Here is a 72,089-nt window from a genome sequence, read left to right as displayed (position 1 = left end):
GAGTGTTCAATTGGTATGGGAAGTGCTACAGTGTTCTTCTTCTCCCTTAAGCTACAACCTAGCTTAATCCGGCTAATCAATGCATACAAACATACAATAAGCCTCTCTTGAGCAAATAAGAACAGACAACAAGATGATAAACAACTTGCCCTAGCAACCTTCCCACCTTCTTGCAACCCCTAGCTTAGGTTTACAAGAATGAAGAAGAAGAGTACAAATATACCTTCACTTCTTCTTCTTTGAGCTCACAAGCTCGGATCCGAAGCTCTAGGATGTCTTCAAGGCTTCCCCTTTGATGGATGTTGAAGCCCTAGCCCGTAGCCCTCTCTCCCTTTCTTTTTCTCTCAAGAAACCTCAAGAATGCCCTATTCATTGAAGAAAGAATGAAGAGTTAAGTAACTCATTCGGGATGCTACAGTAGCCCATACGGTCTCCATGCGGGCCGCATGGAGCCCGTGAGGTTTCCAGCCATTCTCAGAAATTCTCTCACTGCTACAGTACTGGCAGAAATCAAAAATTCCAGTGAGCCTCACGGTCTCCATGCGGCCCATGGAGCCCGTGAGGTTTACAGCCATTCTCTGCATCCCCCGTTGCTACAGTAATTTCTGCACAAACTCAATATTGAGTTATACATCCATCTTAGAGCTTCAAACAGGGCTGGACACCTCACAATATCTACCCTATCGATCTGATATAAATGTTCAAGCATCCTATCTTACAAAAAGGATTAGAAAAAGAACTACGTCCCATTGTATCAAGAAGAACAACATTTTCAGTTCTGATAGGCAAGAATGAGATAGAGAAAAATAAGTCCTAGACATGGCCTGTGTTGCCAACAGATCAACTATGATTCATATGCAATAAGCTCGAAGTCACTGAAAATGGGTCCAGGATCTCTGCAGTACCAACCCACTGCTGTAAAGTTATCATTGAAGGAAATAACTTAGGAATTTTTATATGAAAAGCAAAGCACCATGCTTGAACACATACTTTGACATACATTATGTCTCCACCTAATATTAGACTGTTTTAAACCAGCTCCTGAGATTCAATTCCTTTCTGTTCATACTAATATATAAAGCATCCCTATGAAGGAAGCTCCCATCAAACCTCCACATGTATTGTGGAATATGGGAGTTTTAGCCCAAAAGCAGTGAGTATACTCACTTCTTTTAGATTGTATCCATTTTGATTATTTTTGCCAAATGAAATGCTAAGCTTTTTCTAATTGTCTCTCTTCTTAAATTTACAGAGTTCAGTGCAGTGAGTGCACTTATCAAAAGCACCTAAATATAGTAAATTTTGTCGTTAAACTTGATGCTAAAATGAATCTTATGTTTTTCTTTTGCATGGAATGTAATTTTTAAAAACATAGCAATTTTGTAAGATCATACATTGTAGAAAACTTTATAGTACATATCTCTTGGAGGGCTCAACAAGTTTCTCTAAGAATTTATAGTATATTATTAAGGTACGAGATAAAGTAAGTTGAGAAGATAAATCACCTAATATGCAGTGGTCACTACAAAATCAGAATACAACAAGCAATTTATCTGAAACAATATCCTTCTATTGATTCCTTTCAGTGACTAATTTTTCTAGATTATTCATTCTCGTATAACACATTTTTTCATTAGCTTGTGGCTCTTTCCCTTTTTTCTCAACTTCCCTTCTTCCTACGCCCTCTGGAACAGTTGTTATTTCTCCCTTCTCTGGTCATTTGGAACTTCTTATCTCCTTTTACTATTGTTACTACTTTAACCAAGGCTGATCTCTTGAAAATGAAAGACAGTCCTTGACTTTTATGTAGTTAGAATGGATGTGCTTAATTCATTGATTATGGATTTATTAATTGTTAATGTGGTCATTTCTATGATTAATTTTTAAATTATCTTGATAAAAAAAATAAAGTTTAAGTATTCAAATGTTGCCATGCCACTGTGTCAAATATAGTATGTTAATGTTTTATATTGCCTTTTGCTTTTGGAGGGATCAAACACTTATACGGGATATTACATAGAAAATTGGAAAGAAAGCAAAGAAAATGTCTAAGAAAATGAATTGAAGGGTTTCTTGGTTGTGCTAGTCAAATTCATCCCTGATAAATACTTTTAATTATTTTTAAAAACTTGTTATCTATTTTGGTTGGTGTATATCGTAGGTGGTGCCATAAGATGTAATGTATTGTTCTTTTCCTAATCAGCAGTTACTTATAAGACAACTATCACACTACAAGAAAATTTTCAAATCGGCATGGTAAAATTGGCACGGAAACAAAATCGTGACAAATTTGTTACAGCATTTAATACGGAATTAAGAAACCGTGTCAAATATGTGAATTTTTTTAAAAATGGTTTTTAATTCCATGCCTAATACCGTGCCAAATATATAAATTTAATAATTTTTCATAACAGTGCCAAATACAGTGCCAAACATATTTTTTTAAAAACGTAATTATATTATTACCGTGCTAAATACCGTGCCAAAACCCCAAATATAATAATATATTAATTCCGTGCCAAATACCGTGCCAATAATATAATATATAATAATATACTAAGATGGTGCCAAATATCATGCCAACAATATAAAATATAATAATATACTAATATTGTGCCAAATACAGTGCCAAAAATATAAATATAATAATATATTAACACCGTACCAAATACCGTGCCAAAATATAAATATAGTAAATTATTAATACCATGACAAATATAGTGCCAAAATTAAAAATATATTAATATATTAAAACCATCCCAAATACGGTGCCAAAAACATAAATATATTAATATATTAAAACCGTCCCAAATACAGTGCCAAAAACATAAATATATTAATATATTATTACCGTGCCAAATTCGGTGCCAAAAATATAAATATAATAATTTACACTATTCACACCAAGCAAGCTCTAAACCCTCTTTAATCCTTCCACTAAACCCTTGTTATCTCTTTTAATCTCCAAATTATTTCCTAAGCATGGCATAAATAATGGCATGTGGTGGTAAAAAGGATAAGAAAAAGAAGTGCCCGATCTTTTCGATCTTGTTAATTTATTATTATATTTTTTTCAAACACTTAAAAATTGAAAGCGGCGTCAAAAGCAACAATCCCAATTTTTCTAAAAATTTTAAATTTTTGTGGAAAAATACATACATATTTTTGCATGATATATAAAGAGTCAAGACTTAAGAGATGGATGGGAATTATCAACAAGAGGACCTAGTACCTAGTGTCCAGTGAATTATTGCAAACCCTATTTACATGCATTAAAAACATTTGAATTGGTTCGTAGTATATGTTCCCAGAGAAGTTTACATCAATAAGTATATATATATAATCATATTCATACCAACAGTAAAAAATTGTTTACTTTCCAATTACATAGGGAATGACAATGTTTGGTGTTGACTTTCTTTCAAACACTCACTCTATATATTTCTCCTTTAATGTTTTACTATAATATAATATATGTTTGAGTGAAGAGTGAAAAGAAAACACAACTTTTAATATATATTTCTCCTTAATATGTTTGAGTGAAGAGTGAAAAGAAAACGTTGCTTTTTCTTTTTCTTTTATTCTACTTCTTCTTTCCCCTGTAAATCCCAAACCCTAATCTTCACCATCACCATGGACGCTGCTCCTCGAGCTCCCGACCCTGGGCCCAACTATCTTGCTCACCAACCCTAATCCCCAACCCTCATTGAAGCTTCCTCACGCTTGACATTGTCTCTTTCCTGCTTTTTGATCTCGCTATTCGCTTCTCTCTTCTGAAGCCTCGAATCTCCCTCCATTTGGCGAGCGAGCGAGAGAGAAGGGCACCCGAAAGCAGAGACCAAAGGATTTAATCTTTGCTTGCATCTCCGAGTGTGTTGATCGGCCTCTCGGGGCTCCAAATCCTTCTCATTAGTCACTCGAGGTATTCCCCTCCAATCATTCAATTAGCAAGCTAAGTTTCAAATTCATTCAAGATTTTATTGCTCTTGAAGAATCTTAAATGAAGCTTCCAAACAATTCCAATCTATCAAAGATTTGATTGTTCGTGGGTGTGTTTATAGACCTTTTTGGTTTTGCTTTTGTTTGTTGTTACCAAAAATCCCATTGTTTAGAATTTGCCAATTTACAACTTATGTATCTACCTTTTTTTATATCTCAGAGCTTCTGGTTAGGTGCTTATTCTCTTGGCATCGGATAGCATATTCTATTTGCTGCATTTAAGTCCAAGAAAAGAGCCATTTCAGCATTTTATATTGGATCCAGCTATTCTAGATGGTGTAAGTATCAATGAATTAATTTTTGATCCCTTTTTCTTATAAACTTCACAATATTTCTTTTTCGCTACGTGTTGTAGAATCCAATCAGTGCACATAGGGTGCTCTGCCATCTTAGCTTTTTTTATGATATATCATGAGGTAACTCGAGTATTTACGTTTGATCTTGCTTTTCTAAAAACAATATTATTGAATTCGTTCTTTCGAAGAACATAAAAATAGTCCTTTGGTTTAGTGGCTGGAGCCCGACAACCACTAGTAGACCTTGTGCTCGTTGCCTAATTCCTTTTTGTATCTTCTGCACGGTTTGTGCTTAAATGTGATATTGTTATCTGGATGCATTCAACCGGCCATATTAAATGTGTTTTATTCAACAAGCTTGTGGTAACAACTCATATGATGGGGCAATAATGTGGCCAGTGTCTTAGCAACTCTTCTGGAGGTTATTTGTTTCAAACTTTTCTTCTCATTAGTTATTCTAGTTTCTTATTTAAGTTTGTGATCCATCTTCCTACTTCTTGTTGTAGTGACTACTTGATGTCTTTTATATTAATTTATTTTTGTTTTTTCTACATTTGTGATAGGAGTTTAGGTTCCTCAAAAATTGCATTAACCACTATATTTTCTTGGAAAATCCTTTTGATAAAATGTCATGTCCTTTACTTTATTGTAAATCTGAAAAGAAAATTTATGCCTTGCGTTGAATATAGGGAGGCAATGGAGTAGCATGATGCCTTTAAATAAACTGTCTTTATGCCATTTATATGTCTGCCCATATGTCTTCAATATCATTCCATCTTTCCTTCTTGAACCTTGTCAATGCATGACTGTCATTGATGTTTTAGTATGATTGTTACACATCAGTGCTCTTAATTTCAGATTCACACTCGTAATGGATGAGTTCATGCTGGCATTATTTTGTTGTTTTATATTTTATTTAATTCTTTATGTTTTACAAGTCATTATGTTTGTTTCTTTTTCTTCTCATTTATCAAAAACAACTATGGTTGATTTTGGAGATAGCAATGCCCAAAAAAATATATCTGTCACTGAGGTATAACACTCAACTAACGAGATTGTTCTACATTACTTTCGGATAATCACTGGAATTTTTTCTGCCAATAATGTCTCAGTCATAGAATAGAAATTAGGTACTTTCAAAAGAGAACCCCCCCTATCTTGAATTGTTGGATAAAGTCTTGAAATCATAGTGGTTTTTCTGCCATACCAGTGTCATTTCAAGATAATTTTCTGTGAGTGAGTAAACTCAGTGTAATGAGATATATTATTATCATCCTTCTCATTTTGTGATCCCATAGTCAATATGTTTAATTATCACTTGGTATTTTTTTTTTCTTATTATTCATTTTTTATTTATTTTAAGCATTAAGGGATAACCATTGAAAAGTTTCCAATCCTAGTATTAAACTACGTTACAAGATTTGGCAAAGGCCATGCAAGTTTGATCATTCTTACTCCTAAATAAATGCATGAACCAAATGAAATTTTTACAAATTGGTTTGATTGATAAATAAATAAATAAACCAATGAAGTTATTTATTTTTTTAATATATTTTCACAAAAAAAAAAAATCCAAAGAACAGCTAGTGATTAAGTACATATATATGTTATCAATGTCCTGATAATAACCTGAGGATACAAAGATGTCCTGCATTCTGTCTTTTGTTGCTTTGTTGTTTTTATTATTATCATTATTAATGTTTTAATTATTTATCTGCATTCCTTCTTTTCAACATCATGATAATAAACCAATGAGCTTCGGTGTGGTTTGAGTTTAAGCTTCAGTTTCCTTCTTTTCAACATCATTTATCTGTCCTCTGTTTTTTGTAATCTTTGATGATTTGCTGATAAAAAGTTTGGGCCAACCAAAACTAGTAACTTCTAAGCTTCCAGCTATGTTTTATTTTAATGTGAACTTGTGATACTCTCTTTGTAAATGTATATGTAATTCAATTATGCGATAAGAAGTCTGCAGATGCATCCATAGGGCCATCTTATGTGTTGCAAGATGTGTGTGGTTATTTGCAATTAACCACTATGCTTTACAACTTGCAGACGGGACAGCATATACATCCCAATCAATGTAATAATATTTTCTACTCTTGACAAGCCAAAGCTTCTTAGCCAGGTTAGTGAATCAGTGTTCTTTTGCCTTTTTTTTAAGATAGGTATTTCTCATTTCGACATGTCTCTGAAGCTCTGTCTATCTAATTTATTCCCCCTAGTCATAATATTCTGCTATTGATAAAATTTGAGATGCCAGAAATCTGTAATTAGTCTGATTCTAAATGAAGTCTTAAACTTTCTAAAATTCTGAGCTTGTTGCATGTTGTGCTCTGTAACTCTTCAATGGTTAAACTCTCTGTTACATGTCATATTTAATTTTCTTTCATTGAGTTCTTTTTAATTTTCTCTTGTATTATAACTGAATACAAAGTTTATTCATATATCACTGCAAATTTATATGTGCAAATGCACATGATACAGACTTGTGTATACCTGCAGGTGCAAAGATATATTTATTTGTTTCAGTAGATACTCATCCATGCCGTATGTAGTCATATTGAATTTGAGCAGCATTTGATGTATATCTTATTGTATTCTTTTTTCTTTTAACATGTTTGAAGTATTCTTATAGTTATCTGCCCTGCTTTATTCCAGAAATCTTTGGAATAAAGCATTTTTGCTTTCTTATTGTCCTTAAAGTCCTTAAAGTTTGCTATCCAGAATTCAGTTGAGCATATTGTTCATCCCTTAAGTCAACATGAAAGGAAATAGTGTATATCAAAATCGCACATGGAAACCATTTTAACGAGATCCTTGTCTGCAACAAACACCAAGTTTGCACCTCCGGGAGCGATATGAATTATAGCTTTAAGAATTGATTTTTTTGCTAAATATGATTCTAGGTTCTACCAGTCTTTCGTTAAAACTACTCTTTTATTCTTGCTTGGTGGTTATGTTAATAAAGGGCCTATGCATGTTCATGTTTCTGTGGTAAGCCATGACAAAGCCCAATGAGTAACTAGGTTCCACTCCTTTATGATCTTTCAATTATAAGGCCATAGTAACCTTTATTTAATTATCAACACCACATGCTCATCTAATATCCATGAGTTTCCTTTTAATTTTGTTTGCTGATGCTCCAATTTTCCCCGCATGATATGTATTTACTCGTATTCAACAAAAAAATTTTACTACAACTTTATTAGTTACTATATGTTTTTACTCCTATATGCTAATATCAGAAATTGGCCTGTTATGATGACCTCCTTTTCTTCTAAGTGTTCCCCTTTGGTGAGGAGCGAGTTGTAGTTCTATTTCCCATTTTTCTTGGAACTTGCCATCCAAAGGTAGGTGACTTTTGTATTGTTATTGTCGGGATGTAGATGGTTTGCAAAAAGGAAATTGAGATTGCAATTGTTAACTATGAGGTAGAAGTTTTCTCAATTGTGAACCTTGACTTACCGTCTTTGCTTGTTTTTCTCCACGAAATTGGTTCTATATTTGTTTCTTAACAAAAGCCCGGTGAAAGCGCGTGAATCGGAGTTATTCAAACTAATTTTTCAGTCAAACCATGTAAAATATACTTTTTGTTCTTTATATATTCAAGTAATACAACCTGTCGATTGCTTCATTCTTATGTTGTGCTAATAACCTAATGATAGAAACATTTCATTTTAAGTTTTTTGAATGCCAAGATGGATGAGCTTATTTAGGCGATTATTTCAGTTGGTTGTTCATGAAGATAAATTTTTTATTATGTCATTTTTAACTGAAATTTATCGCGTGAGAGCTAGGCATCATTAGAGTCAAAATTTGATGCGATCGATGAGTTATTGGAAGATTCAGTTCTTCGTTGATATATGTTTCTTAACTTTCTCCGGGAAAGAGTTATCCTGACGCACATGATTTCGGTGTTTCCATCTGCATTCCTAAAGTGTTTATTTCGTTGCCCTTGTTGGCCCTTGTTCACTTGAAAGGTAAAGATGTAGCTTGGAGAGTTTTTGTGCCTTATTTCTATATGGTTTGTTAGGTTTCTGCAATCTATTTTGATGGGAATAGTGATCCATTCTGCATTGGCTTTTCAAGAAAATGTAGGTGTCTTTGTGTGGCTCAACTCATTCATCTGGCACAGAGAAGATACTAGCAGTGCAACCAAAAATTGGTGAATGGGAAATTGATAGAAGGTTGTTGAAAATGGGAGAGAATATCGCATCTGGATCTAGTGGAGATTTGTGAGTTTGTAACTATAATGCTAAATGATGCCCACTTTCAATGCATGCTATTACCTGTGCTACCTCTTCTATCATATGATTCCTTACCCTGGAACATAATTTACAGGTTTCGTGGAAGTTACATGGGCGAGGAGGTTGCTATAAAAGTTCTTAGATCTGAGCATCTTAATGAGGCCATCGGGGTGGAGTTTATTGTTAGTCAGAAGATGTTGAAGAAGTTGATTAAAGGAATGCGTATGTATTGTTAATTCAATAAAATAATTTTTGTTTAGCAATTCAAAAAAAAAAAATTGATGGGTGTAATTCAAGAAAATTTAAATAAAATTAATTTCATATAAATTATTTTTTTATAGAATAAACAAAAGAGTGTCAAAAGCCGTGACAAATTTTTTTCCCAAAAACTGTGCCAAATATCGTGAAGAAATATAATATATAAAATCGTGCCAAAATATCGTACCAAATACTGAACCAATAAAACCGTGCCAAACCCGTGCCAAATATGGAACCAAAGTCCGTGCCAAATATCAATGTTAATATTTGGCACAATAGTAGAAAAAGGGTTCCAAAAACAGTGACAAAATTTGGCACGGTATAAAAAACGGTGCCAAAATTTATTTGTGACCATTCTATAGGCATTGTTAATTTTCGGTGCCAAATACGGTGCCAAAATCAATTTGCCACAGTTTTTAAAGTCATTTCTGTGCCGATATTACCGTGCTGATTTGAGATTTTTCTTGTAGTGTCATGGCCATAGTATTTTTGTGTCATGCCAATGCTTTCATTGTGAATTTTTGTGTTTGGAGCTTTGCAAGCTTATTGACTAATTCAATTCTATTGGTGTAACATTGGTCATGAATTACAAATGCTCTTAAACACTATCTGGCTTTTACTCCACAAAAAGTCCCAGATGTCTTCTACGCTTTCAATTAACCTTTGCTTGAATTTTATGTAATTTGGCTTTGGTTACAATGTTTTACAAGATCTTATTGATAGGATCTTATCACTGGTTTCAGATGAACAAGGTACTGGGTTCACTTCGTTATCATCATTTGAAAGTGATTTATTGCTTTCTTGTATATATTTTTAATAGCACATCTAAATTTATTGTATGCCTAGTTCTTGAATTTATGAATAAATAATTAATAATAACTCTGTAACTAAAATCTTTCTCTGGGTGAAATTTAGTGGCTCTTGAGTTAATTTGGACAGAATCTAGTCTTTTGATTTAAACCCATCGTCCTTGTTTGCTATGGTAATATTTCTGAGCATGGAAAGGTTTTTGACAAAAATTATATATTTCTGAGCATATAAAGGTTTTTGACAAAAATTATATATTTCTGAGCATGGAAAGGTTTTTGACAAAAATTATATAGATTCTCAATCCCAATCCCAAACAAGAGTTCTTGAGCTTCTTTTAATAAAAATTAACTTGTTGTTATTCAAAACCAAATAACTTCTTGTTATTTGGTTTTGAATAAAAAGCTCTTGAGCTCCTTTTAATAAAAAAAAAAAATTCACACTTGTTTTTCTCTACCAAATATCTAACTCCTAGAAAATCCAATAGTTAAGAATTTTTTACAGAACTTTTTGTATGAAACAAATGAAACACATACAGATACATGAAGATTATTCACAGGCCAAACAAGATGATTTATTTGAATATATAGTAAAGCAACTAGGAGCTCCTTGATTACCTAAACATCAACAATTATAGATATTCTACTTGTTAAGTAACAACGGTCTCACATAAAATTAAGGGATTCTAATATGAATATTGGTTAATTATTTGATATGAATTCATGTCGTTAATCTAATAACAATGTCTACAAAACTTCCACAACCCACACAAACTTAAATGTTGGTCAGTGCTATAAACTGTAGGCCATTGATTTCTGATAATTGTTTGTGTGATAAGAATGCGAAGTGTTCTTTCCTTATGATGATCATTACTTTTATCGGGTTTTAGCGCTAATATGTGTGCATTTATGTTACTTTCATGCATATAGGGTTGTGAAGTAGAATGGTAAAAAAAGAAGCCAATGTAGATCTTGAACGCACTATTTGGAGGAAATCTTGGAAAGGTTCAAATGTGAAGACATAAGTCGGGTTCAATATGCAAGAATGTGTGCCAATCTCCTTGTATTCAAGTTAGCACGATGGTTTGGAGGGGCACAAGGGTAGTCACATTCGAGTATCCCGGCTTGTGAATTGATAGCAAAATCTTCACCAATGAAGCCGTTTATTGAAGAAGCAAAGAGATCTACGACGTAAACTGTGCCGTTTACATTACCTCGATGAAAGCATGGATTCGTAAATTGTGAATTGATAGCAGGTACTGTTCATAGCCGGCCGAAAAAGTGATGTTCAGAGAATCCACATGGGCGTGTGGAACTTATCCACGGCCATGCGGATTTTCCACAGGGTCGTGTGGAGAATCCACAGGGGGTGTGGATGCCTGATTCCAGCCCTATTTAAAGCCGATTTCAGCCCCGATTTCAGCATTCTTTTCTTCATCTTTTCCCCAACTTGAGAGAGGGATGTGGCTAGGGTTTTGAGAGATATTGGAAAGGGATTTGGAGAGGTTCTATGGCTTCAACATCGCGTTCCATTTGGAAGAAAGTTAGTGGGAGAGCTTTCGTCGGCACCGATCCGGCGAGGTGTATCCTAGGCCTGACAAAGGGATCTTTGGAAGAGTCGAGGCTTCTCCAAAAGACCATCGTTATGACTATCGAGGGGGTTTTTTATGGATTACTTGCTTTTACATTCGATTTCAGTGTTGATTGTAACTAGCTCCATGGAGAGCTAAACCCCCCAATGGGTACTTGGATTTGTGAACCCTAGGATGTATTTGTTTCATTAAACCTTTTTTTATGCTTTCATTAATTACTGCTTTAATTGAGTTCCAATCTTGAATGCTTGATTGAATGAATACTCCCTTAGAGTGACACTAGGGTTGAGAGTTCTTATTGGTAACCCTTGTGAGTGAGTGAAACACCACGAGAGTTAGACAAAACTAGATTAGAGAGGGTTGAGAAGGTGAATCGAGAGGTAGCGGAGCGTCCCCTTTCCCTTTCGATGTGATTTATCCTACCTCCATTTTCTCGAGTTCTTTGCGGTCATAGTAGAATGAATGAGATAAGGGATGACCTTCCGCTGGGACTTAATTGCAGAGGCAACGGAGTGAAGCGTTGAAGTGATTTTAGCACCTAAGGTTTAATTGTGACTAGGGACCTTCCACCTGGACCAAAGGGTTAGGTCTACATCTAAGAAGAGGATTTATCACTTGGAATCCCTAGAACTTATTGCGATTTTGTACGAGAGCGACGTGTTGAGATTGTTTAATTTTTTCTCCGGGACATGTATAGAGGCATGCATGGTTGACCTTAGATTTGGAACCATGTATTGAAGGATCTCCACGACTTATTAATGCATTAGTTAGGAAGCATAATAGAGGGTTTTGCACTTGAAGCGATCGTCGTAGGTGGAACAATATCCGAGTACCCCATTTATATCGATTGCCTTACCTCCCCTTTACTTGTGCTTCTCTTTCTTGTCTCTTTTATTCTTGTTTACATTACATCTTGTTAACAAAAATCATTATTCATCTTTCACTTGGTTTAGAAACAATTTAAGTATTTTTATTCCCTACTTCCTATGGATACGATACCCACTCACCTGGAATTTTATTACTAGACAAACCCGTGCACTTGCGGGACATACGTAAGAGGCGTTATCAATTTCTCTAATGATCTACCCAAGAGGTGCTTTGAAATGAATTTGTTGACAAAGGATTCAGGTTTAGGAATTAATAAGTGGACGAAAAGCAACAGTCTAGCATTATACATACCCAATGCAACAAGGCAAAAAATGGGAAAATGAAAGAGTTGTACCAACAAAAAGAGGAAAAAAGAAAAACCATCACAACACACACATGACCACTCAATAAAAGCAAAGTTACCAACCTAGAAACTGTCACATTAAAATGTTTGCTCCACCAAGGTTCCTAATGAGTGCATTTTATATCATTTTCACTCACCCACTTTACACTCATTTACTTGTCTTTTAGCACAATTTTATCCATTTGAGGTGCTATTCAGGGTATAGTTGCTTCATGTGCAAGAATCAAGGGCTCAAAGCAATGGAGAATAAATTCAGGGAATAATTGAGCAGAAGGACCAGGATTCTACTAAGTTTCAAGATTGACACGAGCAGTGCACCACTGTGCAATGTCCCCCCGAACACCCCAGCCTGGAAAAGAATGAGAAAGAATTCAAGCATGATCATGCAATCAGGCTTGACATGGCCATCGCAAGACCATGCGCGTTCCCCTGAAAATCTTGACCTGAAGCCAGTTTCCTCTAAATAAGGGCAGCACAATCTGGAAGCTCTTCGCACGACCATGCAAAGGCAAGACACGGGCGAGATATTATTGTGTCTCTTCCTCTAAATATTCCAGGCCCGATTCACTCAGAATCATCATTGAAGACACCGTCATAGAACGATCATGCGCTAACCATGTCAAGCCCAAAAAGTGCCATATAATTCCATATATCTAAGGTTTTGATATCATCTTTGTTCATGGATTCTTTTCTCCACCGGGAGGACGTGGATGAGATCGAAGATCAGGCTTCACCACACCATCTAGGGAGATCAAGGGTGAGCTGGAGGCACAAGAGAAGTGGGGTTGGCACCAAGGAAGATCATCTTCTGTAGAAAAGGGAGAATCATGTCTTCTTTCTCTAGATTTTCATTTGTTTTTTCCTTGTTGTACTCATCCATGAGGGGCTAACCGTCCATGGTGCCCCGGTGTGTTGAAATATAATGTTTTGTATACTTTGACTAATTGTTTTTAGTGTCTATGGAGTTCTTTGGATTCTAGTGTTAAATCTTGTGTTGCATAACTTGATGTGTTTGATGTGCACAGATGCTTTGGTAAAACTTGGTGTATGGATGACCATAGTTGTGATTGCTACTTGTGATTGCAAAACTAGATGTGTTTAAGATACACAGTTACCCTAGCAGACCTTGGTGTATTTGAGAACCATAGATGCAACATTGCTTTTGAGCACACATTTGAATCTTAGTTTGTACCTAGTAGGCACTAAAGACAATTCAGCATGCTAGGACTTGTAGGGATCAACTCGGGGCATTGCTATCTTATTGTCGAATACTCAACCCTAGTCTACCCGTTCTTTCCATTCTATTCCTTTCAATTCTTGCCTTGTTCTTGTTTATATCAACTCAATCTTTCATTCACTAGAGATCAGAGGTAAATTGAGTACTTTGAGTTCCAGTCCCTGTGGTTCGACAACCCTACCCCTTACGAGGTACCACTTTACTACTTGCTTGCGACCCATACACTTACGGAAAGCGCATCAAGTTTTTGGCACCATTGCCGGGGACTGACAACTTTTAGGAAATTTTGGAATCTAGTGATCTAGTTTGTTTATAGTAATCTTTTCTTGTGAATATTTGTTTTCCCCTTTTGTTCTTAATCATTCTTGTTGGTTTTGATTTCTTTCCATTTACTTTATTCTCTTGAGCTTACATTGATCTATTTGTGGTGAGTAGGCACACTTGTATGACCTGGGGAAGCACTTCGTCTCTGTTGGCTAACCCTGATCCTGAAGTTGAGAGAAATTTCAGAAGAAGAATCAGGCAGATTAACTTGAGCGAAACAGGGTTCGTGGAGATCATTGTGGATGTTGGTCCAGAAGAAGAAATGGCCGAGAACTAACAACAGCAGAGTATTTCAGATTTTGCCCGACCAAACTTGGAGGGAGTAGGATCCAGTATTGTTCGTCCTCCTGTTCCTGCGAACAATTTTGAGCTGAAGCCAAATTTTATTTAGATAATGTAACAGATGTGCCCGTTTGATTAGAGATGGCAATCTATACCCTACCTGACGAGTATACCCGTACCCGGTTAAAGTGGGTATTACCCTTTTTAACCCGGTATGGGTACGGGTATTACCCGTTATTTTTTGAGCGGGTACGGGTTGGGTAAGGGTATGCCTCTACCCTACCTGTACCCTTACACGTACCCTTACCCGCTAAAGAGGGTACGGGTGAAACTCGTACCCGTACCCTTACCCATACCCTACTACCCTCATATATCTATATATATATATATATATATTAAGCTAAGCATTTCCTCAACAATTTACCCAACATCTATTTTCATGGTAAATAATTTAAAAATAATACATTAAATTTTCTTTTAATATATTATTTTGGATTTTATTAATTTTTTATATTTATATTTAATCGAGCATAATACTATCAAAATTAAATTTTGGATTTATATTAAGAATCACAATTAAATTAAAAACTTTAAACATGATAAAACAAATATAAAAAATAATGTCATAATAATTTACTAGTGTTATGCCCGAGAAAAATAAACTTATGTTAAAAATAATATTCGCACGGGCATAATTGTGATGATTTTGATGATATCTTTGAAAATTCAAACCTAACCTAGTATATTGTTAGTTTGTTACTCAAACTATTAAAAACAACATATTGAATCAAAATTTTAAAAATTATTTATAAATTCTCTCGTAAGGATGATTTTCTCGTTAATATTAACAAAACTAAATCTTTGATTTATATTAAGAATCGTAATTAAACTAAAAAAAATATTATAAAATAAATATAAAAAATAATGTCATAATAATTTACTAGTGTTATGCCCGAGCTAATTATCTACCCAATAATTTACCTAACATGTATTTTCAATGGTGATTAATTTGAAAGTAATATCTTAAATTTTCTTTTAATATATTGTTTTGGATTTTATTTAATTTTTATATTTATATTTAATAGAGCATAATATTATCAAAATTAAATTTTGGATTTATATTAAGAATCACAATTAAATAAAAAAAATCAAACATCATAAAATAAATATAAAAAAAATAATGTCATAACAATTTACTAGTGTTATGTCTGAGAGAGATAAACTTATGTTAAGAGTAATTTTCGTACCGCCATAATTGTGATGGTTTTGATAATATGCTTGAAAATTGAAACTTAAGTTACTTAACCAAGTATATTGTTAGTTTGCTACTCAAACTTTTAAAAACAACAATCTATTATAAATTCTCTCATTATTATGATGATTCTCTCCTTATATTTGGTAGTGCATAATATTGTCAAAATTAAATTTTGGATTTATATTAAAAATTATAATTAAATTAAAAAATAAACATTATAAAGCAATATAAAAAATAATATCATAATAATTAACTAGAGTTATGCCCGAGCTATACACTGGACGGGAGAGATAAACATATGTTAAAAATAATATTCGCACCAACATTATTGTGATTTTGATAATAATGTTTGAAAATTGAAAGTTAAGTTAGTTAACCAAGATATTGTTAACTTATATAAACCGATTCGACCAATTTGTTACATATAACTTTTACGTGATTATATAATTTAAGATAAACAATTTTGTATTAAAATAATATTTTAAACATTAGTATTTACTATTAGCATTAAAAAAATGAATATATGTTTATATTTTTAGCCAATAAATAATTTATTTTAATTATTTTTAAGTTGAGATCAGTTAAAAATAAATTAATAAATTATTGTAAAATTTATTTCTTATTTAAATTTAACGATAAAATCATAAAAATGATTTGATTAAAAAAATCTTTTGTTTAAAAATTTAATAGTAAAATTATTTAAATTTAACGGGAAAAATTATTTCTTATTTTAATTTAAATTATTTTTTAAAGAAAATATTAAATAATTAGTAAAAAAATATTTGATTAAAAAAATCTTTTGTTTAGATTTTTTGATAATTTAAAATCTTTTAAAATAAAAATTTGAAATTAGTTAATATTTGAATTAAAAAAAGGAAAAAATCAATTAAAAAAGCTAACAAAGTCCTTAAGTCCCCTGACCGGCCGACCCGACATCAACCCAGGAAAATCTAAAATCCCTAACTTCTCACCGATGTCGCCGCTATCAGCCCAAACTCACGTGAGTCCCCTCTGGCGACCCTCGCGCCACGCCTCGAGTCCCCTCGTGCGCCTCTCTTCCCTTCCAAATCATGTAACTATTTAGCCCTCTTTTCTACTTCATTTCCTTCATAGTGTTGCTACTATTTTTTCAGAATTTTTTGTTTGGAATGCTCTGCTTATGTGTGAATTACGCGCTCATCCTCGCCGTCGCTACCCCTGAGTCCCCTCGTGCTGCCCTCTCTTCCCCTTCCAAATCATGTAACTATTTAGCCCTCTTTTCTACTTCATTTCCTTCATAGTGTTGCTACTATTTTTCCAAAATTTTTTGTTTGGAATGCTCTGCTTATGTGTGAATTACTACTGGTTGAAGAAGTTTAGATGTTTATGTTTTGGTTTTCGTACCAGTGTTTTTCATGTTTTGATGAGATTCAGAAGGAAAATTTTGATTTGCCTAAATTTTGTACAGTTTGTCAATATGTCAACAAGTGAAGGTATTCCTCTTGCTCCTGTAAAGTTTGAATCACAAGAATCAACTCATACACCATTGGTGGCTAAAAACCTACACAGACACAGTGTAGTTGTAGCACCTATTGAGGAATCTGACATTCAAACTACCAATGATGGAAACTCCACTCAAAAAGTTAGTGACGTTTGGCAAACTTTTACCAAAAAGACAGTGAATGGGATTATTAAGGCTGAATGTAAGCATTGTAAAAATTTGTTGGTAGCCGGTGCAAAGATGGGAACAAATCATTTACGCCACCATTCAAGAACATGTACTAGGAGACACAATATGGACATAAGACAAAGGATGTTGACAAAAGATGTTATGACTAAAGATCTCAAAAGTCAAGCCTTTGATTAAGATGTGGCAAGAAATAGATTGGCTTCAATGATCACAATTCATGATTATCCTCTCTCTATGATTGATCATCATGCTTTTCAGAAGTTTTGTTGTTCTCTACAACCGTTGTTCAAGTGTCCAATGCGCAATACTATCAAAAGTGATATTTTGAAGCTATATAAGCTTGAAAGAGCAAAGGCAATCAAATTCCTTGAAAGAAATGAGAGTAGAATTGCATTAAAAATTGACATGTGGACTTCATGCAACCAAAAAAAAGGGTTCATGGTGGTTACCGCACATTTTATTGATAACTCGTGGATTTTACAAAGTCAACTTTTGATGTATGTTTTATGACTTGTTAATTAATTAATGAATTAATTAATTATCGAGTCAATTTTACTTACACTGGTACTTGCTTTTGTAAATATGTTAAATTTATGTAACATGTTCTCATACAATGCTACTTGCTTTTGTTAATAGGTTTATGTATGGGCCATGTCCTTATACTAGTCAAGTGTTAGCTCAAGCGTTGGTTAAATGCATGTTGGATTGGAATATTGACCAAAAATTATCCTCTATTACGGTTGACAATTGTTTCTACTAATGATGCTATGATTGTTGAGGTTAAAAATAAGTTGGAAGAAAATCATTTGATGATGTCTGGTTGTTTCTTGCATATGCGTTGTTGTGCGCACATTCTGAATATAATTGTTAAACATGGGCTTGATGTTATTTAGGATGGGATTGAGAAGATTAGAGATAGTGTTCTCTATTGGTCTGCTACACCTAAAAGGGTTGAGAAATTCGAAGAAACGGCGAAACAGTTGAAGTTCTCAATTATAAAAAAATTGATTTTAGATTGCCCAACGAGATGGAACTCCACATATATGATGTTAGAAACTGCTATTGTCTATAAGGATGTTTTTTTTCCTTTTAAGACAACGTGAATCTCAATACAAATGTTTGCCAAATGAGACTGAATGGGAGTTTGCTAAGAAAATATGTGAGAAACTTAAAATGTTTTACACAGCCACTGAAATCTTTTCTCGCACAAAATATCCAACTGCAAATTTGTTCTTTAGAAAAGTTTGTCAAATAAAGATAGCTTTGAACCAATGGTAGTTGGATGATGTTGATGTTATGATTAGTAAAATGGCTATGTTGATGATGTAGAAGTATGACTAGTGTTGGGGTGCAGTACATGAAATGATGGCAATTGCTTCAGTTTTAGATCCTCGCCACAAGTTTGATACATTTGAATTTTATTTATCCAAAATATTTGGTTCAGAATATGATGAGAAAGTTGAGAAAATTTGAGACATTCTACTTGAGTTGTTGAAAGCTTATGATACTTCTAAAGATAAGAGTACTGTAGAGAGTAATGGTGATGATAGAGTTAGATCATTATCTTGAAGATGATGTGGTGATTGATTCAAAAATAGACTTTGATGTTTTGGTATGGTGGAAGGTAAATGGAATAAAGTTTCCGACCCTGCAGACTATTGCGAGAGATATTCTTGCCATTCCTATATCCACAATTGCTTCAGAGTCTGCTTTTAGCATGAGTGGAAAAATGTTGACCCCTCATCGAAGTTATCTTCAGCCAAATACCATTGAGGCATTGATGTGTACACAGAGTTGGTTATTAGGATATCCACCAGGTACATTATTTATTATTTCATTTGTATATAAATTATTGTTGATCTTGTAGTTAATATTTTGCTATTATTGTAGGAGTTGAAATTTTTGATGACCCAACCGATAATTTGGACGATCCTGAAGATCTAGACACCATAGGTATTGTATTATTTTAATTTATTTACAATATTTTCCATACCGATTAATTTGTTTATTTATTTCACTTGTTCTTTTGTTAGAATCTTTGGAGACTAATGATGCAAGCATTGGTGGATTTAGTTCTTGAAGATTTTTCACATATAATTAGTAAGTGTAACTAATATTTTTTCTTTAATTTAAATGATAGATAGTTTCATAATTTAAATGAGATATTAGTATGATCCTTCTTCTTGTTTGTATTATTTCATCATTATTTATCTTGTTGGTGATTATTATTGTTTTAAATTTACAGGATTATGGTGAGGAGTCAGAAGGCCTTCATATATTCTAAGAATATGTGAAGTCTCATTGAGATTGTGGCATTTGAATCTTTGTGAACCAGCCATATGTCATTGATGTGCTAGTTTTTTTGTTGGATCTTGGACCATGTATTTTCGATCATTTTTGCTATGGGTAGTTGAATGTTTGATCATTCCATGGATTTGAAAATCTGATATGCTTCTAAATTTTCTTGCAATGTGCTTTCTTTCCTATATTGGCTTTTCTTGTGTTAAGGAAGATTTTGTTCTATTTAGCTCTGCCATCTTACCATCTTTGCTCCTTAAGATGATTGATTAAGCATTTTTTTCCCACATTGTATGTACTTGTTGAGTAAGTGAGTTCATAGATCCAATGCGTTATATGCATTTTATGTTTGTATTGCACTATGTGTGATGGAACTGGAGTTTTGTTGTAACCTACAGGTGCTCTTCCTCACTCTATGAAATTAATTTGTACTTCTTGTTAGGATCTACTATTAAAAGCCTTGTTTATTTTTTTACCCTCATTTTCCTTTACTTAGGCTAGTAATGTGATTTTTTATTTGTTCGATGATCTCAGCTTATGGATATGTTCATAAAATTGCTACATTTGAAAAAGCTGCTTGATTTCAGGTAGCTCACATTTTTCTAAAATTTGCTTATGCCTGCAATTTTTGAGTCTTCATTTATTAATCTCTACTTTACTTTTACAGGCATTAATCCAATTCAGCAATTCTGATATTGTCTCTGAAGTAAAGGCTGCCTTGAATGGAAGGTGAATTCCAAGATTGTTCCATAGGTTCAGGAATTAGGATAGCTTTTAATTTTTTTTCATGGATTCTGACAAGTGACAAACTGTTATCTTCAGTCTACTGTAGGTCCCTATGGAAACAAAAGGAAAAGGGTGCCACCGTGCCAGAGAGTAATGTGCTTTTTTCATTTATTAAAAATATGGAATATGCAATGGCAATTGATGTTATTCACACTGTAAGCTATCTGGTTCGTTCTTATTTACCAATTCAAGAGTGAACAGATACTTAACATTTACTTTCCAGGTTTTCTCTGCATATGGTATGGTCCAAAAGATTGTCATGTTTGAGAACAACAATGGAATGCATGCTTTGGTTCAGTATCCTGGTAAGTATGCTGGTTCATGCTGATTTGAGTTACCCTATTTTTACTTGTCTACACCATTATCATGAGCAGTTCTTTGAATTTTATTATTCTGTTCTGTCACTTCTGTGTTTACATGTATGGTTTCTGCTTCACAAGTTAGTTGTTCACATTATTAAACGCCTCTATCATTTTGTTGACTCAGTGGTCAACATTGAAATTTTCGAGCACCTCAGTGGCAAACTAAAAACGTTGTTCCTCTTCGCCACCACCATCTTAAAAGATACCCCTTCCTTTCCCTTTCACTAACCACCCACTTCCAAAGAATTGAATTTTTTATTATTATTATTATTATTATTATTATTATTATTATTATTATTATTATTATTATTTAATTCGGTAATTTGAACAACGGGTAAACGGGTACCCTGCGGGTATACCCGTACCCTGCGAGTAAGGGTAAGGATATGATTTTTTTTACTCTGGAGGGTACGGATAAGGGTACGTATATGGGATAGGGGTTACTGGTACGGGTAAGAGTTTTGGCATACCCTACCCATACTACCCGTTGCCATCCCTAAGTTTGATGGGTTTCAAGATGAAGACTTGTATGAACACTTGAGAAATTTCTTGGAGACTTGCGACACTTTTAAGGTGAGTAATGTGTCTGAGGATGCTATTCATCTCAGACGCTTTCCCTTTTCATTGCGGGGAAGGGCCAAGCAGTGGTTAAGTTCCTTGCCGCAAGCAGGGATCACTTACAACTTGGAAGTAGGTCTCCAAAATTTTTGTTGCAAGATATTTTCCTCCTGGCAAGATCACTAAATTAAGGAGTGACATTTCATCCTTCTTAAAAATGGAGTCTAAAACCTTATACGACACTTGGGAAAGGTACAAGGAGATGTTGAGGAAATACCCACAGCATGGAATAGTCAAGTGGATGCAGATTAAAATTTTCTATAATGAGCTGAACAATGCAACCAAGTAGATGATTGATGCTGCCTCTAGGGGGTCGCTATGTAACAAGAAACCAAGTGCAGCCTATACTTTGATTGAGGAGATGGAAAACAATGGGTATCAGTGGAGTTCTGAGAGGAACAAACCTGCAAAGGCAGCCGGGATTATCGAGTTGATGCCGTCACCACTTTAGCTGCACAAGTTGAAGCGAATACTAAGAGATTAGATGCCATGCAAGTGACACCCATGTCGGGACCTCCTAGTGATGGTTAGGGCCTATAGGTGACCATAGTTGTTCTATTGAAGTGGGTACTGGACAGTTTGAGCAGGTGGACTTTATGGGGCAGAATCGTAGATTCCTGAGTAATCCGCACAGTAACACCTATAGCCCAGGGTGGAGGAGTCACCCAAAATTCTCATGGAGCCAAATATTGCAAAGGCAAGGTCTGATATAATCTTCTCACCATTTCTTTATGTGTAGGCCAAACCAGGAGCAGCTGAGTGGATGAATAAGAGCATTAGAAACTATGAGAAGTTGGTTCCGCTTTATGGACAAGATAGAGCGATGGGGCAACATGCTAAGACTGCATCAAAAATGAGACAAAGACGACATCCAAATTCAATGAATATATCTGGCGGTTCTTATTCAGGTGCGATTGATGACATTGATTTTATGGTTTCCCAAAACACAACAGACATAGAAAATTTAGGGGACAATGAAAACATATAAATTCATGATGATGAGCTTGGAGATGAAGTATCCCTGAAGTTCTAAGTTCTTCTAGACCGAAGAAGGTTAGAAGATCTTATAGTCATGACGACGCTGGCAAGTTTTCTACGGTGGTGGAAACGATGTCTAATGCATTTATTCAATCAACAACGGCAATAGTTGAAGTATCGAACAATGTGTTAAATGTTACCAACCAAATTTTGAATAGATTTGGTTAAAACACAAATTCAATTAAAGTGTCCAATGTGTGGGCCATGCTTGTGAATTTAGGGTTCTCACACCCTTTTCTGAACAAAGCTTGTTCCTCATCATAAATCCCAAGATGTTGGAAGGTATAATGGGATGTCCAAATGAATATTGCAAATCTTTGTTGTTGACTTCAATGGGTTATGATCAAGAACCACACTAATGAAAAACAAAAGGTAAACATCTATCGTTGGCGGAAATTTTTCTTTTGCATGCTTGTGAATATTAATCATTGTACTAATTATCATCTTCTTATTTGTTACAGGCTTAAACAAGTGTAAAGGTGGACAATCCTGAATTTCAGAATATTTTTGTTAATGTCTTCAAGTGTGTTTTTTGGCCAATGTTGTAATGGCAAAACCAAGTAGGAGGATTTTCTTACTTTCATCATCTTTGTTGATTCCTAATTGTGTTTCTGTTTGGTTTGTATTAATAATGCTTAGAGCTGTGTGTGACTATGTTTTGTTGAACATGCACTAGACATGCATTGTCCTTCTAGAGGTTCTCATTATCAATGTTTTTTATTGGTTTTGATTAATTAAGATTTGGTTGTGTTGTTTTGTGCTTTTTACATGCATTGTCCTTCTAGAGGTTCTCATTATCAATGTTTTTTATTGGTTTTGATTAATTAAGATTTGGTTGTGTTGTTTTGTGCTTTTTACATGTTTCTTTCTATGTTCATCTTTAGAAGCAATGTTGGATGTGGTGGTTGTGATGAAGATTATATATCTCCAGTATTATTAATGCCCAAAAAGTTTCTTTTCTTCAGAGGATTTAGCAATTCTCCCAGTCAATACATACATGGATTTAGTGATTCTTTAGTATTATTAATGCCCCAAAAACAATTCCCCCCTTTATGATGATGATGATGATAAAAATAATAATAATAATAATAATAATAATAATAATAATAATAATAATAATAATAATAATAATAATAATAACAATAATAATAATTGATAAATGGTAAAGAAATAGGGAATTATATAAATAGGGAAATATTACTTAATCTATTAATGATATTATTTGATTAATTTTATTACTCAAAACGAAAGATAAATAGGGTTATATGTATATAACATTGTTTTTTTTTTTTTTAATCACAAGGGTAATTCAGTAATATACCATGTAACCTTACCTCCACTAACCTCCCAACCAAGCACAATAAAATTTCAAAACCTCCAATTACCTTACCTTCCATCCAAGCAAAGTATGGTTTAAAATATTCTTCTACTTTCCTTTACCGTAAACCTTCCACTACTTCCATCCAAGCAAAACCTATAAAAAGATAATGTTATTAGTAAAAGACTCTTTTGCTCTCACAACTTCATGCAAACTACAAAAATGCCTTACAAGACTATTTTCCCTTATAACATTACACAAACCACAATAATGGCATGCTCCTAAAATTACCTTCAAGCCACTCCTTTCCAAAAGACTCATTTACCCCTAAGGCAACCTGATATTGACCAAGGAATCCGAAACAAAAGCAACACCTTAGACCGGGTATAACAAATACCCTACAGATGATGTTATCAGAAGGCTTATGTGGAAGCATCACCATTTAATTTGAAAGATTTATGATGATCAACATGCTCCAAGATGTTGTTATATGCTTCAAACTACAACATCCTAAACCCACGAGGAAAGTGACAACAAGAATCTCAAGGACAAACAATAAAATGATATAGATAACTTAATTTGGTAGTTTATTTTCCAAGAGCGAGATAGAGCTAGAGAAGATGCTCAAGTTGATGTTCAAACGAACCTATATTGTGTATCATCTAAACGTTTTGTCTCGTTACTTGATGGAGCTCTATTCTTTAGTTTGAGTTCTAGGTAGTTGGGCATCATCCTATATTCTTCAAATGCATCACTTAGCCTTGTGAGGATTGTGGAGGTCAAGATCTTTGTTGCTCCATATTATGAAGATCTGGGTCAACACCTCAATCTTCCCTTCAAAAACTCGGTATCTTTCATGTTAATTTTTTTCCTTAATGACGTAATAGCTGGTTCTAATGATTTTATTCATTGTCCAAAGTATTATTGTGCTCCAAAGAGTTTTCCTCTAGCTAAAGAGAATTGAAGTTATTCTTGTTCCTTACTATGATCAATATGCGTAGTTACTTCACTACACCAAAAAAAGGTTTTTTGAGGTGGTTTCAAGCCCTATAGAGGTGGTTAGGCGGTTTTCAAGCCCTATAGAGGCAGTTATAACCGCCTCTATATCTATAGCGTTGGTTTTTTCACCTGCCCCTAAACCGCTTCGTATCAAGCCTACTCTACACTTTAGAGCCAGTTTGTAACAACCGTTGGGGTAAGTTTTATCTACGGAAGCGGTTTTAAATAACAAGTGTAAAGGCGGTTATCACCACCTCTATAGGTAACAATTTCTTAACTCTTCACAATAAAAGTTTTAAAGGCGGTTATAACTGCCTCTATAGCTAATAATTTCTTAACTCTTCTTAATAGTTTTAGAGGTGGTTATAACCGCCCCTACAACTAATAATTTCTTAACTCTTCTCAATATTTTTAGAGGTGGTTATAACCATTTCCATAGCTACTGATTTATAATCGCCTCTATAGCTAATAATATCTTACATGTTCATACTTTTAGAGGCGGTTATAATCACCTCTTAATTTATTCATTAATTGAATTAAATTTTAACTTATTTTTCTACTGATATTAAATAAATTTATTTAACCTGTAAATAAAAAACAATGACTCTTTCAATACATTCAAAAGTATCCTACATTTAATTTCATTGACTTTTATTGACAAGTAATGAGCTCAAGTGTAATGTATTCTGATTAATAACAAAATGTAAAGAGTTTTACACTATTTGTCTACTTTTACTGCAAAATAATTTTTGGTTTGATTACTCAAAGTAAAAAAAGCTCCATGTATCCTCTTTATCTTCAACCCTCTCGATCTTTAACAATGAATTCTCCTACATAAGTAAACAAACATTATCAAATAAAGCGCTATAACTGTAATTAAAATCAAATAAAAAACAATTAAATGCTAAATTATGAAATCAATACCATGCATATATAGTTTGAAATATAATCCGGCCAATGGTAATTTGTTTGTCCTTATGCATGTATAAGTGTATTTCTAGAAACTCAAACAATGAAATTGAATTGGCCATGGTTTCTATGTAACTAATCACACTAAATTTTTCCCTAATTGGACTATTCTAGTACTCAGTTTTGATTTGCTCACAAAACATCTTTCACAAAGATTAATCTCCCTTAAATTATTTTAAATACAATATAGGATTATCCACCTTTAAAAGTTTAACTCAAACTTCATGATTGTATTTAAAGGTGATTTGAAAAAAAAGCCATATCACCTATTGGGAATAAGGACTAATGAACTTATCTTCTAACTCATTTTCTATCAATTGATTGGCATATTCCTAAAATGTCCTGAGTTTCTACTTTTACTATCCTTGAGGCCAAGTCACATTCAATGTTAAATACATAAAGGTAGTTGGCAGAAAAGTTTATAACCTTAATATTCACTGAAATCAACAAGATTCCAACAAAAAAAGGACTTAGCCATCAACTAGAAGGCAGTAACATAAGAGAAATACTTCAGCTTCTATCTAAAACAAACACATGGATCATGCTCATTTATACGAAGACATAATAAACCAACTGATCAATAGCATGTCAAAAAGGCATATCCAATTTGTATGTTAGCAACACATTGATTGTGTATCCTATGGAAAATACAAGTTGTTCCCAATTTTGCTAACTTATTTTATGAGAACAGTTTATTAAAAGGTAGTACACCCAATTTTGTTAATAAATACAAAGAAGGTACTACACCCAATTTTGTCTGCTGGCCAACCTTCAATATGTCTACCAGGACCAATCACCACATTATTAGTATGCTTATCAAACTCCCAAAGTCCATTTGTACCCTATGATTGTAGTCTCAAATCATCCGTTTAGACATAGAAAAACTTGCAAAAAATTTTATTTATGAACCTGCCTCTAATATTAGATATAAAACTATATATATAAACAGTTATTCATGATGGAATGGTACTTTATCAATTGCTTTTAGTGGTGTCTCTCTTCTTTGGTTTTGATGGTAGTTAAAGGGGGCCCTGCTTGGTAGAGACAAGGTCACACAACTCTATGTTTATTGTTCTATCTTTGTTGTCAGTTGCTTCCATAGATGAATTCCACTATTTCCAAGTGATTTGTTTTAAAACTGGGTTTTTTAGAAGCCAACAAACAAATAGGTGTTTCTTGGATAAAAACCATTTCCAAGAAAGAAAGTTTTTTGAGAGGCCACTATTTTAGACAAAAAGAAGTAATTAAATATAACCTTTTTATTTTTGTTTCCTCTTTTTTAAATCTCATCTATTCTTAAAATAAAAATATGTAATTATATAATATTTGTATTATTTTAAAGCATATTTTTAAAAGGCAACACTAAAATCATAGCCTAAGAAAAACGGTTTTTCAAAATCTATCTAAATTAGATCTTGGTCAAGATTTAGCAACTAAAGTTGGTGTTATTTGATTAGGTTTCAGCGAATGCTGCTAGTCTTAAGCATTGAGATATGGGACTACGTTAGTCAAGGGATTACATACAAAACTAAAATACCACTCATTATCTATTCTTAAAATAAAAATATGTAATTATAAAATATTTGTATTACTAGTTTTAAAATCATATTATTTTTAGTAGTTAGATCCATCATCCATCATCCATAATGACCTTTGACATAATTAGGTTATGTTTGCATAAAAAATGACAATACCAATAAAAAAAAATAATTAACAAATCAAACTCCATCTGTTAATAATTAGGTTATATTTACATAAAAAATGGCAATAACTTTTATTATTGATGATTTGTTTTTAGAGATGATTGAGTAGAATTATAATAAGACTGTTACTATCTGTTCACTCCTTTCATTTACAATATGAGAATAAATTTTATAATTGATATTGTAATATACTATGTCCATATAAAAATGGTGAAAAGAAAATAGAGTACCTAAATATACATTCTTGTACTTAATGAGAAGACTAACAGGTAATAATGTCCATATTGTGCAGTTTGATCAACTGCTCTGTGTCAATGAAGTGGTTCATGTCATCATTTCCAGTTCTAGACTACGAAAGATAAGTGTGAACAGTCAACTAAAAATGAAGAATGGAAAACCTATGATTGTTTTTTCCTTACTGCAAGTAGCACCTGTTCCTTTTTTTAAAAATGTCAAGGAGATCAAATGCCTACATAAGAGAAAATTTGGTAAGTCACTCATTATATACAAACACAATAATCATTGCTACCAATATCTGTTACTTAACAGAGACGTAATTAATATTTTACAATAAACATGATCATTAACCATACCTTCAAATTACTAGCATACAAATCTACACTGGTTCAACATAAGAAATCCAAGCAACATTGGTTTTTCCAATTACACACTGATGATTTAAGAGACTGCCAACTATTGATGATGTACCATATGTACCTAGTGTTAATCCTAAGAAATAAAATATCTAAATCTTCATAGCAGAAAAATTTCAACCTTTTAGTTTGGACCAATCAACAAAAGATGCCAAAAAAGATAGAGCAACAATAAGCTTGTCCATGAATGACATAATTTGTTATGACTATGTCAAAAACTTATAAACTGAATCGCTAACTGTGTGCTCCAGAATATAGACATAGCCCACTACCAATAATTTTAACTATTTTTACAGTAATCTAAAGAGAGAAAACTAGTATTAAAGAGGAAAATAAATTTCAACAAGCAACTAAAAAAATCACCTTGATGGTATCATAGTGGTTCCATCCAACCTCCTTGGAAAGCCATCCAAGTAGACAATATTTTTGTCCAGGTTGAAGCCTCAAAACCCTGAGAATAAAACCAACCAATGCAATCTCATATAAAATCAATATATAAATCACAAAAAACTTACTGCATAATAAGACCTAAAACACAAAACTCACTTGAGAGCATCCCGAATGACAACTTTTTCATAAAAAATGGCAATAACTTTGTGGATAGGTTAGCCATGGAGAATGGATTAGGGATTAGCTTGCCCTTGTTGAGTAATGTGCTACTATCTTATTTGACTAGTCAACCATGACTAATCAAAGCTATGTAATATCAATTAAATATGTGTTTTCATGTGAGTGTGTGCACTTTTGTTTTACTTGTATGCAGAAAACTCTAGAATGAAAAAAGTGAGCTACTCCTAATGTAATGAAGAGAGGAATGAAATGCCAATGATGATGATGATCTGCAGTTTTTTCTGCTGAAAATTTCTGAATCTGTTTTCCCTCTTCAAATCCTCTGTTTTATACTGCAGGATTAATTCAGATCTACTTCAAACTAAAGCTAGCTTCTTGGATGTTATAAGGAATGAGCCATTGCTTTTGTATTTTTAGTAAGTTGCAATTTACTTCTTAAGGTTCAGCTTCAATTGCTTGTATGCTATCTCATCTTCAGAGAATCAAGTGATGAACATGAAGAATTATGCTTGAATGAAGATTGTCTCTGCACACTAGCTTGCTTGCTTCCCATATTGTGCCTTGGCTTGTGTTTGATCTCAAACAGCCCTCAAAACCCCAAAGGGTTAGAAGACTAACATTGCACCAAGGTTTAGGTTTAAAGCTACAAATTATGAAAGTAGAATATGAGGCTTTGATTGCTAGGTTGTGTTTAGCCCTGAGCATTGATGTCTGAAACTTGTTTTGTTACATAAGCTTTGAACTCGTAGCAAGTTAAACTAGTAAGTTGTATGAGGCTAGAGATGAAGGAATGACCAGGTATAAGGTCGGGATAAGATTGAGTGATCAACACAAAAATTTATGAGATTTGAGATCATTAACATGACTCGTATTAATAATGAAGAAGCCAATTATCTCTCAAATTTACATCATCCTATAGCAATAATCTTAGAAAAATTGTCCATCTTGAGTACTTATCTCATAGAAGTAAAGATGAATAATGACAAAAACAAATGCATGAGGTTTGAGAAAAATCAAGTTGGATCTATCCTATTTATGACTTTTTGAAAATAGGGATTCTTCCTCAAGTTAAAAAAAGGAAGCTTGGATAATTGCACACCAATTAGCTCATTCCATCCTTGTTAATGGACAACTCTATAAAAGACCCTACTCTTTACACCATTTGAGTTGTTTGCATCCTCATTAACTGATTATGTCCTTTTAGTGACATATGAAGGCATTTGTGGTAATCGTCTTGCATGAAAGTCACTTGCCTACAAAGTTGAGGCAAGACTCTTATTGGCCTACTCTAACTGGAATTACAACCTGACATGTCCAATATTATCTTTTAGATTAAGATATAATGGCTCACATCATTCTATATATCCCTTGATAAGCCTGACATCTTAACACAAAGTAACACAACCAAGCGAGCAATGATATTAATGGCTACATGAATGAATGGCAGTTGGTGCCTTCCTGGCCCATACTAAAAACCTCATGACATGAAGCAACGCAACAAAAATCCATTTTCAAAGTCATCATCGCTGTGAACACAAATTACTCTTCTCCACCCTAATCAAACCTAAATACAATAAAACTTCTCAATTTATTAAAAACCCTAAGCTAGGGTTTCCGAATTCCAATTCGGCCACAAAACTAATTCTTCAACGACAAATTCAAGTCAAGCTCTAATCATTCAGTCTCTAAAAAAAATCCCAAATCAAGCAACTGATCCACAAGACAAAACCTCAATCCTAGAGGAAAAAAAGCCAAGAACTCACCGGAATCAGAGTCAACCGCGACCAAGACAGTGTCTAAGGAGGATGGCTTCGGTGATTTGAGGGTGGCTCTGTGAGTAGCGCCACAGATGTAGTGGTGGTGAGGCATTGAGAGGAGATGCCCGCCATGGTTGGGTCTAGGGCTTGGAGAGAGAGCAGGAGAGGAAGGGGCTTCATGGAATCTATGGCTATGGTGCTTTGCCCTCACCAACCCGAACTTTGCAAACAGTCAACAATGACCTAATGTTTTTTATAATAAACACTTATACCATCGGTTACTTTAAACCGGTTCTAAAAATAGGATTAACTTTCTAATCCCATTCATTAGAGCCGGTTTTAAAAAATTTGCACTCCTTGTCTGCCTCTATAACTATAATTTGGTGTAGTGCTTCTCAATATTTCTCATAGATGAAGTTGCACTCCTTGTCTGCCTCTATGACAAGTTGTGCTAACTATACCTATCTAGATAACTTCATTAATTACATACAAATAACTTAGCACAACTTGTCATAACTTAGCACAACTTGACATATATAATTTGCATACATGGTGCTTTATATATAATGATAACCAATGAACCAAGTGCTACTAAGATTCAAATTAACTAATGCTACTTAAAATCAAAATAAATAACTATACTTAAGCTATAATCATTAAAAACAGATAAACATAACATGAGCTCATGTTTATCATGAGAAAACAATTTTGAGAAAGAAGATTTTTTGAGTTATCATTTCACAATACGTTTCTCGGGGTTATAAAAAGGGTACTTTATAATGTGTGGGTTTGATAGATTAAGCTTCTATATATTTCATGGAGATCGGTTTTCCTATAAGAAGGATGATCATCCATTTCTGGGATTGAACAGCTCATATTATGTATCCAACCAATGCGTATGAATATGTTTCATGATATCAATAATTAAGCACTATTTTTCTATACTTTTTACAATTTGTCCCACTAATTTTTCAGACTACGGTTACTTGGTGATTGATTATAGTTGACTCATGTGATAATACACCTAAGAGCAAAAACCTCCATATTTTTGAGCTGTATCAAACAAAATTTAAATTCTTTATGTTCTGTAAATTTTTTAAAACATAAAAAACTAAACGAGTTGATGAATTTTTCTTTCCATTCGGTCTTTTGGTTTGCCTCTATCACAAAAATAATTAATATCAATTTGGTAAAATAAAATTATTTACATTAATATATTATGTAGCTAAATTAAAATATATTCCTTATAGTTTAAACCCAAAGTAATATAACTTTTTAGAGTGATAATAAAATTTAAAAATATCCAGTATCCATATTCATTAAAAAAAAAACCAGTAATTTTCATCTTCCCAAATAAGAGGTTGAGGGATCAACCACCTCCCACACAACATTGGTTGAGGTAGTGGCTTGTCTATTTTATAACAAAAAATAAAAATAAATAAATAAATCTAATGTGTACATATATATAGTTTATGGAGTTTATTATAGCATTAATGAATATTAAAAAAATAGGAAATTACATTTGAGTGCATTTTTAATATTTTGATATCTGATATATTTTATTAAAAATAAAGAATATAAATATGGTAGAAATTGTTAAATAGTCTTTTTTATTTTTTTTAACTTATCTTATTAGTTTTTTTAATATCTATTTTTGAGAGTTTAGGGATACTGAGATGACTAAATTAAAATAATACAGTGCTAAAACGTTACAATTTAAAATAAAATAATTAAAAATATAAGTTTAAAAAAATAAAAGAATGTTAAACAAATTATATATATATATATATACATATATATATATACTTAATCTTAATTCTATCTCCTATAAACTTTCATTCCTAAACTTTCATTAGAGAAGGCATTTGGTCACTCATGATCAGCTAACATGTCGCATCATGATTCTATTCTCTAAAAACTTTTTTTTGATTCTTAGTGACTCTTGATTAGCTAATATGTCACTTCGTGATTATATCTTCTAAAGACTTTTTTCCTTCTTAATGATCCATGACTATCTAACATGTCACATTGTGATTATCTCCTCTAAAGACTTCTTTTCCTTCTTGATAACCCTTGATTAGCTAACATGTCACATCATGATTCTATCCTTTAAAGACTTTTTTCCTTCTAAACTTTTATTTTATTTTATTTTGAAATGGTATTTGGTAACTCTTAATTACCAACATTTGGTGACTCTGGTTAGCTAACATGTCTCATCATGATTCTATCCTCTAAAAACTTTTTTTCCATTCTTCATGACTCTTAATTAGCTAACATATCACATCATGGTTTTATCCCGTAAAGACTTTTTCCCTTCATGATGACTCTAGTGATATTCTTTCCTCTAAAGACTTTTTCCCTTCTAAACTTTTATTTTACTTTATTTAATAAGGATATTTGGGAACTCTTATTCACCACATCATTTCACACCTACCCTGATTATTGCAAACACATGATGCCCTTCCTCCCAGTTCTCCTCCACCCTGGCCTTCCTCACTAATCTGTAGTACCTCACTAACAACACTCTCTTCATGCTCTTCTCTCTCCACCGCTTTGGCCCTAATCTCTTTCTCTGGTCCCCTCTTACAAGCGGCGACACTGTTGCCAGCACCACCACTACCAAAAGAAGCAAAGGTAGGACCTTGGCAACCATGGAAAGCTATCACCTTTCTTCCTCTTCACCAACCCTCGCTTTATCTATTGAAGAAGAAGAAAGCAATGCAGCTAAGAGACTAAATTTTCTCTGTTTCTTTGCTTTGTTTTTTTATTTTGATTTTGTTTTTTTGCTTCTTTTTTCTCTCACTTCACGCTTGAAAAAAATAATAATATTCATATAAAAATATGTTTCTATTGGGTATCTTTTTAGCGAGGAGTGAAACAAAGAAAGGGAAGGAGAGAAAGAAACTGTTTATAACCCGATTACAAGGCTTTTCTAAATTCTATTTGTATTTTTTTATTTTTTTTTCTTGATTTGATGCCAAATATTCCATATTTTTGGCCAAAAAAAAAAGTAAACAAGTCATATTTTGTTTGATGTTTATATTATTAGTTGAAGTTTAGTCTAAAATGTTGTTATGAATAGGAAAAATGCAGAAAATTAATTATTATATCATGAATGTTTCATTCCAGAAAAATCTAATTTAAATATGCAAATGATTTTCTATTTCTTCATCTATTCAAAGATTTAGTTGATAGTGTCAGAGATGATACAGGATTTGAATTGTTATCGGAGAGATAAGGCATAGATTGTCTTGCTGGCTTGAGAGCTCCACTGAGTCTAGGATTGAGACATCGCTATCCAACCGAAAACTAGCCAGCTGAGTTAAGTTTTTCCGGTATGTCCACCGTGCTCTTTGAATTATTCAACAATTTTGTGAATTTTTTTAAAAAAAATATGTATTTATGTTAAGAAAAAATGACGAGCTCGCAAAGTTGATTGGATTATGAATTTGGGGAGGAAACATCTTCCAATGATTAAATTGACAAGCTTCATTTCATCTACAACATGATCTAATTATTGTTTTTTTTTATGCATTTATGTTAAAAAAAATATGATGAGCCGAAGAGTTGATTGGATTATGAATTTGGGGAGGAAACATCTTCTAGTGTTTAAATTGACAAGCTTCATTTCATAACTCAGCAATATCTATTTTTTTCATATTTGTTTTTGTTTTTGAGATGGACAAAAAAATCGCTTAAATTTAGTCTTTGGATAAAAGAAAATTGTTATTTTTCCCTTTTAATGTAAATAAAATCATATGGTCCTATAAAATACCACCATATAATAATGAACGATATATATATATATATATATTGGAAAACCGTATATTGATTTATATGTTTTTTGTTTTTTAAATTTTTTTTGGTTAGTAATGAATTCATTTAATCCAAGAGGAAACATTTAATTTAGACTTTTTTTAACCGATTTTGGATTTGAATCCAAAGAACGAGAAAGATAAAAAAACAAAAGGAGAAAGAAGTGTTAGAATGGGAAGACAAGGAAGAGGAGACATACAAGGATGGCATGTGAAATCTTTATGGTGATTTTCTTTCTTTTCCTCTGTAAAAAACACTAAATTTGGGGTAAAATACATATTTGTTTTAGGAAAATTAGAAAATATATTCTTCTGTGTTAAAAAATATATATATTTATTCCATTCAAATATTTTTTAATGTTTGCTGAAAGGAAAGAAAACTATAAAAATTAAATATATATACTCAATCCCTCTTTCTTTATTTGTATATTATTAAAATCACTGTTATAGCAAGGATAACTAATAATATATATATATTATATTGATTAATGTGCGGGTTGGTTTGTCCTTGAGACAAAGACCTCTCTTTGTTATTTGCACTTAGTCTATCAAGTTTGAAAACAAAACAAAAACAATAAAAACAAAAAGGAAAAGAAGTATTAGGAATGTGAAGACAAGGAATAGGAGAGAGACAATGGTGGCATGTGAAATCTTGATGGAGTCTTTCTTTCTCTTTCTCCGTCAAAGACTCAAAAAAACAATAATTTGGGAGAAAAAACATGCATTTTTTAGGAAAATTAGAAAATATATTCTCCTCTGCTAAAAAAACATTTATTCCATTCAAATAGTTTTTGATGTGAACCAATTAAACATAACTAAAACTATAAAAATTAAATATCTATACTCAACCACTCCCTATTTATTTGTATATTAGTAGAATTACTATTGCAACAAGGATAACCAATAATAAATATATTTGTACATATTATATTGGCTAATGTGTGGCTTGGTTTGTCCTTGAGATAAGGGCCTCTCTTTCTTATCTAGATATTATTCTATCAAGTTTGAAAACATAATAAGGAAAATAAAAATAAAAAGAATGTCAAGTGTTGGGAATGGAAATACAAGGAGTAGGAAACACACAAGAGTGGCATGTAATTGGTACCGGGATTCTAACATAATATTAAGAAACCTAGCTAATTATAAGTTTCATTTCTAAATGATAAAGAATGAATATTTTCCAATGAAATCAGAATAAATCTAAACTTTGTGCTTATATTTGTCAATAAATGCCTAACTGATAAATACTATGATTTCATTTGTAAAAATCACAAAAGTCCACTATGTATATTTTTTTCAAACTTTAATTTATATTTAACATTATACATAACTTTACTTAGGTTTTAAATCACAAAAACTATTGCAGCTTCCAACTTTAAATGGTCTAAATTATTTTCAATTTGACAATATACTTCCCATATTAAAAATGATTTAAAAAAAATATTATCAATGTCTTCTTTAATATAATTTGTATTATTTTTATAACTATTTTTCATGATATATTGCACCCACAGCATTAGCGCGGCCTTTACACCAGTAACAATTAAAACAATGACGTGGGACCATCAGGAGTACTACCATATAAACTAATTACTTGATTTCCAATTCTTAGCATTCTCAAAGCCATTTCTAAACATATGGTAGTCTTCAATAGTCTTCTTAATCTCCTCCTCAGTGTTCATCATAAAGGGACCATAATGCACCACCGGCTCATTCAACGGCTGCCCGCCGATGAGCACAAATCTCAACATCTTGGATGAAGCATTCCGCACAGCCACAACATCCCCAACGCTCAAAACAACAGCATGGTGGCTCGTTATTGCAGAAGATGAACACTTGGGTGGTATTCCAAACACTGTTTCCCCTTCTAAAATGTATGCAAATGCAGTCCATGTATCAGGGATGTGTTGTTCTAATTGAGCTACAGGTTTCATTGTGAAGTCAAGGAACAATGTTGGAGTTTGAGTGTAGATTGGTGATCGAACTCCGAATGCTTCTCCAGCGATGATTCGAACATGCACGCTGTCTTTTTCGTCTTCTCTTATGTCCTTGCTTTGCAGTTCTTGATATCTCGGCTCCATCCTGTTATTATTTAGTTCTTATATGTTTATTTATTATAAATATGGTATTTTATGTGTGTATACTAAGGAAACTATTGTTAGGAAAATCAGAGAAAAACACACAAAGAACACTCAAAGAAGATGAGATAATTTTTGACACGGTCAACCAAAACTCCCCACCTTTCTATCTTTTATATTGATAATAATAACTGAATTCAAACTACATTTCTTCTCCATCAAGAAACTAAACAAATTCAAACTATCAAGCTTATCTAAACATAATTCTAAGTGCAAATGCAATTTTTGAAATACCAAGGGTTATAACTGCAAACATAAATGCATAAATGCAATAATATCTAATATAAAATATAAATAACATAGGGTCATATATGCACTAACAAGATTAATTCTATCATTCACTCCCTTAATCTTGTTGATTTTTCTGCACATCTCGCAACCCAATCTTCTGGCGCATCTCCAAGAATTTGACACTCCCAAGCGACTTGGTCAGTATGTTGGCGAGCTAGTCATCTGAATTAACATACTTTACTGCTATCTTGCTACTCTCGATACATTCCCGGATGAAATGGTATCGTGTGTCAATGTGCTTGCTCCTATCATGATGGACAGGATTCTTGCAAAGGGAAATTGCAGATTTGTTATCCACCTTAAGAACCGCCGAGCTCAACTCTTGCTTCATCAAATCAGCTAATAAACGATTTAGCCATATACCTTGACACGCAGCCGTTGTTGCAGCAATATACTCCGCCTCGCAAGATGATAGTGCCACTACTTTCTACTTCTGTGATATCCAAGTAATTAGATTTGGACCAAGAAAGTAGACAACTCCAGTAGTACTCTTGCGATCATCAACATCGCCCTCTAAGTCACGATCACTATACCCAACTAGCTATGGTTTCCCATCCTTTATCTTTGTATAGTAACATCCAAAATTCAGTGTACCACTCACATACCTGAGTATATGCTTCACAGCAGCCATATGTTGAGTGGTAGGACCTTCCATGAATCGACTTACAATCCCGACTGTATATGCTATGTCCGGCCTCGTATTAACAAGATACCTCAAACTTCCAACAATGCTCCTATATAGAGTAGCATCAACTGGTGGATTTGTACTCAGTTTGCTTAGCTTCAACCTAGATTCCATGGGAGTTTGGGTAGGGTTACACCCACTCATGCCACACTTTTCTAGTATCTTGGCTGCATAGGCTGATTGACACAGTGTTATTCCTTGAGATGTCTGCTGAACTTCTATCCCCAAATAGTAACTCAATAGATCTAGATCACTCATATTGAATAATTTCTTCATCTGTGTCTTGAATTTGGTGATGTTAGCAGTACTGGAACATGTAATGATCAAGTCATCGACATACACTCCAACAAACAAACTTGACTCGCCTATGCTTCTTTTGTACACGGCATGCTCAAGTGGACATCTTTCAAACCCAAGTGACAAAAGACTCTTATCAAGCTTGGAATTCCATGCCCTAGGCACCTGTCGAAGTTCATAAAGTGTCTTCCTTAATTTCAGCACCTTATACTCATGGTTCCTCTTAACAAAACCAGGCGGTTGCGACACGTATACTTCCTCGCTAAGCTCCCCATTGAGGAATTCCAATTTAACATCCATGTGATGCACCTCCCAACCATCTTAAGAAGCCATGGCAATGAGCAATCTCACTGTCTCAAGCCTTGCAACAGGTGCAAAAACTTCATCAAAGTCCACTCCCTGTTTTTGCACATACCCCTTTGCTACAAGACGAGCTTTATGTTTCACTATTGTACCTTGTGAATCCTTCTTTACTTTGTACACCCACTTCAATCTAATGGGTTTGTGCCCACTTGGCAAGTTTACTAGCTCCCATGTGTCATTATCTTCAATAGCTTTCAACTCCTCTTGCATTGCACATCTCCAACTTTCTTCTTTCTGGGCTTCTTCTAAGCTCATTGGTTCTTCCTCACCCAGCAAGCATAGTCCAACATATTCTGGCTCCATCTCAGATGTGGCATCATACACCTCCTGGAGAGACCGAAAATGACTTGGCCCCTCCACAGAAGATGATGAAGAGGCACTCGATGAGATCGTTGTCGCCGAGGTGGGTGCTGCGCCGTTGTGGGTGACACTGGAATATCCAGTCCACAGTTCTCATCTTCTCCTACAACATGGTCAGTTTCATGCATTGCTGTAAATGTGTTACCTTGATTAGACAAAGTGGTGTCATGTCCAAGACATGACTCCCAATCCCATTGCTTCTCCTCATTGAAAAACACATCTCGGCTGATGTGCAACTTTCTTGTCTTAGGATCATAAACTCGATAGGCCTTGGACCCATGTTCATAGGCAAGAAATACCATGGGAGTACTCCGATATTATAACTTCTTGAGGTGTGTGTTCACTGTTTTAACGTGTGCCACATAACCAAAGGTACGTAGATGTTGCACCTTTTGTTTCTTTTGATACCAAGCTTCATTTGGTGTCTTCTCGACTACACTCTGTGTTAGGGCACGATTAAGAAGGTACACCGCTGTCTCCACTGCTTCTCCCCAGAATGTTCCCGGCACATTCTTACTCTTGAGCAAACTCCTTGCCATTGCCATAATGGTTTGGTTTCTCCGCTCAACAACACCATTTTGCTGTAGAGAATATGGTGCAGTGAGAAACCATTTTACCCCAAAGTCTTCACAATATTGACTGAACTCCTTGGACATGAACTCTCCTCCTCTATCAGTTCGCAAGGCCCTCATCTTGTGACCTACCTCCATCTCAGCACTCGCTTTGATTTTCTTAAAAGCATTCAAAACTTCATCTTTAGTCTTGAGCATTACTATCCACATGTATCTGCTGAAATCATCAACAACCAATAAAAAGAATTTATAACCTCGAGGGGTTGTTGGTGTAATTGGTCCACACAAATCACCATGAACAAGTTGTAGTGGCTTCTCTGCACGATAATTTGAGTCATGAGGGAACGGAGTACGCCATTGTTTACCAACCATGCAACCATCACAAAGTTGGTCTACATGTTCCAGAACTAGCAGACCTTCCACCATCTTCTTGTGTGCCAGACTTCTCAATGCTTCGAAGTTTAGGTGCCCATATCGTGCATGCCAGACCCATGCATCTTTTTTGTAGCTTGCCAACATACACACCGGCTGGGTTAGGTTGAGGTTAAGCATGCACAACCTATTTCTTGACCTCCTTACTTTCGCCAATAACTTTCTTTGCATGTCGAAAATACACATGTATCAATTTTCCATGATTGTTTTGAAGCTGTGCTCATCCAGTTGTCCCAAGCTCACAATGTTACTCTTAAGCCTTGGAATGTAGTACACATTAGTCAATACCCTGTGCTCACCGTTTTGACATTTGAACAGAACCGATCCACTACCACATATGTCAACAATCGTTCCATCTCCAAACTTCACCGTACCTTTCACAGTTCCATCAAGCTCGTTGAATTTATCTCTACACCCAGTCATGTGATTGCTCGCCCCAGTGTCCAAATACCATACATCACTCTCATACTTCTCATCACTCCCCAAAGCTAGCTTCATCTTCTGTTCATTAAGCTTTACCTCTTCGGTTGTCTCTTTAACAGATTGCAAGAGCTCACATGCCTCGACCATAAGCAATGCTGGTTCATCATCTTCTTGCTTATCTGCAACAAGGGCCCTCTCATCCTTCTTCTTAGAATGACATTCATAGGCAAAGTGTCCAAAATAGTTACAATTGTAACACTTCACCTTGACTTGTCGAACTTCTTATCTTGATGATTGTTGTCACTCCCGCGGCCTCCATTATTACTCCCACGTCCACGGCCATGCCAGTTGCTTCCTCCTCGTCCTCTTGATGAGTTCGATCCATCTTCGCCTTCTTCCTTCGCCTTCTATCCAGCCTTTGTTAGTAGGACATGCTCATCATCCTTATCGTCGTAACCCCGCAATCGCTCTTCATGGGCTTTAAGCAACCCGATGACCTCCTCCACGGTCATCGTTTGGAGATTGCCAAACTACTCAATCATCGATGCAATCTGAATAAACTTGGAAGGGACAGCACGAAGGAGCTTCTTGACGACGTAGGCCTCCTCCGCCTTTTCGCCCAATACACGAATTTTGTTAACTATTGTGGTCAACTTTGTGGAAAAGTCATCAACCGTCTCCGCTTCACGCATGCGTAGACCTTCAAACTCGCTTCTCAGAGTCTGGATCTTTGCCTCCTTGACGCGCTCAGCGCCCATGTGCATTGTCTACAACATCTCCCATGTCTCCTTGGCCGTCTCCTTCTCAGCCAACAAAAGGAGCGTCTCCTCGCTAATACCCTGATAGATAGCAGCAAGGGCCATCTAATCCTTCCGCGTCTCTATCTCCTCCTTCGGGTAAATAGGCTCAATAGCATCCCACACTCCTTGCGCACGCATATACACCTTCATCTTGAGTGCGCAAGGCGTGTGGGATGCTGGAGGGTCACCGTCCCGTCTCTTGTTGGAGCCTTCAATGCTGTCGTGCCGACGGTTGTTTCACTCTTTGATGTTGAACCTGACATGATCTTTGGTATCTACTGCGAACCTTGCTCTGGTACCAAATGTTAGGAAAATCAGAGAAAAACACACAAAAAACACTCAAAGAAGATGAAATAATTTTTGACGCAGTCAACCAAAACTCGCCACCTTTCTATCTTTTATATTGATAATAATAACTGAATTCAAACTACATTTCTTCTCCACCAAGAAACTAAACAAAATCAAACTAACAAACTTATCTAAACATAATTCTAAATGCAAATGCAATTTTTAAAATACCAAGGGTTATAACTGCAAACATAAATGCATAAATGCAATAATATCCAAATATAAAATATAAATAACATAGGGTCATATATGCACTAATAAGATTAATTCTATCAACTATTATGCTTTTAATATTAATGAAAATATAGAATCTATTTAATTACATTTTATCTTTGAAAGAGAGATTGATCCAAAGCTGCAATCCTCTATGAACTCCTTCTCCGGCAGGCATTTCAGAGTGAATGATTCCCCGGCCGGCGGTCATCCACTGAAGTTGAGATCGATTGATAAAATGATCAGGTGGAGAAAATAAATAGAAACATTGCAAAAAAAAAACAAAAAAAAACAAAACAAAACAAACGAAGAAGAAAGATGAAGATAATATATATATATATACACTAATTCAAACAAGTACCTACCTGCAAATCTCCAGCTTTTATAGTGCCATTATTTCCTGAGAAATCTTGATGAGTGACTGCTCCCTGAGATAAGTTCATTCATCATGAAGAATTATGTTATCAAATCCCGTAAACAGTACACCTTTCATGATAAAATGAATGTATATTACACATATATAGCTAATACGTACATACCTGAATCATATATGAGACAGTCTCAAAATCTCTGTGAGGATGATCATGGAATCCAGCAGGAGGTGAAGCTGGAAACCATACAAAAATAGAAATACATATATCAAAAGAATGCAAAACATGAGCACTAGAATTAATTTACAAACACAATTAAGAACAATAAACAACATGCCTGATGACTCATCCAGAAAAAGAAAAGGATCTAAATTTCTCAGCTCATACCTGAGGATTAATAAAGATATACAAATCATTTAATCACAAAAGGGGATCCATAATCATGTGTGTATATATATAAAGAAAATATTTATAGACCTTCCAATGTTTCTCCTAACAGTGGCTCTAGCACCTTCATGCTGAGGCTTGGCAAGCATCTTCTTGACTACATATCTGTGCTTTTGAGCTTCTTGATCAACAGACATGATGAGATGATGAAAACTATTTCTCTCTTTGATCTTTGTTTCTCAAGTTTATTGGAGAGGAAAAGGTTGATTTATGTTTGATTGGTGAACGTCTAATCAACAGAGCACCAGAATTTATAGAAGAGCCCCAACCATCCTTCTCATCAGCATGACCTCATTCATGCATGAATTGGAATCAAGCTTTCTTTCCTTCCTCGTCCACTAATTTGACTTTGTATATTGTTTGAATATCTTATTTTCTTTGTCATTCTGTTCTTACCATTTTTAAAACAATATTAACGAATAATAATAATAATTATTATTATTATTATTTATTTATTTATTTTTTTGGTGGAGAAAATTGAGAAAATAAAATGTAAATAATAAAATATATCAAAAGGAGGAGATAAAATATAAAGTTTTCATGATTGTTGAGGTGATTGGGATAATGAAAATATATCCTTTTGTTTTGTCTATTTCTGGGAACAGGGAGATGGCTGAATGGTGGAAAGTTCTGGCATGCCGACTAGGGAATAGACGGTGATGGTTACCAAAGGGACGAGGGCACTGATGCCATCCAAACGTCATCATGATGCAGCATGTATAATCCCCATATTGATAAATAAACTAAAATAAAAATCAAATAAAATAAGACATTTTTAAAAAGTCATAAAAATATATAATAAAACATCTTTTAAACACATAATTATTGAATATTTTTGCAGGGAAAAATTGTTACATCATGCACACCATTATTATCCTCGTAACTCCTGCTGCTGCTTGCATGAATTTTATTTTATTTTATTTTTTTAAAATAACTTCATGAATTTTATAGGACATTTTTTTAAAAGATTTTTTTTATTTTAAAAAAATTATATTAAGAGGATGGTTGATTGGTTGGTAATCATATATGAGGTATAAATTTATAATGGTCAAAATATATGATGAGTTTTACCTTATCAATTTCAACTTTAATTTTATATATATATTTTTAAATATATTTAGTGACCTTCTACTCAATTATTGCTAAGAAAATTCTATTTAAAACTTTTTTTCATATTTAAATTAGCATATGCACATTTTTCCCAATGATGGCTATATGTTAAATTTAATTTAATTTAATTTATTATTTATTATTTTTTTGAGAGCTTGTGTAACTATTGAGCCAAAATTAATGTCCACCATGTGTATTGATCAGGAAAGAATTTAAATATAATAATAATAATAATATTGTATCTTCAAATTTCAAATCTGGACTTAAAAAATCTTTAAAATATCTCCATTCTTCCAAAGACTTGACATGTGGGATGAGGTAGAAAATATAATTCCGGATTTCAATTGCTCTGATTTGGGTTTAGTGTTTGTTTACTCTGAATGCGAGTGGCATGAGTGGCACATAAGACTCGCATCATCTCAAGATACACATGCACCTCATTAATATAAATAAATTATGGGCTTTGGCTGATTATTTTTTGGTTCGACTTATATATAAAATCTAGTTATTAGTTGATTTATCCATCCATGCTCATAATACATGATGTCATGCTTAGCTCATGCAAACGTTATTTGGGAGATTAATATTTCTTCCAATTTTTAAAAATAGAAAAACCTCCAAATAATTTATTATAAAATTACCATCCCTGCGATAGAAACTGAGATATAAATTATAAAATAAAAAATTCTCATTATGAGACAACAATATTTCCTTTAAATTTATAACATTTATTTTTTAATTATTATTATTATTTAATAAAATGGATGAACCAAGAATTTATTAAAAAAAACAAGTACAAAACACAAAAGGACCAAACCAAAAACAAAGTGAGGGAGAGGAGCCGAGTTAAGGGGCCATCACCGGGAGTGATGCACCACATAGAACTTACAAAATGGAAACAAAACAAATAGGGAATAAAACACAACTAAGAAGACAAAGACCGCCAAAAGGTGACAAAGGTCTTTTTCAGCTGTCGGAAAGGAAATGATGTGGGTCCTTAGCTGTAGAAATCCAGTCAAGGACTTGTTTGTACCAGCCATGTACAGTAAAATAAATATAAATTAAAAAAATACAGGAAATTAAACAATAAGATTAGGTTTTGTGCAGTTTTACATTGAAAATCAAATCATGAATGGTTTTCACTCATTTCACTCTTACATAGAAACTTAAAACCTGGGGCTTAAATTAGGTCAAAACATTCTATGAAAACATGTACAGATTTTCCTTTATGTGAATAAATCTCTGAGAAAACTCAAATGGATATGAATGTGAACTACAATTGCTCTGTTTAAGTAATTCCACCACCCAATGTCTACAACCAATGCTTCCCTTGCCTGTGATAACAAACCGACAAAAGAAAATGTCACATGCTCCATGTTCATGGTTTTCTCAACGCTAATGCTGCACCCATAACAATGGCCATCACAATGCCAAGGCTAGCACCAAGGGAGGTACCAACAACGGCAGTTGTAATCAAGTTTCCTATTTCCGGGGAATCTTGCTTGGTAATTACTAATGTCTCCCTTTGTCGAGCCAATTCCATAGATAACCTATTTTTTTCAAGTTCCTAGAGGGGGCAAGCGGAATGGAGGTGTCAAGTCAGATTGAAGCAAAAAAGTTCTCTTGATGCAGGAAATGTGAAATTCAATGCATGCTCCCAAACAAAACCTTTACTTGGAAAGTCATCTCCTCCTAACTCTTTAGCGCACACGGTGTATGAGTTGACGTAGGGCCACAATGCCTTCAGCAGTCATTATAATAGCTTTCCTTTGGATTAGCATGCGGGCAAAATTAATAGGAGAGAGAATAATATTTTTGGTTGGTGTCTTCCCACTGGACTGTTGATCCGCTGAGCTCTATGGAAGAGGAGCACTGGGAATGACAAATGGACAAGAATGGATGATTTCTGTTATACCAGCATAAACTTGATATGCTTCCATGGCAAAGTCAACCAGCGTCTTTTGCTGATCAACACTGATAGAAAATTTATTTGTTATGGCCAAGACCGGCCAGGGACACCAAGACATCTGGCCTCATTTAAGAGAAGTGAAAATGCTGGTTGAGGATTTGGAGTGTTTACTTGGTGGTACCATGGAATTCTCTGTGAAATGTTATGAACAAGAACAATCAAATCTGTCTTCCTATGGATATCATTAATTAGCTCCAGCCTGCAATTCTTCTCTGAAGCTACTCACGCCTGAATGCAACTCTTGTAGCAAAAAAAATGATGTAAATGACCAAAAGTACAAAATTGTGAATGAGTATGGTAGGCATATAATTCTTAACCTCCCATCCACAATTCAGACTATTCAGTTATGAATCACTCTATATGCATCGACATGCTTCCTAGAGATGAAGATTCGTTCCTCACAAATCCAAGTTATGCTTACATCTACTGCAATATATACTAAAGACCACAGTGAAAAAATGGGACTGAAAGTGTTGCAAGCTCAGTTTAGTCCCATATTGCCTAATTGAGGGGGTATTCATGTGCATATATATGGGGGCCAACCCCACCCTATTAGGTCGGTCTTTTGGGGTAGTGGTTCTCCCACTGTGTGCTTCATTGGTGCTTTCATTGAGAAATTGATGTCAGAACAGAGCTAGTTTCAAGAGTTACAGGGAAGGATTAGAGAAGAAGGAAGGTAGGAGAAGAGAAAAAGGAGAAGAAGAGCAGAAGATAGAATTTCTAGCCAAAAGATGCCTTTTTTTCATTCATCATTATTTCTTATAGAAAATCATTACAGAATTGTAACAACTTGTAACAAACTCTCTGGCTGGCATTCTAACAAACACCTCCTATGCCAGGACAAAAGTATAAAATGAGAAACCCGACATGCTAGAGAAGATTGCTGATATGGTTGCAACTTTAATAGGACCCAATCCCCTTAATTGAATTGAATATTAGAGCTGCCCAAGTTGACTTGATTTCTTATTTGAAGCTGAGCCCACTGTAAATTTTCCCCCAAAGTGAACATGATCATTGCTTGATCGGTGAGCAACTCATCTACTATGGGCATCATGGATGTGCCCACCAAGTAATCAGTTAAGGACGGTGGCGGCCGGTCGAAGACTTCTTTGAAGGGGGGCATTCTGATCATTGAATGCCAAGTTGTGTTATAGTGCTACTCCGCCCACGGTAAGAAGCACAACCATTATCAAGGATTATCTCAGGCGAAGCAACATAGGTAGTCCTCCAAGTATTAATTGAGTACTTTAGTTTGACTATCAGCTTGAGGATGGTGTGTACTGCTCATAGCCAACATAGTACCCTGTAATCGAAATAATTCGCGCTAAAATCTGGACATAAATACCAGATCATGGTCGGAGATAATTTGGGCTGGCACTCCATGTATTTTGATGACATCCTACACCATGAGATCAGTTACCTACGGTTCTGTAAAAGTGGAGGCCAAAGCTGAAAAATGAGCATGCTTTGATAACCAGTCAACAGATTGAATGCCATATCTTCCCGGGTATTGACAAGGGTTGTAAAAGCCCCTGAGGTGTACAGTTAAAAAGTTTAGTTGCCTAACAGATTATACACTCCTAGACATACTCTTGCATGGCTCGCAGAAGCTCCGGCCAAAAGAAAACACTGGCTATGCGCGATAGCATTTAATGTACCCCGGCATGTCCGTGGAATTTAACCAATAATAGGGGCTGCAGTGCGGAATTCGCTGGAATCCATACTTATCCCTTGAAGAACAGGATATCATATCAAATTGATAAATTCATGTGTTGGCCAGGATGAGAAGTATAAGCCTTGGGAATTACCTCCCATAGAATAGCCTATAACCATGACTTAGTTAACAGAGCATGACAAGATACTCGGTTAATCCTCGACAGAGCATCAACAGGACCATTTAACACCCCTGACTTGTATTCGATATCAAAATCTTACCCCACCAGTTTATATAACCATCTCTGTTGCTCTGGAGTTTGGATGGTTTGGTGAAGCAGGGCTCGAAGACTCCGGTGGTCTGTTTTTACAATAAAAACACCGTCCTAAGAGGTATTGGTGCCATTTCTTGATGGCCTTTGTAATGGAAAACATTTCCCAAGTAGAAGTTGATGTCGCTTATTGCCGGGAAGAGAGTTGTTTGCTATAGTAAGCCATTGGATGCCCGTTCTGCAACAAGATTTCCCCAATGCCCACATCCAAAGCATCAGTTTGGACGGGGAATGGAATGTTAAAATTGGACAAGTGAAGGATAGGATTCTTCATTAAAGCTTCCTGGAGTTTCTGAAAAGCATGAGTAGCTACCGCCGTCCACACAAACGCATCCTTGCGCAAAAGCTTTTTCAACGGAGTTGTGAGTGCTGAATATTTAAGAACAAATCACCTGTAATACTCGCATAAACCCAAAAATCCCCACAATGCCTTCACAAAGGTTGGTATGAGCCAATCCCGAATTGTTTAAATCTTGTCCGGGTCAATGGTCACCCCTTTCCTAGAGATAATGTGGCCCAAATAATTGAACGAGCTACACCCAAATTCGCATTTGGAGAGCTTTGCGAATAATTGGTGATCCTACATATGAGTGAAAACTTTATGGAGATGAAGTAGATGGGACTCGCAGTCTAAGCTGTAAATGAGTATGTCATCGAAAAATATAAGTATGAATTTCCATAAAACTTGCTTGAACATTGAGTTCATAAGGGACTGGAATGTTGAAGGGGAGTTCGACAGCTAGAACAACATGATGAGAAATTTGTAGTAGCCGTCGTGTATCTAGACACTGTCTTCTAAATATCATTTGGGTGTATTTGAACTTGATGATATCCGGCTCGGAGCTTGAGCTTGGAGAATCCCCGTGCGCAGGCGATCTCATCCAACAGCTCCTCTACCATGGGAATCAGGAATTAATCTTTTACAGTGATGGTGTTTAATACTCAATAATCGACATAAAATCTTCAAGTGCCATCTTTCTTCTTAACAAGAAGTACCAACGACGAAAATGGACTAGTATACAGTCGAATAATTCCATCTGAGACCATCTCACCCACTAGATTCTATATTTCAAACTTTTTGGAAGTGTGGATAACGGCAAGGCCGAACATTGACGTGAGTGGTGTCGAGCACAAGGTGAATTTAGTTATCTTGTGCTTTGGTCGACGGTAATCCGATCAGTACTTTGAACACCTCGGTAAACTTATAGAGGAGTAACTTAATGCCATTGAGGAAGACGACTGGGGCGTTGGGTCTAATCTTCAAATTCAGGTTTAAGTTAAGTGGTTCCACCATCAACTGATAAAACTAAGCAGTATTCGCTCCTATTTTTCAAATTGATACATGTCAGGTCATCCCATACTGAATGTGACTGAGTCCATATAACCTGATTTGAATGCCTTTATGCATGAATTCCATCCACAACTTATCATAATCAAACAAAATCAGAACTAATTGGTGCATCTACTAAACCTGTGGAACCAAGTTAACACCGTAGATTTGTAACAAAATCAAATCGACAGCGAAGATTACATCTCCCATCTTGAGCTTGACTTCAAAGCATTCATTTCTGCACATGAGAGCATCACCGTTGCTGATGGTGACCAGCATGTGTGACGAAGGATGCAGATGAGAGCCAAGTGGGCAGCCAAACAAGATTGAATAAAATTATTTGTGAAACCCCCGTCCACAAGCACAATGACCTCTTAGCCATTGATGGAACCTGTGATCTATAGTATCGACGATACTAACTTGCCCATCAGTGAATGGAATGAAATACAAGGAGCATATGACACCCATGGAATGCTCGGCGAACTTTCTAGTGTTGGGGAAAGCTATTTAGGTGGCAGGCCTCCTCCTTCGAGATGTAGTCGACCTGTTCGATCATTAAACACAGAAATATAGCAGGGTTGCACTTGTGACTTGGGGTGAATTTGGAATCACAATTAAAATAGAGGCCCTTTTCCCGTCGAGCTGTCATTTTTACCAGAGTGAGATGTTTAATCGGCAGAAAGCAGAGCGATGCACTACTGGTGGTGTGACATAGATTGGTGGCTTTGAAAATGGGTGTCGGTTCACGGCCGATCACGCTGTGCTGTATTTATCTTCCATGAGCTTTGCCATTCTAACTGCATTGTGGAGATTGCCGAGCGTCAATAAGTATAGCTATTTGTGGATTTCCTCTTTCAAACCCAAAAGGAAACAATTCAAGAGACATTGCTGGCTTAATCTAGTGGCCCAAGTGGAAAGCCACTCGAAATCATGGAGGAACATAGCCACCATTATTGTTGTTTCAGCTTGAAGAGGAAGGCATTATGATTCACCAAAGAAGAAGGTCTGAAGGTAATTCCAGCTTTTGGAAAAAGTCATCCTAGTGAGTAAGCTAGTTGGTGGAATGAAGCCACTTAAACCATTAACATGCAGAGCCTACCATATAGAATGCAGCAATGGCAACTTATTGATCATCTGGAATATGATGGAACAGGAAGTAATGGTTAATTTGGAACAACCAACCCAAGGCATCATCACTGGAGAAGAAAAGGACCTCAATTTTAGGTAAACGGGTAGTTCGAACAGAGGAATTGGAGTGGAAAGATGGTGATGTCAGTGGAGATGAATGATGTATAAGAGTGACCAGATTAGATGGAGGAAATGGAAGCAATGGAGGCTTGTTCGATAGGGATGGAGAGGAGGCCTTGTCGAGCTATTGCAATTTCACCATCATCTCGACTATGACTATCTGTTGGGCAACAAGGGAGCTACGGAGAATGTCAAAGGAATCAAAGTGACTCTTTCATAGAAGCTCAAAGGATTTAGAATCATACTGAACTGTGGAACAGAGGGAATCCATTTTGGTGAAGATGGAGTTATGACGGGCCAGCTGATTGGCGATTGCAAACAGCTGCTCATCCACAGCACGCACGCATCATCATGCCTTCCATCATGAAGTCAATAAAAGTACCAAATTGATGTCAGAATAGAGCTAGTTTCAAGAGTTGCAAGGAAGGATTAGAGAAGAAGGAAGGTAGGAGAAGAGAATGAGATAGAGAATTTCTGGCCAAAAGATGCCTTACTCTTCATTGATCATTCATTCTTATAGCAAATCATTACAGAATTGTAACAACTTCTAACAAACTCTCTGGCTGGCATTCTAACAAACACCTCCTATGCTAGGACAAAAATGTAAAATGAGTAACAACCTTACTAATCACTTAACCTACTAATTACAACCATTCACCACTTAAGCAATCATTTTCATCACTAACTGCAACATAATTGTTACTTCATTACATAATCATTAAACTTGATGTGTCTTTCCCCTTGATTCCTGCGCAAGCTCCTTCTGGTTTTTATGACGTCTTCGGCCGTAGAGCCTTTGGCAATAGAAAGTAAAATAGAGAATATGATTCTTCCATGTGCATCAACATGCTCTCTAAGGAAGAGAATTTGTTTTAGTGGAAAGAGTGTGATATGTAAATCATCTCTGTGCATTCTGAAGGGAATAAACTTTCACATTAACAATTTAAGTTTCCATACAAAAGAAGGAAAAAACTGAGGACGAAGTGCTTTATCCAGTTCTCGATAGACAGAGTTATTATTGGGAAATGACTATTCTTCATAAATGAACCAATTTCAAATGGCAACCAAAACAACCTGCACAGTTTTTTCCATCCAAGTCAAACTAAAGATCACTCAAGTTGTTTATTCCCCCATTCTCGAAAAATTCATCGAGTTCAAGTACACATCCACACGTCTTCAAGTAGAAAAGGTCGCATATTCTACAATTCAAGTGCTTACAAATATGGAACACTAAAAATTCAAACCAAGCATGAAAAACAAAAGCCATACCTGCAAGTTCCTTCCAGGAGAATCAAAATAACTGATTCCATCAACCACTACTTCTTGATCGTTAGTTCTAGATGAATATTTTCCTAGCCAGCTTCATTCCTTGGCATACCTTGTTTAATCAATGCACTTAACAGAGAAGTTTTTCCATCACCCTGCAACCAACAAGGCAATATAATAATTGTATTCTTTCCATGGAGCTGGATGATTTGATGAGAATTGAAAACATACCTCAAAACTAAGTAATCACACCCCACGTGCTCTAACGTAAACCTCCTTGGAGATAGTGATAAAGTCACTAGTATAATATACAACAAAAGCATCAAATCCTTCATAGTTTGCTCTTCTTTCTTCACTGAAGGATCAAGTTTTCTATTCTATATTGAAATTAACAAGATCTGTAACTAGGGAGGACAACATAGAGCGTAAAGAATCATCAAAACCAGAATGGTTTGGTGGTTTTTTCAGTGGGGAGTAGTTTAAGATTCTCATTTTCTATAAATCGGGTTGCATGTGATGTTGAGATGAATAAGGAGGCATTGAAGGCAAGGATTCCACAAAAGTTGAACACCTGCAAATAAATAAATAAATAAACATTATCATATTAACACAATCATACAAAATCCTCTTCGCAACATATCCACTGTATTCCCACAATATTTCTATCTTGATAGATCAGTAGCTTTTTATCTTATTTTATTTCAAAAAAATGAGCAGCTATTTAGTAAACTACAAAAAGCTAGAAGTATCTAACAGACACCAAAACTTTGATCGTATTAATTAATTCTTTTGTGCCTTATGTATGACGTTAACTTAGCAAGGCCTCATTAACAAATCTTCTTTCCATTTTGGATGCCCATATTTTCCTCAGAGAAATCTAAATGGCTCGTACACCAATCAGAAGAGTAGATGATGATCAAATCATTGCTTTCTTGGCACACGACAAAAGTTCATGTAGATTGGAGCCATATAATGGACTTAATTGTTTAGATTAGGAAATAAATCAGAGGATTTCATTGTGTCAGTGTATATGCATTATATCTTAATGTTCTAACAATAACCACAATTGGTATTGGTTAATATCAATTTAAATAAGGCACAGAACGATAGGTTGAATGGTTCTTGTTAGTACACTAGAGTATACATATATGTTAGTGTACTAGAGTATATGAATATATACTTTGTTCATACCTTTTTCATATATATTGCTTACAATCTTTGTACCTATTTATTGGGTTGTTGCCCTAATGATGATCATCTACATTCTTTCTAAACTTCTATCATGGTATCTGAGAAGTTTTTTCAATGATTTTTTGATAAAACTCCACCCATCTCTTCCCTTTTCTAGATTTATCTTTACTTCTCAGGATTTGTGCCTACTTCACTGGTTCTATATTTCTTCATTAGATCTGTCCATATGTCATTGGCTCATTACTTCACCGGATCTGTACTTACTATGTCGTTTTGCCTTTCTTTGCCGAATCTGCCCCGATATCGCCAATTTAGTATTTTCTTCGCCAGAGCTTAAGTTTTCACAACTATCTCACCAAAAAAAGTAAAAACAAAAACATCAACTTTTGCCAGTCACACCACTCAATCGTTGCTTAGCTCCCGGCTATGAGCTGAGCCCCGCCTCTCTCCCTACGCTGCCACCTTCCGTGCCACACAGCCCGCCGCTCCTCCGACCTACGCCCCTCCTCCTTAGCACAACACCTCCACTCTCATAAGGGCTTTTGTTCATGAAAGTCTTTGATTTGGACGGCCTCTAGCAACCTTATTGCCTCCATCAGCCAAAGAAATGTCCGGATCATCATCGTTGGTGACCAAGGTAATGGTATGTCTAACCTCATCGTCTCCATCGCTTCCTTCCTAGAGAACATCCCTCACATTAGCTCCCCCAAGCTTTCCCTTCTGTTCCCCGACAAGCCATCATGTGATAATTTTTTTTTAAAAGCTTTAGTGGCAAACATCAACCTTCGGTGATAATTCTTATTTTTTTAAAAAGCTTTAGTAGCAGACATCAACCTTACCAATTTTCTTTAAATTTTATTTGATTTTAAAAAACATGGTTGCTGCATCCTCACTAAATTTTCTTGCTCTAGTGGATGTCAAGTTAAATGGCTTTAATTAAAAAGAATGGTATACTACTGTGCACATCATTCTACTTGGATTGGAGCTACTTGGCCACGTGGATGGTGTATCCTCTCCTCCTACAGAGACTGACACTCTTGGTACATTTGCTTCGTAGTTCACTACTGATCATCGAGCCATGACCCTAATTTGTCAATCATATGAGGTTGACATTCGCATGGAGATTGGGCATCTTCTGACTGCCCTTGCTATGTGGGACCATCTCCATCATATGTTTGAACAATCAAGTTCTGCTTGCTAATATGCTATTTTGCAGGATCTCACTTATGTTCAGAAACAGGAATGCTTTGTCCAAGAATATGTCACTAAGTTGTGTTATTTATGAAGGCACTTGACTCTTTGGAGTCTTCCACTTGTTTGGAGTGCAAGTGTTGTATGGCTTGCATTCAGTCTCGATAGACACAATGAACCCTTGAATTTCTGATGCATCTCTGTCCCGACTATGAGGCTGCTCACAGCCAATTACTTAATTGGAGCCCTATTGCATCCTTCGATGTTGTTCGTAGTGTTTTGGCTGAGTAGACTAGGTTGCATGCACTCTCATCTCTCATCATAGCTCTATTGATACAGTCCTGGCTATGACCTTTTTGTGCTCTTCTCGGACCTTTACTCCTAGTGCTCCGTTCTCCTCCTCCCCCAGATCCTCTATTTTTTGCCATTGCTGCAAGCAACATGGACAAACGAAGACTCAATGTCCAAAGCTTCAACAATGACAATAGCAACATTCGCAGCATCATCCTCCTCAGTGATCTTCTGGTGTTTCTTTCTTACCTCATACTACTACTATTAAGGTCTTAACTCCTGATTCTTCTGGGAACCTTACTTCTTAGGTTGCTCAGTTTACAAAGCAACTACATGCCATGCAGTGTGCTATAAAGTCCAACTTCTCTGTTATGTCTGCTACTTCTAGTTTGTCTTCCTCTTCATGGATTTTAGATTCTGGTGCTATTCATCATATGATTATGGATGCCACTAACCTAGTTCATCTTTCTAGTACTCACACTTTTCTAGTGTTCATACTACTAACGAAAGTCTTCTTCCTATCACGCAGTTTGGTCATCTTCAGTGTTATTCCCACATTTCATCATATTTCCAGTTTAGCTTTAAACCTTATTTTTATCAGTCAGCTTACAGATCATGGTTTGACTATTGCCTTTTCTTCTTCTGACTATTTTTACAGGACCATCTTATAGGCCAAAGGATTGGGACCAAGCGTAGAGTTGGTGGGTTTTATCTCTTAGAGTATCTTTATCTACCTATATCTCCCTCTCCTTCCACATGTACTCCTGCTATTGTTGCTTCTATTAATTCTTTAGATTGTTGGCACTATCTCTTAGGTCATGTATCTAATGCTCACAAAAAACTATTATCTAGTTCAGGTTATCTTGGTTTCGTTTCTTTAGGCTCATTATCTTCTTGTATGGGTAGTAAGTTTGCGATGTGCATTTTTCTCCACATTCTCGCGATGTGCATTTTTCTTAGCTACAACTCACAACAAACAAGGGGCTATCGCTTCTATTATCCCATCCCTCATCATCTTCAGTATTTCGTCATGTTACTTTTCTTGAAGACACATCTTTTATTTTTCCTCCCGTCCTTTAGATCTTTCATTTCTTAGGTCTTCCACTTCTTCCTCATTTTCCTCTTTCTTCCATTACTCTACTGGGCTCTATTATTCCTGATGCCTCCATGACTTCTCCCACAGTCTCCTCTAATCTTTCTTCTCTTTATTCTACCCAATCCACCAAATGGCTTGATACTTCAAGTGATTCTCTTGCTTCCTCCTCCAACTTGGTATGTACTTTCTCTCTCCTCTACCTACTCTCCATATTTTAAGACCTTTCTTGTTACCATTCACACTCATCATGAGACACAGTCATATTGTAAGGCCACCCAGCATTCCCATTAGTAGTAGGCTATGACAGAGGAACTTGGGGATCTTAAGTGGATGCATACCTAGGATGTGGTTCCCTATTGTTCCAATGTTACTCCCATTAGTTATCGGTGGATCTATAGGGTCAAGACCTACGCTGATGGCACTTTCAAGTGCTATAATGTGCGTCTTGTTGCTCGTTGCTTTACTCAGGAGTATGGCATTGATTATGAGGAGACATTTTCCTCTATAGCCAAGTGGACTACTATTAGTCTTCTTCTTGCTATTACTGCAGCACGCCTCTAGCCACTCTATCATTTAGATGTGACTAATGCCTTCTTACATGGGAATCTTTCTGAGGAGGTCTATATGACTCCTCCTCTTTGTTTCTCTCATCCTCCTCAGCATGTCTGTCATCTTCTTTAGGCTATTTATAGACTCAAATAGGCTCCTCACTCCTAGTTTTAGTGTTCTCACAGTGTGATTCTTATTATTGGATTCATTGAGAGCTCTTATGATTATGCCCTCTTCACTCGTTAGACTCCTCTTGGTCTTACTATTCTTCTTCTTTATGTTGACAATATGGTAATTTCTAGTGATGATGATGATACTATTATTTCTCGAAAATAAAGTGTACACTACTCGAGCTTTCGGATGAAAGATCTTGGCCCTCTTCATTACTTTTTGGGTCTTAGGATTGTTTATTCTTATCGTGGTTACTTGGTGTTTCGACAAAAGTGCATTTCTGATATTTTTTGACGAGTTGGCATCACAGATCTTCGCACTACTTCCACTCCTATTGAGTTGCATCACCGTCTTTCCGCTTCTGATGGCGAGCTTCTAACTGATCCCACTCATTATCAGCACTTGTTAGTGCTCTCCTCTATTTGACCATCACTTGGCCAAATGTTGCTTATGTTACTCATGTTCTTAGTTGGTTTGTGAGTTATCCTCGCCTTACTCATTATGTTGTACTTCAATGAGTTCTTCATTACCTCTGTGTTACTATCACTCAATCTCTATTTTTCTTTGCCACGTCCTCTTTTGAGCTTCGCCCCTACTGTGATGCTGATTGGGTAGGTGATTCTATTGATCAGAGATCTACTATTGGTTTTCTATTTGCCTTGGAGATTCACTTATCTCTTGGAAAAGGAAGAAACAATCTACTGTTTTCCTTTCTACTGCCGAAGCTAACTATGGTGCTATTTTCTCAACTACCAAGGAGGTTCTTTGGTTGCATCAGATTTTGATGGATTTTGGTGTCTCCATATTGGCTCCCACTCCTATCTATTGTGATAACCAGAGTGCCATCAAAATTGCCATCAATCCTGCGTTTCATAAACCCACGAAGCATCTTGAGGTTGCTTTTCTCTTTGTTTGTCATCATTACCTTACTGGAAGTATTCTTCTTCCGTATGTTGCCTCTACATAGTAGCTATTGATTCCTTCACTAAGGCACACACTGCTCCCTCAATTTTAGTTTCTAGTTGGCAAACTCTCGCTTTATGACCCACTCGTAGTTTGAGGGAGAGTGTTAGTATACTAGAGTATACGTATAAGTTAGTATACTAGAGTATATGTATATATACTTTGTGCATACCATGTTCATATATACTACTTACATCCCTTGTATCTATTTATTGGCATGCCGCCCTAATGAAGATCATCTCAATTCTTTCTAAACTTCTATCAGATCTCATGGACTATGTTGGAAAACTATATTTGAACACTGGAAGTACTTCTCTTAGTGGTTGTAATCTACCCAATCACATGAATCAGGAGTCAAGCAAAATAAGAAGGGAGGGAAAGAAAGAAAATCAAGGTTTTGTGCTTCACCATCAAAACTATATGCCATTTCTACAACATTTGCACAAATATTTCAATATGATTCTAACTATTTCAAAACATGTTTGTAAACAAAAAAAGCATAATAGCAATCTATAAGATTTTTTTTATAATCTATAATAAATAAGATTTACAAATGCTTATCAAGGGAAAAACTCTGTAAGGAAACTAAATTGTTCTCCTTAAAGAGCACATACTCTTGAAATGGACCCCAAGAAAGGTCTATGTACATATTAATTGAACTTATGTAATTGGGTTATTTCTTACCTGTCTCATCTTCTCACAATCTAACACAATATAATAAATAAAGGTGATTTTCAAACAAATATTTGCCAAATTATTTTATGATATATAATATGCAAAAAAAAAAAACTAATTTCCATTTACTTGAGCTTGGACAAGAATGCATAAATGTAGACCATGGCCAATAATATCAACTTTTAAAGGCTCTGCATTTTTATTTCTAGGAACACCTGTCCAACCAAGAGGGACAATAGATGTTGCAGTTTAGATAACAGATGGCTCCACAATATTGGCCAGACGCACAACCCCATCACAATACCGCCAAAACCAAGAAACTATTGTAAATTTGGAAATTGCTGTAACTGCTCAATTCTCAAGAAGGAAGAAGAACCTAAAGATCCCAAACCCATGCACATATCAAATATTCTGCAGTGTATTACAAATGGTTGTAAGACATTACTAAGATATTGTAAAGGAATCAAGAATTAGATAAAGCTATATGTGCAAAATAATAATTAACACACAAGATCAGAAATACTTTTCTCCTAACGCCCAATCAAAAACAATTAAAATGATCATGCATTTAACAAAATACAAATCCCATCTTAACTAGTTTCTTCGATTTATAATTTTGAAATCATCATCCAAAATTTCATTCAAATTAAAGAACAAAACCCATCAGCCAAAATTTCATGTGTGTCTGAACCCACGTGTCTCATATCTTAATGGTACAATATGCATATTTTCACCCTAATCACCAATCAATCAAGTACACACAAAAAAATACAATGAATTTGTACTTCTGAAAATGGGACTTATATGATCTCATTGAATGTGATTGCAAGCGCTCTCTCAGTTCTGCTAAAACAGACCTCAGTTGCAAATGGATTTGTCGAGACTAAGCAACTAGAATGAGTGTGTATTGATGTTATCTGATAAATTGTGCAAAATGACAAGGGCATAACTTAAATATATTTTGGTATGAAAGTAAATGTTAATTTTGAATATTCCACATCTGAGAGCAATTCCACTGATGAATTTCCCAATAAATAGAGCTGACAATATTACTAAAGAAGACATTAAGGTAGAAAATGTCGACTAGCATGATAAAAAAATTGTTCATTTGATCCCTCCATCTTTCTCACTTGATCAAAGAGTCCCTAGACTATTTGATATCCCCAAAGAAGTCCCTCCTTTCTGACATTTGGACTTTATAGTCTAAGAAGACCTTAATGGGGTTAGATTGATGGTAAAGTTTCAATTTGCCCCCTGTCAAAGTTTGTAATGTAAAAACAGTTTTTGAAACTGTTCACCAGTTAATGCCATCTTATCTCTTCACCTCCTGAGAAGCTTCATCGGTTCCATCATCCCTATACTCCCAAGGTCGAGAGGTATGATGGCCTAATGCCATCTAAGGTTGCTTTAATTTCTTTTTTAGTTCAAGATTATGCAATACTATTTAAAAAGTTTTTTGTGCCCTAATTTGAGTAAGAGATAAGCAAAGGTTTGTTGATTTGGTTTTATTTTCACATAGTTTTTACTTGGGGTTTAAAACAATATAGGAATCCTAAAAATTTCCAGTGTAAATGTGGAGTTGATGTCCTGAAATGTTTTGGTTTGGAATGATGGAATTTGAGAATGTTCTTCTATTTCATGTGACTATGATTATTTTTAGTATTTTTATACTAAAAATTCCCATTCCTATACAACATAAATGTAAAACACTTACAATCATTAATAATTTGTAGTTATATGTTCTTTGTTTACTTTCTCGCATTTGTTGTTGACAATTTAATTTTTGGCAATGACATGATAAATGCTCGGTTCAAGATTTTAGTAATGTAATTAGCACCATTTACAATGTGTGAAACTAAAAATCAAATATTCAGTTGTGCATGTAAGAGGAAGATAGCCAACAAGTCAGTCAATTATGTGAATGGACGATGTTTCCTAGCACCAATCGTGTCTACCATAAGGGATTTGAGAGATAAGATGGCACACAAACATTGGGAAATGACAACGCCCTTTGCGTATGTCCCTCAAGTGCACGGGTTTATCGAAGTAATAAATCTTAGATGAATGGGTATCGTATCCACAGAGAGTAGGGAATAAAAACACTTAAATTGTTTCTTAACTAAACGAAAAGTGAATAGTGATTTGTGTGGCAAAATATGATGTAACAAAAGTAAAAAAAACAAGAGAAAGAGTACAAGTAAAGGGGAGATAAGGCAATCGATATAAGTGGGGTACCCGGATATTGTTCCGCCTAGGACAATCGTTTCAAGTGCAAAAAACCTCTATTATGCTTTCTAACGAATGCATTAATGAGTCATGGAGAATCTTAAATACATGGTCCCAAATCTAAGGTCAACCATGCCTAACTCTATACATGTCCCGGAGGAGAAATTGAATAATCTCTCAACCTGACTCGTGATAGAATCGCCAAATGAGTTCTAGGGATTCCAAGTGATAAATCCTCTTCCTAGATGTAGACCTAACCCTTTGGTTCAGGTGGAAGGTCCCTAGCCACAATTAAGCCCTAGGTGTTAAAATCACTACAACGCTTTCACTCGCTGCCCCTCGCAACTAAGCCCCAGTGAAGGTCATCCCTTAGCCCATTCACTCTACTATGACCATAAAGAGCTCGAGGAAAATGGAGGTAGAATAAATCACACTGAGGGGAAGGGGACGCCTCGCTACCTCTCGACTCACCCTCTCAACCTTCTCCAATCTAGCTTTGTCTAACTCTCGTGGTGTATCACTCACTCACAAGAGTTACCAACAAGAACTCTCAACCCTAGTATCACTCTAAGGAAGTATTCACACAATCAAGCATACAAGAATGGAACTCAAATAAAACATCAATTAATTGAAAGCATAATAAAAAGGTTCAATGAATGAATATATCCTAGGGTTCACAAATATCCAAGTACCCACTAGGGGGTTTAGCTCTCCATGGAGTTAATTACAATCAATGATATCAAATGTAAAAGCAAAGAATCCGTAGAAAAACCCCCTCAATAGTCGTGGCGATGGTCTTGTGGAGAGTCCTCTACTCGTCTAGGGTCCCTTTGTCCGGCCTAGGATACACCTTTTGCCGGATCGGGTGCCGACGAAAAGCTCTCCCACTAACCTTCTTCCAAACGGAGCGCAATGTCGGAGCCGTGAGAACTTCTCCCAATCGCTAGCCAATACCTCTCAAAACCCTAGCCGCCCTCTCTCAAGTTGGGAAAAGATGGAGAAAAAGAATGCTCGAAATCGGGTCGGAATTGGGAATCCACACTGCCCATATGGGCGCCCTCTGGATGCCATGACGAGCTTGTGGAATTTCCACAAGCCCGTGTGGATTCTCTGTTTTACTCCTTCTTCGGCCGGCTATAAACAGTACTTGCTACAATACCTACTGCTATGTTTGTTGTAGTACCCTGCTATAGTACCGGCCCGAAACACTCCCGAATCCATGTTTTCATCGAGGTAACGTAAACGGGCACACATTCACGCCGTAGATCGCTTTGCTTCTTCAATAAACAGACACGTTGGTAGAGATCTTGGTATACATGCACAAGCTAGAATACTTGAATGTGACTGCCCTTGTGCCCCTCCAAATTGTTGTGCTCACTTGAATACAAGGAGGTTGGCACACATTCTCGCGATCTTAAACCCCGACTTATGTCTTCATGCATTTTGAACCTTCTCAAGACTTCCTCCAAAATGGTGCATTCACGATCTACATTGGCTTCATTCTCTAACCTTGGCTTCACAACCCTATATGCATGAAAGTAACATAAATGCACACATATTAGCGTTAAAACCCCGAGAAAAAGTAATGCTCATCATAAGGAAAGAACACTCGTATTCTTATCACACAAGCACTTATCGTGAAAAACTCGATAAACACCTTTTAGCCATTTCATGAACTTGGAACCCATAATGCAAGAACAACCTATATTGGACATACTTATGCAAGTGTTGATGCAAGCACTAAAATGTTCAAGCTGGGTAATAGCTATTTGTAATTTAGGCCAGAAGATGTAGCATTGATACTAGGGTTTACGCTGTGATGGTGATGTTATAAATTTCAAAAAGAGAAAGGAAGCACTGCGACTCGAGGAGGAGTACTTCATTAAAGGGAGTAGATCAAACTAGGGACTTCCTAGTCAGATCTTTAATGAAGTTAGTAGAGCAAAAAGAAGCCAAGAAGGAGAGAAGTTTTATTAAGTTACTATTAGTGTACATCTTGGGCAATATGCGTTTCCTGACCACCACGTGTTCAGTACCTTCGTGGCTAGCATACTATGTAGATGACCTATAAAAGTTGCATCAGTATGCATGGGTACTAGCCACTCACAAATGGCTCATGAAGGATGTGCCTAGTGCAGTTGCATGAGTAAAGGTCAGGCGCTCTGGGAAGACAATAAGGACTGGATATCTAAAGGGTTGTGTTATTGCTCTTAATCTTTGGTTTTATGAGGTAATAAGAATAGGGAAGAAGTTATAGTTTTGAAAAACACCATGCATTCTATACTATGGCAGAATAGCTACATGAAACAAGCCGGTGCAACTACCTTGGTTGAGTCTTTGGAGGGAAGCTAGGTAAACAATTGTTTACTTATGTTATATTAGAATTACTCATATGAGTTTCTATTCCATCATTGTAAATTTATTCATGCATAATGCATTGTAAATGGTCAACATTTTAAGGTGGTAATATATTTTTATGCGATGAAATAACCATTTGACTTTTTGATGAATTGTTTATTATTTTAAATAAATATTTATTTATTTAGAAAACCATGTAGATTTATATACTTGCATTGTCTAATATTTGACAAGTTGTTCATGTTTCATATGTTGATATAGTCGAACCCTTTCCTTTTTTTATTGCTAATACTTGTTGTTCTTTGTAAGTTCTTTAAATTTACTCTAGTGAACCAGACTAAATCTGAGTTCATTGGTTCTGGACAAACTGGAGCACGGATTGGTCAAAGGGTTGTTGTTGAGGCATCTACTGGCCTTTAAGCATCAAGCTTTAGTAAGTCAAGACATGACAAAGATAAGGAAGATGTGAAGAAAAAGCCTTCTCAATCCAAAGATCCACAACCTATTCAATCAGAGTCTTCCCAATTAAAGAATGACAAGAATTTCCAGACCTCAAGTATCGAGGAAAAGGATACGGCAGGTTACAAATTTCAGTTAATGTTGTCAAATAAAATTAGAGCTCTTTAAACAGTAATCAAACATCTTGAAGAAAGAGTGGACACACGTGATGAAAATCAAGATGCATAGTCACAAGTAATTAAGACAAGCTCTGGTCAATCACAGGAAGGCAACTCTGCCCCACTTCCGAAGAAGGCTAAGAAAGTTGCCAATAAACCACAGAAACCCCTAGATCAGAAGAAAGAAAGCGAGACTGATGGAACGCATTATGGGTGTGTAAATTATGCAAATATATAAGCATGCAAGTATGCACTTCATACTACAATTGGTACATTCTACCGCAAGTGTACGGGTCGTCAAGTAATACCTCGTGGGTGAGCACGAGGGTCATATTTCCCTAGGAACGGTGAGAGGTTACTATTACTTCTTTTTCACTTAATCAATAGCCTAATCGTTTACACTCTTTCTTTAGTTTCCTTGTACAACACTATTAAACAATACAATTAGAGACGTTGTTAAGCACACTTAGAAGGAGTTGCAAGTATGTACTATAGTCATCTTAATTGTTAATTATGATAGGCGTTACGTGTTAATAGTATTCTAGGATCGAACCGAGAGAATTCAAAGGCCTACTAATCCCAATAAGCCATTGCGGCTAGGTCTAAATTACTAGGAACTTAAGATGGAATCTCTTCTGCCCCAACCTCCTATATTTGCCGTAAGTGCGGGAATCCCACGAGAAGAAACCAATCAAACCTTAAACCTAAGGAGCAATCAATCCCTAATCCGGAAACCTAGATATGCCTAACCTCTTAGAACATGCATAGATCTATCATGGCATGAGCGTCATCAATATGAGGGCATATCCTCCTTATCCACATCAACAATAATAAGCAATTAAGAACATGCAATGATTACGAAAACTAGAGGAATTTATATTAATCAATCAAGATTCATAAATAATAACTAAGGGACCTAGACATACAATTCCCCTAGAATTAGGTTCTTATGGATCATACAAAACAAAGCATCAAAGCATAAGAGAACCACAAGACGTACTCTTGAGAAATTCGCTTTGAACCCATTGAAATACGGAAGCAACACCATCACCTACAACTTAGATCTCTAGAAACTGGCCACCCTAGCTTCTTCGCAAAAAGAGACTCTCAATTAAGAGAAAACAAGGGGTATTTATAGTAATCGGCTCCACCATCGGCCTCACCATGGGCGCTATGATGCCCGCTGTGAGTAAGTTATTTGCTTGAGCTCTAAGTCGCATCCCAGTACTCGTCTTTGGGCATTATGTGTCTCGACAACGGCCATTATAGACTTCACTGACGATTTGTTGTAAGGTTGTTGTGCTTCTATGTTGTTACCAAAGTGAGCTCATGCTGCCACGACTTTTAATCACGTGAGTGGTAAGTGTAGAGAACGGGCATTGTGAGTTATCATAATGGCCGTTGTGAGTCATGGTGCAGCCTTGATTCAGCAACTTGCTTCATTGTGTTCAAAACATCCTCGAATTTGCCTATTTTTTCCTAAAATAGAAATAAGGGTCGTTGTGAACAAAAGAATAAAATTTTATACTAATGAGATGCTAAATAAGTACAATATCATGCTAAATGTAGTGTAAATGATATAGAAAATATAATCAGTTTAGCACTTATCAAAGATCTACTATAAGAAGCATGTCGTACAAGATGCAAGGGTAAACAAGAGCACAATTAGCATGCCCTATATCCAAGCTCCCGAAGAAAGAAAAAATTAATACAAAAAAAGGAGAAAAAAACACCTGCACAAAAACCATCTAAGTTAAATGTAGTAGATGACGAAGCAATCGATGATGTCGGGAAAATAATAGAGTCACTCGCAACTTTGAGAAGTAAGCAACCAGTTCTTGATAATGACTCGCCTCCACTAATAGCAACTGACATTAGCCAATGTGATTAAGGTGCAACCGAGAATACAGTCAAGCCCTCACATGTAAATTTCATTCCTCCAAACAAGTGGGTTGCGGGGTTTGTACACCTCGACAATATGCAACAAATGACTATATCTGTTTTCTTAAATTCTCACATAGACAAGTAAGCTTTTGATTTCTTAATACATTTATGTACATTATGCATGGCATGCCTTTAAATTTAAAGTTTTGTAGAAACAATTAGTATAGCCATAACTGGTTAGTGTTTCATATTTCTCATTAAGATTTGTGGTGTTGTATTATATTGCCTCAATCTGGTCGGTATCTCACTTTGTTGGTTAGTGTTTCATATTTCTTATTAATATTTGATGTTGTTGGTTTTAACCATGTCTGTATTAATTTTTTTTCATATATAAATTATCAGAATGCATGTTTTGAGCAAAGAATGGGAGCACAAATATCATTCACATCTATTTGTTTTCCTTGGAAGATAAGCAGTTTATGCCTAAAGCTGTTGTTGACGTCTTCATCTTTATGTTGTTAGAATCCTTGAATAAATTCCCATCACTCTCCAAGAGGTCTGCCACAATCACTAGACCGATGGTCCTCGCTCTATCTGAGCAGCCGCATTCATCCGATAGTGTTTACAATATGCTGGCCCCCATACTAGATGACTACCCAATAGTGGAAGTAGTGCTCATGCCGATTGTGCGGCACAAGCACTACCATCTTCTCATTCTGGACAAGGGAACAAATGAGTATCTTCACTATTCTTCAGTAACTAGCCCGACATATGACCAATCGACATGTGCTATGGTATACATCATGGTTTTTTTAAAATATTTGTACTTAATAAACTTCTTGTTTACTTCATCCTTTTTTAATTGATTTTGCAGCGTGCACTCTTCAAAAATTATCTGCAGCTTAAGTTGAGCATCACTGACACGAGCTTCTACCTAATGTCACAGGTGCGAGATTGTCCGCAACAAAAGGAAGATAGCATTGATTGTTCTGTTTACCTTATGAGATTCATGGAACAAATACTTAAAGGAGAGCAATTCCATCTGGCCACTAGTGATGTTGCCCATGTTCGCTGGTAATATACTGCATAGATATTGGCCGATGGTTTGTTAAGAATGCTAATGAAGAAAGAGCACTCTGTAACCAATAGTGATGAGGAGCAGACAAATGATGTCATTGTGGAAGACCCATCCACAATGATCGAGGTAGCTTTAAGTACAACGGTTGTTGACCCCAGTGCAACAACATAATTGCCTATAATTAATGACAAAGGTGAGGTAGCATCACTGACAAAACCACCAAATAGTGACGATAATGTAACTTAACCCCCTTTAACTATGAACAATGTAACAAATGACACTTATGAAGCCCTACCTGATTCGTAATGACAGCTATCCTACTTACATGTTTTGTATATGATGAAAAATTCTACTTTCAACTCTAATCTGACTCCAACTATCTACTTGTCATCGTTTATGTTTGAAATCCATGAAATCTGTTTTGATATTTGGACAATCAGGTATAAAATGTTCGATCTTCTTGGTATCACCCAATGTACATAATAACTATTTCATATGAGTACTTCCCTTCAAACTAGTTCAAAACCCCAAAATACTATTTAATATGAAAACAATATAGATGTAAAATGAGATAAATGTTTACATTACGATAGATGTCTTCATAAAAATGAGTCACTATTTAATTTCCAAACAATGTCATCGGATACTACATTAACTGTTTACTAACATTTAAACTCATTTAGAAACCAATAATAATGCGTAACATCATGCTTTCCCATTTAGAAACTGCTTAACATTTGCATGTTGAAATCTTGAGTAGACGTGTTCAATAGATATCATTCAGTCTACAACCATAGCATTGCAGGTAGCTCTGTTTTGGCTAACTTCATGACATCAATTGGATTATAACTCCAGAACATTGAACGCTTGTGACTCGATCCTCTGGCACTTTGGCCGGCCAGGTTGCTTTTCGAGATGGGTAGTCAAAGACAGAGATCCCGATTATCGTCCTTAGGTTTTTCTTGGTCTGTTTTCAAGAATATTAGGTTCTCATATGTTTCCCTATAAGCTGTGACAGTGTGGTAATCATAAATGAAACGATGAACATTAATATCCATTTTGCATAATTGCGGGCACATGCATATTCGCATGGTACGCCGTATACCTCCCAATGTCGACAAGAACATATTCTTTCTCGTAAGTTAAGCTAGTGTTACTCCGATGGTCAATAACTAAATTTTTCCCAGTTGTTTCACGACTAGGGCTATCCTTTTCCTTACTGTTTTCATTAATCCTCTTATGAATATCAAGGCAAAGATGAGTGTCTTAGTTCTGGCATTGTTCACGCCTTTTATAAATCATGTTCATGAGCTTAAATCTGTAATGTAATCAGTAAATATACAATAACTGCTATACAGGACAAAATTTAAACATTATGTACTAAACAGAATTGAAGCAGAACCAAGGGAAAACAGGCTAAGCAAACTGTGCAAATTGATATTGTATATTAACACTAGATTTTGTGTAGTTACACTATTGATAATTATATATTAGATATTACATTCAGTAAATGATATAATAAACTATAAATAATCTTGTTTGCCTGAAAAAGTGCACTTAGGGGAATGCTGAACGATATTGAGATATCTTGGCAATAAACAATTGTATTTGATGCACCTTATCGAATAAACCATATTGCACATAGGAAGGTGTCGAGCTTCTCTGATCCAGGCATTAAAGGACTCAGCAACATTGGAGTACATTTCACCCCATCAAGAACTTCTAAATAGGTAATTGCTTCAATGCACGACGTCTGACTTTTCGTACAACTAATTTTGCATTTGTACGGACAAGAGTAAGAGTTGGTTAGCGCCGATAGTCCTTTCATCTTGCCATGCTTTGAAAGTGCTTAATACCTCCAAGGTTAGTTGGCGATAGGTGGGATCATCAATCGCGAACAAGTTCACCCAACAACCATGTGAGAGTAACTGCTTCACTCATTCATCCATCCCAAGTGTTTCCAAGATAGCCCATTCTATGTGATGAAATGTGCCAAAAGGTTTAGTCTTCAAAATCTCATACTTCGCCTTGTGATGAGCATGCGTAAAGTGAGGTTCTTCGTGGGTTGGCATTGTGCTCTTTGGATGTTTGGAGGCGAGTTTCTTGATGTTTAGCATTCCTACAACATAGATAAACCTAATCAAGCTTAAAGGAATCCAAAACAATTCAAAATATGGTGCAATAAATGAAGAACAAATGGCTAAAATGATGTGTATAGTGACCATACTGGCCGCATAGAGCCCGTATGGCCACTACTTATTTTGCAAGAACCTCCCTACAATCATGCCAGCAAAAAAATTTTACATAAATCAAAGGGAAATTTCATCCAAGACAATCATACCATAAAAACTAAGCCAAATACTTGGATAATTCCACATACAAGCTTGCCAAGTGGGCCAATTAGCTAAGTCCTCAGCGGGACAAATACTCCGCAATCGCACCGCTTTGCTACATAATTTAGAGAACCAAGTGGGTCAAATAGCAAAGTCCTTAGTAGAGAAACCTCAAGCAAGCTTGCCAAGAAATACCGAGACAAATCTGCGGGAGCATGTGAAAGTGATCACTTTGAGGAGTGGTTGAGAGCTTGAAGAAAAGCTCCCTGCTGAAAAAAATTCTAAAATTCTCCAAGGAAAATCCTCCACTGAGAAAATTGCTAAAACTCCTCAAGAAAAGCCAAGAGATAAGGTGCAAGACAAGGAGAAGGGGACAGCTGTGTCACCCCCTTGACATGCTCCAAGAATTCCTTATCCGGTGCGTTGAAGAAGGACCAAACGGATGAGCAAAACAGGAAATTTCTAAATCTATTCAAACAGTTGCACATTAACATCTTGTTTATGGAGGCATTGTTACAAATGCCTCGGTACACAAAGTTCTTGAAGGACCTCTTGACCAATAAGAGAAAAATGAAGGAGAGTGTGGCTGTAGTGCTCGAAGGAAATTGTTTGGCATTACTTCAAAAAAAACTGCCGAACAAAACAAAAGATCTAGGAAGTTTCATCATTCCATGTGTCATCGGAGGTTTAGGGGATGAAAAGGCTTTAGCTGATTCGAGGGCCAGCATTAATGTAATGTCATACACATTATTTCAGAAATTGGGGCTAGGAGAGCTAAGGCCAACCTAAATTGCATTACAGCTAGTCGATCGTTCAGTCTATCATCCAAGAGGTATAGTTGAAGATGTTTTAGTAAAGGTTGACAAGTATATTTTTCCTATATATTTTGTGGTACTTGATGTTGATAAAGATGTGGAGGTTCGACTAATTCTAGGGAGACCATTCCTATGAACTTCCAAGGCCCTCATCGACATGGATGGAGGCGAGATGACACTACACATAGGAGAAGAGAAAATCACATACCGTCTCGCCGAAGTAATGAAGCATTCTCTTGACTTTGATGATACATGCTATTTCTTCGATGTTAATGATGAAATTACTAATGAGTATATGCAGGAATTTTTATATCCGGACCCATATGAAGAATGACCAAACATTGAGAAGGAGGAGATGAGTAAGAATGTGGAACAAGTTTCCCAAGAGCAACCCAATGGGGGATTTCTGAAAAAGGTCTTTCATCACATGAAGAGGTCGAGGTGTTACTGTAGAAAGCATCCCAACATACTTGGAGGTAAGCACACACAAGTCGAGAATGGCACTCCCTCATTCAGTAATATGTTTAGTCAATTTTCCTTGAACGTGCAAAAATTTTGTCCCTCATGTGTGCAGGCTATAAAGAAGGAGATTTTCCATCTACATGAGCCACCGTGAGTTAAGGGCAGGTACACCAAGCTTAGTGATGTAAAACAAGCGCTTCTTGGGAGACAATTCAAGATTATAGAAGTTTTCTATCTTAGTTTTAAATTTCTGCAGTATTAATTGTTCATGAATGGTAACTCTTGTTATTTTTAGTTGGTGTTGAGTTTTTCATGACAATTCTCAGTGTATTAAATTGTTTTCATGTGTGTGGCATAATTGAGAATGTAATTCATGGTTTTAATTATAAAATTGGTGCTAATTTTGATTTTTCATGCTTAGGTGCATTGTCTGCAGAAATTCTGTAGCTCACCCAGGTGGCTGGAATGTATAGTAATGACCCAGGGGGTGGACTTTCCACCCCCTATGTGCCTTATATTGTGGTGAAGGGGGTACTATTCATCTTTCCTATACTTGGAACCCTTCATCTAATCAATTCTCCACTTCAAAGATCTTAACTCTGTGGCTCCCAAACCAATTTTTCTTGGTTTCTTAGGTGATTAGGAAAATTTTTCTAGCCATTACACTAAGGCTCCGTTTAGGTGATGGGATTGGTTGCCATGGAATGGGAACCAATCCCATCCTTTGCTATATAATCTTGTTTGGTTTACAGTAAATGTGCCTAAAGTTGATCGGCCAAGATATATAACAAGAAAATCTGAAATTACTACTAATGTACTTGGTGTATGCAGTCAAGATATGCAATTTATATATGTTTTATCTGGTTGGGAGGGTTTAGCTCATGATGGTCGAGTTCTTAGGGATGCTATTACAAAGCCTAATGGTTTAAAGGTTCCAAATGGTAAATAAATTGTGCACTTATTACATTAATATATTCTTAAAAAAAAATGATTGCTTAAGCTAATGACAAATATTTATCAACACATTAGGTTTCTATTACTTGGTAGATGCTGGATATGTGAATTCACCTGGTTTTCTTGCGCCTTTTCGAGGACGATGATATCATTTGAGTTCTTGGGTTAGTAGCCATGAACCCGTTACAGCTCAAGAGTTATTTAACATGAAGCATGCTGCTGCTAGAAACGTGATTGAAAGAACATTTGGGCTCCTAAAAATTCGTTGGAAAATTCTTTCCGGCCCTAGTTTTTACAACATAGCCACCCAAAGGCGTATCATCAATGCTTGTTGTTTACTTCATAATTTTATTTGAAGAGAGATGGTGGAAGATCCTGCAGAGGGTGAAGTTGATAATGTAATAGTAGAAGAAAGCACAGAAGATGATATTGATAACATTATAGCCATTGAACCAACTGATGAATGGACTCAATTTAGGCTTGACATGGCTAATGACATGTTTAACACATGGCAAGCAAGATGAATGTCATGGTCGAGATTTATGTACTTTATATGAATATTTTCATCTATAGTCTATCTTGCTTAATGTATGTTTTGTAATCGTACAATGCTATGTTAATGATATGCATTTTATTACTTTCTACTTATGTGACATGTGCTTTATTCCTTTTATTTTTTTCTCTAGAATGGATCAAGAATCATAACAAAGAGGAAGGGGACAAAACAAACACTATTGGACCGCATATGAAGATAAAGCCCTAATTGAAGTCCTAATTGAATTATCTACAAACACTTTGTGGCGGGGTGAAAATGGATTTCAAAACGGCTACTTATTCCAGTTAGGAAAAAAATGATAAAAAGAAAAAAATTTTCCACAAAACGATAATCGAAATCCATGCCAAATATAGAGTCTCGGGTAAAACTATTCAGAAACAAGACAACAGCTATCGCTGATATACTATGTATCAGTGGTTTTGTTTGGAACCATGAAAATAGTACTATCGAATGTGGATAAAGTTCTTACGATGAATATGTCAAGATATATATAATTACGTTTGTTATTTATGTAGAGAATTTGCTTTACATTTCCGTTATTAACTTCCTTTTGGATTGCAACGTAGAATCACAAGGAAGCAACTCGGCTTTATGGAAAATCTTTTCCATTCTTTAATGACCTTGCTCTCGTTTTCACAAAGGACAGAGCACAAGGTAATGCAAGGGGTGATCTCCAAGATGATGCAAACTAATATCTACATGAAAACATTAGCCTAAATGAGAATACAGGATTCTCACAAATACCAAGTGAAGATTTTTTTATGCCTATGGATGAACCTATTGACTCATCATCTCTTGTTGCTTCAAATGATAATGCCTCAAGTTCTGGATGTCGAAAGAGGAAAAATTGTTCTAAGGAACAAAATATTGAAGCAATTTCTAAAAATTTTCAGCAATTTGTTGAAATGGTTGGACCAGGATTTAAGACGATGGCTGAATGTGCAATCCGCAATGCTGAAACCAAGGCACTCAAGGAAACAGCTCATAGAGAAGTTCAAGAAAAGAAAAAATTATTAAGTAATATAATTTTCAATGTTGATGGACTTTCTGAAGATGAGGCATTATTGGTATTGCAAGCTTTAAGGAAAGATGAAGAGCGGTTGAACATATTTTGGGGCTTACCAGATGATAAGAAGATGCATTTCTGTCATTTAATACTAGGAAGGATGTGATATTACCTACCTAATATCATGGACTTTCTCGTATTTTGTTTCAAGGACTTTCTCTTGTTCTGTTCAACTTTAAGACATTAGCATATTACTGGTTTGTGTGTTCTAGTTTGTACATTCAAGAAACATTGATGGTTTTGTTTTGTGTTTGTAATGTTTGTGGTGTTATATGATGCTTGTTGTTTCTAGTTAGTATGCTCAACAAGTATGCAATATGTGATAACCACCATATCAACAATATTTATGCAGACATGAAAGCTATTTGTGAGCATGTGTGAAAATCATTTTTAGGATGTATGAAAACCATGATATTTTTAAGCCCATGTCATATATATATTTTTAATATATTTTTAATACTTTTTAAATTTAACCGTTGGAATGCAATTCTCTTAATTATTTTTTAATTTTTTTAATTCATAATTAGATAAAATAAAATATTTAATTTAAATAATCAATTATAATATTATAATTATAATTAATATTTTATTTAAATATTTAAATTTGATAATTAGAATGAAATATAATTCATTATTTTATATATTAATTTAATTTATTCATATAAAGGGTATGAAAGTCATTTTACTCCATTCTATCTTTTTACTTTTTTCATTCCCAATGTTCATTCCTTCCATCCAAACATTGTTTTTATTCTATTCACTCCTTCTTATTCCTATCCCCAATACCTTTCCCATTCCCTTCTTTCTCATTCCCATTCCTATTCCGTAATCCAAACGAAACCTAAGTTCTCTTCTCCAATTCGCTCCAGTAAGCTCCCAT

At 35.4% G+C, this 72,089-nt stretch overlaps 1 protein-coding gene and 1 long non-coding RNA gene across 2 annotated transcripts; both read right to left on the bottom strand.

Moving 5' to 3' along the window:
- Nucleotides 1–25,253: 25,253 nt before the first annotated feature.
- On the bottom strand, nucleotides 25,254–30,492 carry LOC120255360. Its single transcript, XR_005534991.1, has 3 exons — nucleotides 30,277–30,492; nucleotides 28,307–28,394; nucleotides 25,254–25,448 (listed from the first exon to the last, which is right to left on the bottom strand). It is a non-coding gene; the product is annotated as an uncharacterized LOC120255360 (long non-coding RNA).
- Nucleotides 30,493–32,681: 2,189 nt separating this feature from the next.
- On the bottom strand, nucleotides 32,682–42,018 carry LOC120255361 (pirin-like protein). The gene is made up of 8 exons (XM_039263197.1): nucleotides 41,856–42,018; nucleotides 41,716–41,765; nucleotides 41,547–41,614; nucleotides 41,373–41,435; nucleotides 41,118–41,221; nucleotides 35,680–36,167; nucleotides 32,937–32,967; nucleotides 32,682–32,886 (listed from the first exon to the last, which is right to left on the bottom strand). Exons 1-8 carry the CDS (start codon nucleotides 41,960–41,962, stop codon nucleotides 32,682–32,684), a joined length of 1,116 nt encoding a protein of 371 aa, XP_039119131.1. The 5' UTR covers nucleotides 41,963–42,018.
- Nucleotides 42,019–72,089: the final 30,071 nt, after the last annotated feature.

This window comes from Dioscorea cayenensis, unplaced genomic scaffold, assembly GCF_009730915.1.
Source record: "Dioscorea cayenensis subsp. rotundata cultivar TDr96_F1 unplaced genomic scaffold, TDr96_F1_v2_PseudoChromosome.rev07_lg8_w22 25.fasta BLBR01000972.1, whole genome shotgun sequence".
Taxonomy (NCBI): domain Eukaryota; kingdom Viridiplantae; phylum Streptophyta; class Magnoliopsida; order Dioscoreales; family Dioscoreaceae; genus Dioscorea; species Dioscorea cayenensis.
Note: the sequence above shows the minus strand (reverse complement) of the source record. Positions and strands in the feature narration are given on the sequence as shown.

What these genes read in the sequence shown, in the direction of transcription:
- LOC120255361 (XM_039263197.1), bottom strand. Translation starts at nt 41,962, where the DNA reads ATGTCTGTTGATCAAGAAGCTCAAAAGCACAGATATGTAGTCAAGAAG. An exon ending in GTTAGGAGAAACATTGGAAG is followed by an intron (nt 41,766 to 41,855) that starts GTCTATAAATAT and finishes ATTAATCCTCAG; the next exon opens with GTATGAGCTGAGAAATTTAG. An exon ending in CTGTCTCATATATGATTCAG is followed by an intron (nt 41,436 to 41,546) that starts GTATGTACGTAT and finishes AACTTATCTCAG; the next exon opens with GGAGCAGTCACTCATCAAGA.